The 71,459-nt window shown below is 47.7% G+C and overlaps 1 protein-coding gene and 2 long non-coding RNA genes across 3 annotated transcripts; all 3 read left to right on the plus strand.

Moving 5' to 3' along the window:
- Window positions 1-1,708: 1,708 nt before the first annotated feature.
- Window positions 1,709-4,169, plus strand: LOC109280984 (uncharacterized). Its single transcript, XR_002087486.2, has 3 exons — window positions 1,709-1,903; window positions 2,212-2,269; window positions 4,140-4,169. It is a non-coding gene; the product is annotated as an uncharacterized LOC109280984 (long non-coding RNA).
- Window positions 4,170-10,762: 6,593 nt separating this feature from the next.
- LOC132248491 (uncharacterized) lies at window positions 10,763-22,319 on the plus strand. Its single transcript, XR_009459685.1, has 2 exons — window positions 10,763-11,025; window positions 19,801-22,319. It is a non-coding gene; the product is annotated as an uncharacterized LOC132248491 (long non-coding RNA).
- A 9,926-nt stretch (window positions 22,320-32,245) lies between these two features.
- Window positions 32,246-48,155, plus strand: NICOL1 (NELL2 interacting cell ontogeny regulator 1). Its single transcript, XM_006270130.4, has 4 exons — window positions 32,246-32,349; window positions 32,497-32,654; window positions 37,954-38,042; window positions 45,246-48,155. The coding sequence occupies exons 2-4, from the start codon at window positions 32,522-32,524 to the stop codon at window positions 45,309-45,311; spliced, it is 288 nt and encodes a 95-aa protein (XP_006270192.2). The 5' UTR covers window positions 32,246-32,349; window positions 32,497-32,521; the 3' UTR covers window positions 45,312-48,155.
- Window positions 48,156-71,459: the final 23,304 nt, after the last annotated feature.

A 71,459-nucleotide genomic window follows, 5' to 3' on the forward strand; every position in this document is an offset into this window, starting at 1 on the left:
CCCAGCTAAACTAATCCAGCTCTGGGATTAGCAGAAGGCTTCATATTTTAGTCTGATCAACCTGATGCTTCCCAAGAGCATTTAATTGGAGGGAAAAGAACAGCTTCATGAACAGTCCAGATACTAGCCTGTGGGACAATGTAATAAACATGAGGTAGTTTGATAGTATCATCCATTATTTGTGTCTCAAGAGAGATCCCAGTCAGTGCTCTGGGGCTTGTGCTTTACAGACAAGTGAAAATACAATCTGGGATTATAGCAAGAACACAGAAGTTAGAATACAGTGAGGGGCATGGGAGGGAGAGGCATCAATTTAGCAAGCAGGTTTGCACATATATATAATTAATTCTAGATAGCACTGCTTGTAGGCATCACAGCAAGGGGAAATCTTAAAAAAAGGATTTGATGAAGGACAAGAGAGCAGCTTTAAGGGAACACGATTCTCCTGGTTAAAAGCACTGTATGATGAAGGCCTGAGGGACAAGATGAAGGTTGGCTCCTTGGTGAAGCAAGGGTAAAGGTCTCCACTGTGACAACGCAGTAGATATAAGTAGGAAAGAACCAAATGATGAAGGGTCTTACTGGAGAGGATTAGAGCTGAGATTCAAATGGGTTTTCCATCCCACAAAATTATTTGAAGTATCAAAAAATTTTGTGTCCCAAATAATCATGAAATGAAGTCTCAATACTATTTCATGCACCTAGAACCTGGGCAAACACTCTATAACACCTGAGCTAAGTACAGACAGTCAAAAAGCCCAAGGCTGAATCAATTCAATCTTTGCTGGTTAGTCTAAGCTGCATAGGTTGAACTGATAAGCAAGTGAACAGACATTCACTTTTGATTCTGGAAATGTAGCCACATGTCTGCAGTGGCCCAGGCCAGAATCTGGGGAGCTCAAGAGCATGCCTCCCTGCTTAGCTGAATCAGACAGCTTGGGCCAAGGCTAGCCTACCCAACCTGCAAGAGGGAATTTGCAGGGGAGGTGCAAAGCATCCTGGGATGTTGGGGGACTGTGAGTTAACTTGAATTTGGAGAGGATCTGGGGCTGCAGTTCAATAAAGCAACTTAACCTAAATCAGTTAATCATCCAGGTTTCTCTTAAACCAGTTTTGGCCATTTTGAAGGTGGTTTATGTGCATTGGACTTCTGTTGTGTTACAGATTTGAAACAGTTTCCAATCACTTATACGAGTTCATGTGCAATTTCTGGCTCTAGCCCTGGCTATTAGGCAGGATGACCGCCTTCCTTTAGCAAGTGCATATGTATCTGGATGATCCTCTTCTACCACAGGTGGAAATGGAATCCAATCTACGCATAAGCACCAAAAATTGCAGTGTTTTTACGATGTTCCGTCCATGCAGCACATCTGGCAAGGAAATGCAATGCAATGCATTGTCACGTAGCATAGCTCTAGGGATAAAAGAGGAACATCGCTGCGGGCTAAGGGTTCTGTGTGGTGTTTCATTGACTCGGTAGATAAAGTTCTACCTCTGGCAGGTTAATTGACCCGGTCTTGCTTCTTTGTAGGCAGTAGTTGGGATTGCTCTTCAGGAATAACATCCTGAGGATCAGGCTTGGGTGATTACAGCCCCTTGAACTGGCCCTGCAAGTCAAACTTGCCTCAGCAGGCAGGAGAAACCACCACAGAAGCAAACGTTCAAACTTTCAGCAGAACCATCCTTCACGATGTGCTGAGACAGAGCCCGTTCCTCTTTAAATCCTGCTCAGTACTGCAGTGCTCCAGCACTGTTGCCATGGCAGAGCCTTCACCATAGTAATAACCTCTTTCAAGGAAGGTTAAAGAGAGACAATGCACATGCTCAGAAATGCCGTATTTGTTCGGTTGGCAGTTCACAGCAGCCATTCCAAAGAGACCATCACAAAGACGAGAGAGAGCAGGTACTGGTATCTTTTCATTTGTTGGAGGGGGGACTTTTCTCTTTTGGGGAACCCCAGGCAGGCTATGCTCAGCTTCTGATCCAAAGTCAGCTGCAATGCCGACGGAGACCACTCTTGAAAGCATGATGATATTTTTCTCCAGACAGTGATTTTTTTTTCCACTTGAAAAATTAACACAGTGAAATGGAGGCAACTGATGTTCTGCGGGAATGTTTCTTAACACGGGGCTTATGTATGGAGTGGAACTGGGACTGTATCGGGTATCTTGCAAAAGTTTAACTTAGCATCTGCTTCATTTGTTTCACTAGGGCTGAAACTCAGCTGACTACGGGAACAGCCTGTTTGTATTGAAGCACAGAGCCACAGGTATTTTAGATGAAAATTGGCACTATTCTAATTTTCTGTTGCAGGAAACACTCAGATTTTGCCATATCACATTGCAAGGCTTGGGGGTTAACTAGATTACAACTGATTTTAAACATTTAGCTTATTAGGCTTTTAATCCTCCGATTCAATTTTACTTTTAAATAAAGATTATAGAAGTGGTAGAGGATTTAATCAGATCATTATTTGTTGTCAGGAGGGGTTGGGTTTTAAACTCATGCAGGGTCTCAGTCATATGCATGAAAGGAATTGCACTAAGGACCAGTGCTGGCCCCGGAGACTGCATGTGTAATCAGTGTGATGCTCCTTTCTGCTGCAAAGCCTGTACTTGCAACTGGGTTTTGGGCTTAGAGGAAGAGGGGGGGGCACACTGAAGTATTCATTTGCTGCACCAGTTGGTGGTTTGCCCCAGCTGCAGGTGTTCATGAAAAGCTTGTAGCTTAGTTCAGGTGTCAGGGTCTAGAAACATGGCCTTGCAGTTGTCTAACAGCAGATTTATTCCCTTATGTTTCTGTTTCAGCACTGGGGGAAAAAACCTCTTCTGAATTGAAAATGTTGACTGTAGCATGTAATGCTGTGTTCCAGCATTGCATGCTGTGCACACTGAATTCACATTCTTATGCAATATCTTTTGTTCAACGTGCCTGGACTTAAAAATCAGGGAAAGAAGAGACAGTTTGTCCTCTTATCTTCCTTAGGTTTGCTAAAGAGAATCTGTGCTCTGGTTATGTGGATTTTATTTGTAATCCTTTTACAGCTTCACTTTATTTACCTTCTTGCTGCCTGTGTTGGGACATACAGCATGGGCAGCGAAAGCTGGGTGAACCAAGGCCATACTGGCATCTTGTCAGGATCCTGAGGGTAGTGGGAATTAAACAGATTGCAGTTGTAATCTCTAGTAAAGCTTTGCAGCTTCAGGGGCTACAGTGCTCCATTTTGACTGAACAGCCTACCTGGTTAGGTAAGATGAAGTGCTGTACACTGAAGCTGGTGGTCTCCAAGGCTACGTACATAAAATCAAAAAGCCGAAGGCTGGATTGATTCAGTCATCTCAGGTTAGTTTAAGCTGTGTAGATTGAACCGATAAGCAAGTGAACAGACATTCATTTTTGATTCTGGAAATGCAGCCACATGCCTGCACTGGCCCAGAGGGTGCTAGAGCATGGCTCCCTGCTCACCTGGAGCAGACAGCTTGGGTAAAAGCTAGCCCTCCCTGCAAGGGGGAGGGGCTTGTAGGGGAGGTGCAAAGCATGCTAGGGTGCTGAGGGACAGTCAGTTAACTTGAATTTGTAGGGGATCTGAGACAGAAGTGCAATAAGCTGATTTAACCTAAATCAGTTAAGTCTGATACTGCATCCATCCAGGTTTATCTTAAACTGGTTTTGGCCATTTTGAAAGCCATTAATGTGCACTGAACTTCTGTTGTGTTACAGATTTCAACCGGTATCAAGTCACTTATACCAGTTTATGTGTAACCTCTGTCCCTAGCAGTGAAGCCATGCCTGCAGGTTCCCATGTTAATTTTAGTTTGTATAGAAAAGGTCAAGAATCAGCATTGCAAAGCTGTCAAGGTAGTGGGTGCCCTAGCTGGCAATCTCTGCAGAGAGGCCAAAAATGGAGAAGCCATGGTAGCTGAACTTCCATTGCCTTCCTAATGACCCGCCTCCAAGTTAGGGACCAGGCAGACTAGGGGAGTCATGACAGAATCTCTGCTGTCCACCCTCTAGTTGTTCCACAAATCAAGGCAGGCAGTTACTCTCCAAGGCTGCCAGTCTGAGACAGTAAGTTCATTAAAACAAAATGTTTTGTCTGTAATATTTGTCATTAACTTATTTATTACTCCTTTACAAAGCAGGAAGTGCCAGCTAACAGGATGCTGTTTCCCTCTCTCCTAAGAAGAATGGTCTTCATGATTCCAATACTTTCTGTAATTGGCCTGCTCTCCATGGATCCCATTAGAGCAGACCAAGAATCAGGAACAGCAATCCCAGCTGAAAGTATGTACCGCTTGTCCACTGGTTTTCTCAGACCCTGACCTGTGCTGTGATACATGTGTAATACTGAGGCTTTACAAATTTGTAGAGAGCATTCAAACCAGGAGACTTCATGTTTTCATTGCACCATGCCAGAAACTTCAGACTATACCGTATACCCCTCCTTACGGCCTACCTTAGCTTCTGAAACACATGCATACTCCCCATGTATTCATCTGAGGCCCCTTACCACACTGCCTCTTTGTGCATCCTGTGTTCTGCCACTACCGTGATCACATCTACAGTATGCCAGTGTTATACGCTATCACCTAGGGGTGGATCCAGGGGGTGGGGGGGTGCAGTGGTGCACCTGCACCGTCCTTTCATTCCTGGTCTCTTCAAGGTTTAAAACCACCTGCATGGCAGTGGCAGCAGCATTTCTAGTCAGGTAGTGCTGAGGGAGTCTATTGACTTCATGGCTTATTATAATATAGCTGACCCCTTCTAAACTCTTCATTCCACACGTGTTAATGACCCTCTCTTCTTTTTAATGGCCTTGTTGTTCCACCAGTCAAGCTATCTTGTTCTGCAGTTAACTGTTCCTGGTAATGAAGCTCCTTTTTCACAGCCTTGCAGATTGGAATAAATTAAAAACAATGAATTTATATTTGTTTTTGTTTCAATCTTAAATTGAAACACAGTCCTAGGCCCCTAGCTTGTTAGTAAAGCTTCTAGTTTATTTTCAACTGGAGAAAAATATGTGCTTGTTTTGTATGTGATGATGATGCACCTCACCATCTGCACCTGCTTTTCAAAATTCCCACCTGTGCCTGCCATCGCTCCTGCTGCTCCCTCCCTTTGGCTTTTCCTCTCCGCTGTCATGTGCCAGGCAATAATACTGTCCTTTATAAGCATTTTAAGACTCACTCCTGTCAGCAAATACTGGCCTCTCATTGCAGCTTTTTCTCTACCTTCAAATATATTAAAATGTTTCTTTGGAATTAAAAAAGTGAAAGTCCAAGATACCAAGCAAGCATTTCTCATAATCTTTTGCTCTTCATTTGCAGTAGCTTACCCCTCAATGAAAGAGTGCTAAGCTACTGCAGGTTAGCTTTTATTTACCATGGAGAAGGAGCATACAAATGAATAGTTACCATGGAAGATATCATATGCTATAAATCTATTTTACCTTGTGGTGACTTGTTCATTTGCTTATGCCTTGAGAGCTTCTAATGAACAGTACTCTATCATTGGTCATCATTATTAAGATAGACATCTTCATCTTTCCATTCGCCTCCTTTTGTTTGCAGTCATCCATTCACATGTACTAAATCTAGTTTATATGACAAGCTAGCTGGAGCAAGGCCTGTCATTTTAATTGCCTAGGAAATACCAACCTCACCACTGCCACAACCTATATGATTAGAACAGATGGACTAGTAACAACACTAGAACATTCAGAAACACAGTTTTTTTACCACCTGTATTTTTAGCCCTTTCTCCGTCTATTTGGCTGAATATTTGGCATACTTCTGTCCTCAGGCAGGCCGAATTCATCATTCCTTGTTAGCTGGCAGATCTTGTGCCGGAGGGTCCTGCTCCAGCTTGTCAAGAGAGTGTAGAAATCAGGTGAATGCCAAACATTTGCAAAATGGGCTGAAGGCTGCTGCAGGATTTTCTTGCCTCACTCTGATTCTTTTCTTGTTCTCCTGAGGCTTTGCAGTGCAGGCTGGCCTCAGGTCTGGGCATTTTGCTGAAGCCAGCATTCCAATAATGTAATCGAAAATGCATAAGAGGCAAGTGAGAGCCTATGGAGAGTGAATGGTGGTTGATTTTAAAAGACATATTTTAACTGCTTTAACTAGCCTCTCTCCATGATAATGCTTATAGCATATTTTCTAGTTGGATGAATAATCAGACCACAGCTACACACATCAGTTTAGGTCACCTGGATGTGAGAATACAAACTTTATAAACATTGCAGTCGACCAGAATACAGAAGCCCTGCTGCTCTGTAATATCAGCCAAAGAGAGCACATTGCTCCAGTGCAGTGGTTGCTACACTGGCACAGATTCCTGGGGCACATTGAACAGTTCAGACCAAAGTCTGAGCCAAATTCAAAGTCTCAGTCCATTGTATTGGCCTAAGCAACCACTCCTGCGTGATCATGATCTTTCTTGTATTCTGTTAAACCATCCACCTCAACTCTCAAGCTTGAGACCTGGTGATGAGGTCTTTCTTGGAAACGGGTCCAAAGCTTTGGGGCTCGCTACTGCAGGAGATTAAATTGAGCACCACTGTAATTGCCTGTGAGATAAGTGGAAGCAGACAACTCATTTCTTCTGGTATTCTCCCAGCAACTACAACATTGACAGAGAAGGAAAAGAAGTGGAAGATGACAAGGAAGAGAAGGCAGGAAAGAGACAAACAGAAATAGCAGTAAGAGAACGGAAGGAAGAAAAAAAGGAAAGAAGCAAATTTAAAAAAATGGAAATTTCTTACCATGTGTAGTCCCAACTGCTTCAAGTGGAGATGAGAGGAAAAGAAAACACACTGGCTTTATTAAGCCTTCATTAGTCTTGTTTCAGTGAGTTCTTTTTGAGGCATTTGATGATACTGAGGGCCCTAGGATAAAAATGTAGGTGAATACTTACATAGATGAAGAGATCCTTTTATCTAGACCTTCACCTATATGTTTTCATTAGACTTCAGTCTGAACACTTTTCTCTCTTTTTTTGGCCCAGGCACTTGGAGTGCCTGTAGACATGCAGACTTAATTAATCTAGTCTGCTGGACCATGCTAATTACCATGCTCCAGCAGCCTCCATGTCTCATGTATCATCATCCCCACACTTCAAAATGGTGGCTGGGGTGCTTTAAATAAAGCTTGTTGAATGAACTTTAGTTAAAGCACTCCCACTGCCATATGAAGGGTGGGGATGCTGATACACAAGATGGTGTGGATGCTTTAATTAAAGCGGCCCTTGGAGCTGCTCAATTAAAGTGCCCACTCCATCCCTGGAGCACGTGTAAAAACACCCTTGGTGCTGATAGTGGATAGCTTATTTCCACCTTACTTATTGTTCTCTCTAAAGGGATTAGTTCAGCCCAAACCCAGAGTCATTCCTATTGATTAACATTTCATGCACTTTAATATTGTCTCTCTGCTAAAACCCTTCTCCAGGTCGCCCCTGTGTTGACTGCCATGCTTTTGAATTCATGCAGAGGGCTTTGCAGGACTTAAAGAAGACTGCGTATAATCTAGACATGCGGGTAAGGAGACACTGGGCTTTTATTTGTAATATGAAAAGGTTGTTTGGATAAGGTGGATGGATTTGATTTGGGCCTGGACAATCTTCTCTGCAAATCTGTTCTCAGAAGCCAGTGTCCAGCAACTTGTGCTCACTGGTCAGGTCAAGAATTTATGAGGAACCGCTGGGAGAATTTGTAAGGAATCAGGGCCAGGAGTGTTTTGACTAAGCCTGTGGCTCCTAACTCCCTCTCTAATTCAGATCAGTCAGTGCTGGCTAAGAATCATCACAAGGCTTTCTACTCTGAGTGTATTTCTTGGACCATTGCCTTCTCTAAAATAAATTCAGAGGAACACTAATATTTATTTCTTCTAACCCCACCCCCTCAATCTCTGAAACCCTAAACACAAACAAAACCTCAAAAACCCAAAGAAAAACCCTACTTGGATAAATTAGTCCACTGCATACACTTCTCCCTCTAGGAAGAGGATTAGAGAGCAAACAACCTGTGATAGCTATTGCTTAATTCTCAGCTGGTTGTTGCTCTGATGCTGTAGTGATGATAAGCATGGAATAAGGACCCATATCAAATGGATTATATGTAGAATGGGAACTAGCTGGCTCAAGACCAGTCTGGAGAAAATATGCCAAGGATTTCTCCTCACTGATAGTCTGTGTCTGCCTTTTGTTACTAGAGCTTGCAATCTGTGGATATTGTGTCTCCAAATGCTGCTAATCAAATAGCAGCTTGTCCAGGATATTTCTGATTTTTTTTTCCATCATTATCTATCAAGGACTTTACTAGATGCAGATCTGACTCTTGTGATTCCTGCCTTTGCTACCTCAGTATTACATAAAGCAGTTCACTCTACTTAGGGCAATGTCTTAATCAATTTGGGAACCTCCTCAAGTTCTATCTTAAATAGTAGTATTGCTTTGTGCTCTTAAACAGCTGGCATGTTCCCATCATAAGTAAGTGCTGACCTTGCTGTTCATTGGGACTAAGGACAGAAATTACACATAAACCAGTTTAAGTGATCAGAAACTGGTTTAAACCTGTAACAGAACATAAGTTCAGTGCACATAAACCAGTTCAAAAAAAGATGAAACTGGTTTAAGATAAACCTTGTTGAATGTAGTATCAGACTTAACTGATTTGGGCCAAACTAGTTTATGCAATGTCTGTCCCAGACCCCTTCCTGGTTTAAATTAAACCAGAGTCCCCCAGTATCCGAAATGCTTTGCAGCCCTGGGCTGGGCTGGGCTCTCTGCTCCAGAGAACAGGGCTGGCCCTGCCCCACTGTTCCCTCGCCAGAGCTCCAGCAGGGACAGCAGGGTCTGCCTGGCTTCCCTCTATCCCCTCCTCTTCCCCCCCCTCCCCTTGCTGCTCAAGTAGGGATCCTCCCTTCCCATCTCCCACAGCACAGGCCCCAGCCCCACAGACCCTAGGCTTGTGGTATGCTAGTTAATGCTGAGAGGTGTGTGTGTGTGTGTGTGTGTGTCTCCAATTTCATTGGGACAAGCAGACAGAACAGTGCTCACTTAGAGCTTTCTGGAGCTAATCAACAGGTCAGCTGGTAATGTTCTTCCATTCCTTCCTTGGAAAAAGCTGTTTAAGAAGAACCTGAACTAATGAGAGAGGCTTTTGTTTTGTCGATGGACTGATAAGCGCTGTGTTATCAGCTCCCTGCTGGCTCCCTCGCCTGTCAGGTTTGCAGACAGTATGAAGAAGCAGGGAGAGGGAGGTTGAAGAGCTCAGTATCATCAACAGATGCATGCATTGCACACCTCCACTTTGTCTCAGAGTGCTAGCCAGGAGCTGGGGTCTATCAACACCCCCACCCCTTGAGCAGCAAGTGAGAAAAAGCCTGGGATGGTGCAGGCCGGGTGGGGTTTAAACCCCTCCCTAATCAGAGTGTCCTGCCGGGGCCTGGCCACACCTCCCCCTCAGCCCAGCACTGTAGGATGGAAGGGAGGGCTGCTTTAGTGCACCCCAGCTTCTAGCCTGAGCCAATGCAGGCATGTGTCTGCATTGCATAGTTTATGTCTGCATTTCCTCAGTCCAGAGGGAATGTCTGTACAGTTGCAAACTGATTCAATCTAGGTAGGTTAGATGAACCTGCAAAGATTGAATCAATTCAGGCTTTTTGAATGTCTGTCTTCTAGCCCTGTATCTCTGCACACATGCAAAATGGAGAGCAGGACAGTTCATCTAGAAAGCAATAGCAACATCCAGGAATAGCACGTGGCAGAGTAAAAGAACAGCCACAGTGGCTGACTGCTCCAAGACTAAACTGTATCTCCTCTGAGGGCTGGGTCTCTGTATCTGTACCACTTTGGATACAGTCTACAGATTTTGGTTTCACCAGCAACTGAAGCCAGTCGTCTATTAATCCAAGAGCTGGAGTGCTGCTAGCAGGGGATGTCCCTCACTGCTGACTGTGTCCTGAAGGGTTTGAGATGTTGCAATTCTGTTCAAGTTCTGAAGCATCATGGGGATATGCAGTAGATGGACAATCAGCCAAGTCCTAGAAAGGCAGAACTCTAGTGTACAGCATTTTTTCAAAAGAAGTATCTATTACTTTGGGTACTCTGCTGCATGTCCTATGATTCATATAAGCCAATGCAGGTCCTAGGCTTGGAAGTGCAAAAGCATGCTGGCATTTTTAGCTATTGGATTGAAGCCTCTTTGAAAAGAGAGTCCCTAAAATGTAAATGAAAATGCAGCTGCTGGGAGGAATGGATGACTTACCCTGAAAAGATATATTCCAGCAGGGCCAAACTGGATGTATTTATCAAACAGATTTGTTTATAAGTATAAAAGTCAAATGTATACAGACGGCTTCTGAAAAAAATCTGCTTAATGAATACATTTGCTGAGTATCACTTACAGTCAGAATGATACATCAAGGCTGTGTTGAGTTGTGCCAGTAAATCCTTCCCCTCTGTTACAAAGATAGTTGAATCCCTTCAGCAAGCAGCACTCAGCACCACCTGATTGCTCCCTGATAAGGAAAGATAAATACAAAGGAGATGTGACCTTTCTAAACCCATGTGCTTGGCTTGAAACTCAGCTTTTTTTTTCTGCAGCAATTTCTCAGGGCTTCAAAAATTTCTCTGTGACAATAAGGTGACTTACTGAGGATATGTGTTACTGATGTCATGGCCACAGGCACCAGAGCAAGGAAAAACAAAGGTTAAACTGTGTAACATAGAATCATAGAAAATTAGGGTTGGGAGGGACCTCAGGAGGTCATCTAGTGCAACTCCCAGAGATAAGAGTGGTAGTTAGATGGGCTCTAATCAGGAAGGTGGCAAAGAAGGCTGAGTTCCTGAGCCCTGCGGTTGTCTACATTCACTTGAAGAAGTGGATACTTTTCTTCCCTTATTTGTTTCTTTTTTAAACTTAAGGTGGTATGATAAAATTTTTTTCCCAACTGGCAAAGAGAAAATGAAGAGGGAATGGAAAGATTTTCAGCTAAGTTCAGAGCCATAACTACGAATTTCTCAGATGTAGGTAGGAATAGTGTTATCATACGTCCGGGTTTTCCTGGACATGTCCTCTTTTTGGGTCATCCCATCTCTGTCTGGGCAATTTTTTTAAATATCAGCAAATGTCCAGGATTTTGCTCTGCTTTTGCTTTCCCAGCACTTCCCAGCTTGCCCCAGCAAGGAGCTGCTTGGGGCTGGGGGTGGAGAGGGAGGGCAGTTGGAGGCAGAGGGCATCAAGGGCTCTGCATGCAGCCCTGGCAGCTGCAGGCAGGTAAGTCTGTGGGGGGCAGGAGTTGGAGGGCCAGGGCTGTGTTTGTGTGTGCATGTGTATATACATGTGTGCATGCCTGCCTGCACTGGGGCTGCAGCAGGGCAGTGGGGGAGGTACCTGCCCCTCCAGCGAGGGAAGGGAGTGGGAGGTTCTTTGGGACAGTAGGGAGCTGCATGGACAGTAGGGCTGGGGGGGTAGGGGGCTATGGGTTGGGAATGGGGAGCACTGGCAGAGCTGGGGGGCAGGGGGCTGTGGGTTGGGAATGAGGGGTACTGGCAGGGCTGGGGGGGCAGGGGCTGCAGGTTGGGAGTGAGGGGCAATGGCAGGGCTGGGGGTGTGTGGCTTGGGAGTGAGGGACATCAGGGGGTGGGGGACTGCAGGTTGGGAATGGGGGGTATCAGAAGGGCTGGGGGGGCTGCAGGTTGGGAGCGAGTGGCAGGGGCAGGGCATAGACATATTACTGCCCCTCCCCCCCCATCATAACTTCCCCCTACAGGTGTCCTGTTTTTTGAAACTGGAAATATGGTAGCCCTATGACAGCAGACCATGGATACCTTGCCCTGTAATATATTTGTATGGTGCTAAACCCTGTAATTTTCTCTTCATCAACTTACAGCTCTTTTTACCTTTAAGTAATTCCATATCTAAATTCTTGAATGGGTCTGGACTAGGAATTGTCTAGTCACACAGCTGAGCTAGGAATTGTCTATATATATTTTCAAAACATGATAAAGCACGGGGTCTGGATGAGTGCAGCTTTTCAGTTCTTCACTCATTAGTTCAGTACTTGCCTGAACTGACCAAATGTTTCTGTGTGGTAGTTGTTTGGCACTTTACCAATAGGATGAGCTTGGTTGTTCTAGTATATTATGCATATTTGAAAGATATTGTACAATTTGTTTGACTGCCTTAATTTAGTACCTTAATTTAGTACCTATTATGCCTATGAGAGAGATTCCATCCAGAATATCATTGATCCCCTTGCTGGTCTTCTTATGAGTGGAGACTACCCAGACTCAACAATTTATGTGATGTGTTCTTATCTCTACAATGGGCCTAACCAAAATACAGTGTTTGAACAGCTGTGAATTCTGTTGGACTTAAAGTAGAAATTAACTTAGAAGCATGGAACCCTCTCTAATTCTTAGGTATAATTTTAGAAATGTTTTAATCCTGTGTGCATATAGCTTTGTGATAATGCTTAAGTATTAGCTACCAGCCCTGTATCTCATATCATTCATTCTGGGGGGGTTTCTGTCCATAGTTACTTAGCATGTTGAAAGCTCATGACAGTAGGGAAAAAAAAAGGCCTGAGCCATGTCTGAGTTTTTAAACATTACTAAAATATATATAAAGATTGTGAGCAACCTTGAGACTTAGCTCAGAAAATGTTGGTGAGCTCTCAGGTTCCTTATTCATAATAGTTTGAGTAGTGTCAAGGTGAAATTTAAAGTTTGGTGACCACATGCTTTTAGGAGATTAGCAAAAGTGTGATCAGATCTTCCCAGACAGCAGCAACTGAAGTGAACAAAATTGATATATCCTGTATCAGTGAGATATCATATAACTATGCTTTATGGATCAATTAGAAAAAGCTTAGTATAGGAAGGAGTTGTTGAGAGAAAATGGTTGGTGAGCAGTGCAGCAAGTGCCAGCCCTCTGGGCTAAGGATAGACATTACACATAAACCGGTTTAAATGATCAGAAACTGGTTTAACAGATGTTCAGTGCACATAAACCAATCTGAAAATGACTGAAACTGGTTTGAGATAAACCTGGTTCAATGTACTTAACTGATTTGGGTCAAATCTGTTTATGCAAAGTCTGTCCCAGACCCCTTGCTGATTTAAGTTAAATTAGACACCCCCAGCATCCTGGCATGCTTTCTGGGCTGGGTGGGGCTCTTTACTCCACAGCAGAGATAGCCCCTTCCCTCTGCTCCCTGGCTGCAGCTCAGCACAGACTGCAGGTATCCTGCTTCCCCCCTCCCCTCCCTGTCCCCTCTGCCTTACAGACACCTCTCAGCATTAGCTAGCAGACAACATGCCAGCTATGGTCGGCGCTGTGGCAAACAGGACAAAGGGAGAATCAACAGGTAGCTAGTAATGTTCTTCTGTTATTTTCTTAATGAGGTGATAAACACTGAATTAGGGCTGATAAACAATATTATCAATTCCCTGCTGGGCTGGTCAGAAGTGGGGGTACCCCTCCCTAATCAAAGTGTCCTGCTGGGGGCTGGCTACCCCCCCCACCCTCAGCTCAGCACTATGGAAGGGAATGGAGGGCTGCCCTAGCACCCCTTGGCTTCTAGCCTGAGCCACTGCAGACTTGTGCCTGCATGTCTGGGATGTCTGTACAGTTACAAAGTGATTTAGCCTAGCCAGATAAGACTAATCTGCAAAGATTTCACAAATTAAGCCTTAGGTTTTTTGAATGTCTGTCCCTAGCCCTGGTGACTGTGCAGCTCTTGCTCCACCCTGGCTCCCTGGGAACCCTCCGCTTTTTCCTGCCTGCCATGCCTGGATGTAATTTTTTAATTTAGAAAAGGGAGGCTGCCCAGGGGTCTCAAAGTGAGCCCCTCAGCCACTAGCCAGCTGCACTCTAGCATATTATGTGCCTTAAGGGCAAATTTCATGGCCTCCAACCTCCCCTGTAGCCACACCCATGTCTCCCAGATGTTGCTGTCCAATCAGTCTTCCTTGTTGAGGCCTTGACCTTCCTGGTCTCCATCCCTTTTTTCTTGCTGGACTACGTAGCCCAGGGCCACTGTGCTGGACCTGGCTTCTGGGCTTCAGCTGTGGTCTTACCAATTCTGGCATTGGGCTCTTTGGCCCTGTCTCTGCCCTGCTCTGGCTACTGGGCTCCCTGGCTCTGTCTCCGCCCTTCACAGGCACTTCTGGGACCTCCTCCAAACCTGATAGACCCAACCCAAACCACTGGTTAAAGCTCATACTGGATGGCTTTAGTCCTTCTGCTTTAGGTAGAGCATTTTATTAATAATTGATTTTGATGAATTAGGTTCCAATCTTGCAAACACAGCTGAGTAGAATGCTTCCTACTTGGAGTTAATGCCAGTTAAGGCCACAAAACCACTCATGACAGTAAGTGTTTTGCTTGGGAGCAAGTGCTGAAGGGTGAGGACCTTCAAGTAGGAATGTACATTTTCATAGATTCATAGATGTTAGGGTCGGAAGGGACCTCAATAGATCATAGAGTCCGACACCCTGCATAGGCAGGAAAGAGTGCTGGGTTCAGATGACCCCAGCTAGATGCTTATCTAACCTCCTCTTGAAGACTCCCAGGGTAGGGGAGAGCACCACCTCCCTTGGGAGCCCGTTCCAGACCTTGGCCACTCGAACTGTGAAGAAGTTCTTCCTAATGTCCAATCTAAATCTGCTCTCTGCTAGCTTGTGGCCATTATTTCTTGTAACCCCTGGGGGCGCCTTGGTGAATAAAACCTCACCAATTCCCTTCTGTGCCCCCGTGATGAACATATAGGCAGCCACAAGGTCGCCTCTCAACCTTCTCTTGCGGAGGCTGAAAAGGTCCAGTTTCTCTAGTCTCTCCTCGTAGGGCTTGGTCTGCAAGCTCTTAACCATACAAGTGGCCCTTCTCTGGACCCTCTCCAGGTTATCCGCATCCCTCTTGAAGTGCGGTGCCCAGAATTGCACGCAGTACTCCAACTGCAGTCTGACCAGAGCCCGATAGAGGGGAAGTATCACCTCCTTGGACCTATTCGTCATGCATCTGCTGATGCACGATAAAGTGCCATTGACTTTTCTGATGGCTTGTCACACTGCCAGCTCATGTTCATCTTGGAGTCCACTAGGACTCCAAGATCCCTCTCCACTTCCGTGCCACCAAGCAGGTCATTCCCTAGGCTGTAGGTGTGCTGGACATTTTTCCTCCCTAGGTGTAGCACTTTGCATTTCTCCTTGTTGAACTGCATCCTGTTGTTTTCTGCCCACTTGTCCAACCTGTCCAGGTCTGCTTGCAGCTGTTCCCTGCCCTCCGGCGTGTCCACTTCTCCCCATAGCTTTGTGTCATCTGCAAATTTGGACAGAGTACACTTCATTCCCTCATCCATGTCGCTGATGAAGACATTAAAGAGTATTGGTCCAAAGACCGAGCCCTGCAGGACTCCACTGCCCACACTCTTCCAGGTCGAAACCGACCCATCTACCACAACTCTCTGGGTACGACCCTCTAGCCAATTCGCCACCCACTGGACTGTGTAGTCATCCAAGTCACAGCCTCTTAATTTGTTCACCAGAATGGGGTGGGATACCGTATCGAAGGCCTTCCTGAAGTCTAAGTATACGACATCCACCCCTCCTCCTGTGTCCAGGCGTTTCGTAACCTGGTCATAAAAAGAGACCAGATTGGTCAGGCACGATCTGCCTGCTACGAACCTGTGCTGGTTTCCCCTCAGCATAATTTGTCCTGCCAGGCTCTCACAAATGTGAGCCTTGATAATTTTTTCAAAGATTTTGCCTAGGATGGAGGTGAGACTGACTGGCCTATAGTTGCCCGGGTCCTCCTTCCTCCCCTTCTTGAAAATGGGAACCACACTGGCCCTTTTCCAGTCCTCCGGGACCTGGCCCGTGCGCCACGAGCGTTCAAATATTCCCACCAGTGGCTCTGCAATGATGTCGGCCAGTGCCTTCAGCACCCTCGGATGGAGCTCATTCGGGCCTGCTGATTTAAAGGCATCCAGTTCTTCCAAGTGACTCTGCACCATCTCAGGGTCTACGCATGGAAGTCTGGCACCTTGCTGCTGCCTCTCTACAACCCCAGTGAGAGACTTGTCCTGCCCCTCGCTTAGGAACACTGAGGCGAAGAACTCGTTGTGTTCAGCCTTGTCCTTGTTTATCTAAAAAACAATTTCCTGTTGTCTTTTACTTGGGTTGCCATCCTCAGCTCAATGGTAGCTTTGGCCCATCTAACTGCCTCCCTACAAGTGCGAGCAGAGGAGGTATATTCATCTTTGGTGATTTCTCCCTGTTTCCACTTTTTATGTGCTCCCCTTTTGGCCTTTAGGCTACCCTGGATTTCTCTGGTCAGCCAAGGAAGCCTCCTGGCCCCTTTCCCTCTTTTTCCTCGCATCGGGATTGTCTTGCTTTGTGCCTGAAGGATCATTTCCTTAAGGCACAGCCACCCTTCTTGGGCTCCCATCACTTCAAAACTCCTACTCTGCAGTGCGTCCTTGACTAATCGCCTGAGTTCATTGAAATCAGCTTTCCTAAAGTCTAGCACTTTCACCCTACTAGTTACCTTACCTACTCGACGTTTTATAAAGAATACTATTATTAGGTGATCACTGTCCCCCAGATGGCTACCGATCTGTAGGTCCCCTACCATGTCATCCCCCGTTGCCAATACCAGATCCAGTATGGCATTCCCCCTAGTGGGACCATGTACCTCCTGTCTCAGGTTGAGGTCCTGTATACAGGTTAGAAACCTGCGTGAGCGGTGGGACTTTGCTGTCTGCGTCTCCCAGCAGATGTCCAGGTAGTTTAGGTCCCCCATGACTACCGCCTCTTTAGCTTTTATGGTCTCCAAGAGCTGCCTCAGGAGCCCCGCATCTATTTCTTCCCCTTGATGTGGGGTTCTGTAGCAGACCCCTACCACCAAATCCCTTTCTCCTTGCCCCACATGTAGCCTAACCCACAATCCTTCTACTTCCTCATCCTTGGATTCCGTCTTGATGAGGGTTGATGTATATTGCTCATTGACATAGAGCGCAATCCCTCCCCCTTTTTTCCCTACCCTGTCCTTTCTGTACAATCTCTAACCCTCTATATGTACCGCCCAGTCATGGGACGAATCTCACCAGGTTTCCGTTAGCCCTACTAAATCATAGGTGTTTTGTGCAAGCAGGAGCGCTAGTTCATCCTGCTTGTTCCCCATGCTCCTAGCATTCGTATATAGGCACTTGAGCCCTGCGACTGGTGCCTTTGCTGCCCCCCCGCTCCGAGTCCCAAGGGGCCCCTTATTTCTTACCTTCTCATTGCTTACCTGTGCTGTAGTGCTGGCCGCCCCATGGCTTGTTGGTTCCCAATGTTCTCCTTCTTCAGGCTGGGCTGTCCTTGTGGGTGCCACATGGTTTGGTGGTCCACAGCTTCCCCCGCCCTCATCTTCCCCTCCCCCTGACGAGCCTAGTTTAAAGCCCGCCGGAGGAGATCCGCCAACCTAGAAGAAAACACACGCTTACCTTTGGGGGACAGGTGAAGCCCATCCCAACTGAGCACGTCCCTCGTCGTGATGTGTGGGTCGTTGTCCAGGAAGCCGAAGCCTGCCTCGAGACACCACTGCTGAAGCCGCCAGTTGGTCTCTCTGATGCAGTTCTCATGCCATCTTCCGCATCCGTTCACTGGTAGGATGGAAGAGAATACCACCTGTGCACCGATCTCCTTCAGCACCCTGTGCTGCAGGGTGACCAGTCACCTTTAAAGAAGTTGTGATGGCTCCCCACCGGCACACCTCTTGCTGCCAGGTAGTAAATGGCCAACATTAGAATAACCCTTACCTACCTGGGGTAGTTTCTTATTTTTCAAAGAATGCTAAAGAGCCATTATAGTTGCAACATCAAGTCAATTTGTCCTACCATGCACAGAGACCAAGACATAATCTCAGTCATCATTTTGAAGTTCTGAAATTCCTTATCAGTCTCCTTTTGGAAATCAGTGCCATCTAGTCCCTTCCAAGTGGAACTTTTCCAGATCTCTGGCTGAAGTTGTCTCTTCTCTGCTGTACGCTATTCAACAGAAAAGGGCCTCAGTACCTCTCCCTAAACTCCTTTTGGATCCAGCTGTCCAGTTTAGGAAAGTCCCTGATTCTCCGGTGTCTCCAAGAGGGCTAAACTAGCAAGCAAACCCTTCTAGTACCCTTCCTGGCATCTTACCCCTCTTCCTACTCAGGTAGTCTATCAGATCCAGCCACTCCCTGCTCCCCTACTAAATCCAGGCTAGCTACCCCCGCTCCTGCAGATACCTAATTGCTTCTTTCTCTTTTGTACTTTTTAGCCCCAGGTGCCACCTACTCTCAGAGCACCAGCTGAGGTACACCTGCTCTGCTACTTTATTTAAGGAGGCTGGCAACTCTGAGCCAGGGTTCAGCACTGATTGTTACATGTCTATACAGCATCTAGCATTTTTGTCCCCGAATGAAGGCTTGATAGTAATTATAGTAAATAGGTAGAAGAAGGAGTTGAAGTCAGGAATAGAAATAAAGATATATACTTTTTTAGGTCCTTGAGAGATTGAATGTTAATCCAGGCTGTAGAACTCGTGCTTCTTTTCACAGCTTGTGTCTCTTCTTAAATAAAGCCCAAATTTGGATTTTAAACCTCCCATTCCTGTGTTGTGACTACATAAAGTATTTCACCCTTCACAGAAGCACCATTTATGGCAAATACTATGGAGAAGGCAGGGTAGATATACAGCTATATAGATGTACTATATATCTAACTAAATAAGATATATGTATATGTGTGTGTGTATGTGTGTGTATAGATAGATAGATAGGTAGAGCTTTTATATATAGATATAAAAGCTTTTGTGAACCAAAGTTCACTTCATCAGATGCTATGAAAGTGCATGCAGAAAGCGGAGTGTAAGATAAAGAAATTAGAATACAAAAGACAAGGGAGGGGAGAGAGAGAAAAAGAGAGAGATGGGGATGTGCAGTGCTAGGAGAGAAAAGCAAAGGAGCAGTAGACCCATAGTGCATTTATATACATACATTTATTTGCTCCGACATACCGAAGATCCTACAATGTCTTTTAGTTCAGAAGTGCACCGCCTCCATTTTCTCAGCACTGACACGCATTTCACCGTTTCTACAAATGGATGCATCAGAGCACCAGGCACTTTTAAAAGTGCCCAGTGCTGTGACTCAAGTCACGTGTACACATGCCCATAGAAACAAAGGGGGTCCAAAAGCTAATTCACATAATGAGATAATAATCCATAGTCCCAGTTAAAACCACACACAGTCCCCCATTAAAACCAAAACTTGGCACAGTCTAGTTTCTTGATGATTTCTTGTTCCACAGTTTCTTGTGCAAGCTAGGTTTTATTTTTTATTTTTTTGCCTGAGAATCCAGATACTCCACAGTTTCCCTCAAGCTGCTGTGACACTCAGGCCAGTAAACAATTAAAACAAGACAAGAAATACAAATTGCTTTTAAAAAAATGTACAATAATAATGAAAAAAACCCCTCACAATAAAGTGCAAGTACTCTATAAAAAGGACATAAATAAAAAATCACTGTGTACCATGCTCCTGTATCTCTGAGCATCACAGGAAGTGATGCCATCTTGTTATACTAATTTAATCGGCAAAGGCTTAATTACCCTTTATAACAGTAAACAATATCCCTGGTTATTTTTCTCAGACTGTTATATAGAAGAAAACTGGTAACTTTTGTGACAAAAATAACATTGAATTCTTTTCAGCAGCTAATTAGCTTAACTGGGTTGATGCTCTTTTTTAATGTTACTTTCCCCCCCCTTTCCTTGCAGACAGAAACGCTGCTTCTTCAAGTAGAAAAAAGAAATCTGTGTGACTGTATAACTGCAAACATGCTGAACTGAGTGTTGGATTACAGCCAGAGGAGTGTCACCTGTTCAATTGTTTATAAAATGCTGCTGTATATAATACAGGCAGTTTTATGGAGTTCATATTGCAAGCATGTAAGCCCCAGTGTACTGAGAAAAGTGGGGGGTTGTGTCTTATGCTTGTTTTCTATAGTTCTCTCTGTTTTCACATCTTCTGACCTGCTGTTAAGGGCTCAATTCACTAAACCAGTTGCTTGTTAGTGGAGTGGGGAGAACCTGTTTCCTTTGATTAAACCAAGCATAACCCACAGAACAAGTGTGATGTGGAGAGTTTTGCAGTGTAGCCTGCAGCAGACTTCATCTCTACTATGGAAGTGCCACCACTGTGGCTAGGCTAGTCATGATGAGCTAAAGCACTGAGTGTTTTTAAGAGGTTTTTAAGACCTGGCTAGACAAAGCCTTGGCTGGCATGATCTAGTTGGGGATGGTCCTACTTTGAGCAGGGGTTGGACTAGATGACCTCCTGAGGTCTCTTCCAACCCTCATTTTCTGTGACTCCATGGCTATGCTCGGATCTGTGGCCATTGAAGGCTCCACCTCCATTTCAGAGGTGATAGAAGCTGTTGTCCACTTTCTTTGCAATGCAAATTAGGGTGAAACTCAGCCATGTTATAACTCCGCAGACTTCAGTGGCATTATACCTACTTACACTGGGATTGAGTTTAGCCCTTAACAAGCTTTGGTTTTCCTGGGAAGCTGTTACCTGGTCTGGTAAAGTAATAGCTGCCTTGATTGTAATTATGTACCGTCACTACCTACTTATCACCCCTATTCAGTCCCCATCACTTGTATAAATACCTATTTTAACAACCTACATAACTGGTACATATAAGAGGGCAAGGAAAAAATAACTTGATGGAGCAGGGAACTCCACACCAAATTCCCACTGGTAGGAATGGGAGAAAGGAGTCATATTGTCTGTCATTACCACTAACTCTGTGCAGTGTTTCTTCTCACTGGGACACGGCATTTCCCACTTGTATGCTCCCATGGAGATAAGTAACAAGATATTGAAGTGGCAACTCCTGAATAGCAAGCTTTAGTAGATATATAAAGCATCAGATGAGGAAAGGGGCTGTTTCAGTTTATGAGGGGTTTATCTGACATAGCTGCCTCAGGTAGCAGGGAACTGGATTCAGTGACCTAGGAGGTCCCTTCAAGTCCTGTGTTCTTATATCGCCTGTGCTGCAGGTACAGTTTTTCCCCATGATCATTGCTCAGTATTTTCTTTGCACTCTGCAAATCTTGCATATTTTTAAAAATATGAAAAAGGAAGTGGAAAGGATAGAAATAATTCATTTATGCAGGCTTATTTATTTAGCTGCTTCTCCTTCAGTCCATCCTATAACACCCCACTGCTAGGTCTCCTTCTAGAAGTAGAATAATTTACACCCAACCCCCCCACTAACCACTGCCCAACATTGCTGTATGTTTAACAAAGCATCTGTTTTTTCCCCCCCTTTTTCATCCCTCCCCAGGTTTTTGTGTTAACATCTCAGCTTGACACTATGCAACTGAGTTGGAATAGCTCTGTTAATTGAACTGGAAAGTGCCAAACACACTTTGGGGTTTTATAAGCCTGGTAAATAATAATCACCATTGAAACCATACTTGCCCAGTGCTGTAGGTTCATTACAAAAATGATTTGATAATACACAAGCACAAAAATGGACCCTTGTCTGCAATTTAATCTCCCCTGAGCCAGGCAAATGCATGTTTCTTTCCTTTCAGGCATGAAGAGGTTCTGCATCCATATTCTACCAGCTTGTCTTTCTCATGGTTACTTGATGGGAGTGGGAATGTAGATGTGCATAGACCTGGAGAAATAACTGAGCTTTAAGCCTTGATTTGGAAGAGGAAAGGCGTGTAGGACAAGATCCACAAAGGAATTCCAAGGTGTGGGTGTCATGAAGCAGAAGATGCAAAGCTCTACGGTTGTTAAAGATAATGCCCCACAATAAAAATGTTATTTTATAAAATGATCTTTTACACTGTGGAGCAGGTGCTGTGGTGAACATGGTTTAGAGGACCAGTTTAGAAACCTCTGAGGCCCCAGTATAGCACTGTTTTCTGAAGTCTGCTCTGAGCAATGCACTTGCTAGAAACCTACCAACACATCAGTATGTCTACATAAGTCTTGAGCTCTTTCTTTTCTTTGATCGAGTTACATGATACGGCACTTGGACTCTCACTTAAGTAGCCATTCAGTAGCAAACCCATGTTACATTATTTTTTTCTTTGCCAATAAAGTCTGAAAATGGAACGGTGCTGAAAACTCACTCTGTATGCAAGTCTCACTTTTTTGAGTTACCATATCAACTGGAAAGAATGCTGACTTGTTTGTTATACAACTCTTGCTGCACCATAAGGTTAGTAGGATGCATATTTCGAGAGAGACTCGCATTAAAATTCTTTTCTTTGAAGGACCTGTGTATGTTGTGTTCTTCCCTGCACCTTACATTCATTGTCTTTGCATTGGCAAAGAACATTACAGTTAGGGTAATTCTCTATGACAGGGGTTGTCAACCAGGACTATGCATACCCCGGGGGTACCTGGAAAGGGGCTGGGGGTACGTGCGGGCAGGCAGGGATGGAGCGCCGCCACCCACCACCCCACGCTGCTGCCTCCCAGGAGCAGGGCTAGGGGGGCGAGGGCAGCGGCTCCCCTCTGCAGGCCACACAGGCACAGGCCGGCTGGCTGGAGGTGGGAGGGAGCTTGCACGTGGTGGCCGCCGCTGCAATCCACCACCCTGCACCATCACATGCAAGTCTCACCCCCACAATTTCACCTCTGGCTGCCACTACCCCCTCCTCCCCCCCCTGCTCCACATCTGGCTGCCACCATCCCCCCTCCCAGTTCTACCAGAAGACTACCCCTTCTGGGTACACTCCTTAAACAAGGTTGAAAACCCCTGCTCTATGACATCTAAACAGCAACATTATCATTAATGTTAATGATTTTGACCTGTAAATTTGACCTGGTTTTAAGATCAGGACATTATTTATACATCCTAGAGTATATTTTTAAATGCCATAAATTATTGGGACATGCCATATACATGCCACTGATAATGGGATGAAGAAATTATACTATAATGACCAAAAATGCAATATGTTTATATTCCATATGCATAAAGTGCCAGTTGTTATGACACAGGAATCAGACTCGCATGTTGATTATTAGCTAGAAGTAACAGAGAAAATGTAGCTCCTGTTTTTGCTTTAAGTATGAAGCCCTGCTAGTGTTTGATATACTGAAAGGTATTCATGTAAGGTGCGAGCTGGACGGTTAGGTTTGCCTTTATATAAGAGAACTGTATCTAGCTCAGATTTATTGAAAAATTTGCCAAAGTTCATGACATTTTTAAAATGAGTTCTGGGCCTGGTTTTGAGTAAACCAGCACTGATTTATGGCCTTCCAACAAAATTAGATGAAATGTGTAATCTCATATGGCTTCTACACTGAAGCCAGGTGAAACTTGGCATTTTGCTTTGACTAAAACCTTTGCTGAATTTCAGGATACTAATTAAACCAGGTTAGTTTAATGAGAACACATCCATTCATTAATCAACCACAGAAGTAAGATGCTGGCAGACTGATGAAGACCTACACTCCCAAGTCCAGCTTATTTAATGCTGAGAGAGTGCAGTCTTTTATAGGCATCCCCAAACTCTAGAATTAACTTAAAAGTTTCCCAACATTTCTGATTATTTAGAACCAAGACTTTGAGAAGGGCCTATTCCCACCTGTATAAATTGGTTTTCAAACCTCTGGATTTTGAGATTTGCTATTTTTCTTCCTCGGTTAAATAAGCCTTCAAATTCTATATGCAGTAATTCTTATATGCATGATTTCTTGCCCAGCCAATAAAAAAGGCACATGTGGTGCAGTCTTCCTTGGCTATAAGGTCCTGTTTATTCTGTGGAAAGCTGCTATGCTGTAGTAATTCAATACTGAAGTAATAATGCAATACAGCCTGCTAGACAAGTAACACACATTTCAGTCTTGCATGGTAGGGGGAACTGAACAGTGTTTTTACAGCATTCTCAATGGCTGCAGATGAAACAGTTAAAACATGGTTAGGTCTTGTCAGCAATGTATGTCAAATTATATTTTAACCATGGTGAACTGTAAACATATCCCGCATCGTGCTCACTTTTTTCCAAGTTAAGCTCATGGAGTTTTGAATTCATATGAAGCAAAGCAGGAAATATGTTGGGATGGGTCCCATGGAAAAAAACCCTTCTGTCTTCCACAGCTGCAGCTAGCAACAGTTTGTTAATCTGGTAAAGCTGTCAGTCCTTAAATCTACAACAACAACAACAACAACAACAACATCCCTCGAAAAAGTCATGTTCTCTACGAACAAGAATTTCTCATGTCTCGAGCCAAAGAATTGAGCCAGCAACGATTTTTACGTATGAAATGAGTAAGCAACTATAATTTACTTGAGTCTTCCTGGACAAAAGTCCTCCTACTACTAGTGACTAAAAACTCCCCTTGAATAGTTGTTGGCAGTGAATGCAATGTAAGCTGGGCAGGCAAGCCAGCAGCTCAGTTCAGATATCATCTTCACCTGGCTTTTTAAAGAATCAGCAAATACACAAATGACACAAAGGACTTATTTACACTGGGAGTTCATCCCTTTTCCCGCTCAGTGGCCTGTCCCTGCCTGAGTCCAGTGCAAGCCTCAAGTGTAGGCTGGCAAAGTCCCAGTTTTGCTATGCGAGCTCTTGCTTGGCACCAAGAGCATCTGGTTTCATTTCACAGTAACCTGATAATGGCCATTGTTGTGCACCAGCAGAGAGAGCACTCTGGACTAGGCTAGTTCATAGATTTCATAGATTTCATAGACATTAGGGCTGGAAGGGACCTCGGAAGATCATCGAGTCCAACCCCCTGCTCAAAGGGCAGGACGTCAGCTGGGGTCATAGGATCCCAGCAAGATAAGCATCCAGTTTCATCTTGAAGGTGTTCAATGAAGGCGCTTGAACAACCTCCAGCGGCAGGCTGTTCCAGACCTTGGGGGCTCGGACAGTAAAGAAATTCTTCCTTATGTCCAGCCTGAAACGATCTTGTAGTAGTTTGTGACCATTCGTCCTCGTCATCCCTTGGGGCGCTCTGGTGAACAAACGTTCCCCTAGATACTGGTGATCACCCCTGATAAACTTGTAGGTGGCCATCAGATCACCCCTGAGCCTGCGCTTTTCCAGGCTAAAGAGCCCCAGGGCTCTCAGCCTGTCATCGTAGGGTCTGCTTCCCTGACCCCTGATCATGCACGTGGCTCTTCTCTGGACTCTCTCAAGCTTCTCCACATCCTTTTTGAATTGTGGAGCCCAAAACTGGACGCAGTACTCCAGCTGCGGCCTCACTAAGGCCGAGTACAGGGGGAGAATGACGTTCCGGGATTTGCTTGAGAAGCATCTATGGATGCAAGCCAGCGTTTTGGTCGCTTTACTAGCCGCAGCATCGCATTGCAGGCTCATGTTCATCTTGTGGTCAATGATGACCCCCAAGTCTCTTTCTTCCATAGTGCTAACCAACATAGCACTGCCGAGCCTATAAGGATGCTGCGGGTTTTTTTTCCCAAGGTGGAGAACCTTGCATTTATCGGCGTTGAACACCATCAGATTCTCATCCGCCCACTTGCTGAGCCTGTCCAGGTCAGCCTGGATCATCCGCCTGTCTTCTGGCGTGGATGCTTTGCCCCAAAGTTTGGTGTCATCGGCGAACTTGGCCAGTCCGCTTCTGACTCCAGTGTCCACATCGTTAATGAAGATGTTGAACAGTATGGGTCCAAGGACAGAGCCCTGGGGGACCCCACTGGTCACAGGACACCACGATGAGTGACTTCCATCAATTACTACCCTCTGGGTCCGACCCCGGAGCCAATTTTCCAGCCAGTGGATCGTGGAGGACCCAAGGTGACAATTGGCCAGTTTCTCCAAGAGACGATCATGGGACACCAGATCGAAGGCTTTTTTGAAGTCAAGATATATGACATCAATCTCATCTCCCTTGTCCAGGTGATAGGTCACCTGGTCGTAGAAGGAAATGAGATTGGTCAAGCAAGACCTACCCGCAACAAACCCGTGCTGGCTATCCCTTAAGATGTTGGCGTCGGCCAGTCCATTAAGGATGGCCTCCTTAATAAACTTTTCTAAGATCTTCCCCGGGATAGAAGTCAGGCTGATGGGCCTATAGTTAGCCGGATCCACTTTCCTCCCTTTCTTGAAGATAGGCACCACATTGGCCTTCTTCCAGTCTTCGGGCACTACACCAGAGCGCCAAGAGTTTTCAAAGATCCGCGCTAGAGGCTGGGCTATGATGCTCGCCAGCTCCTTGAGTACCCTGGAGTGAAGATTGTCAGGGCCGGCTGACTTGAAGGTATCCAGCTTCTCAAGATGTTCCTTCACAAAGTCAGCATTAATGGAGGGCAGGGGATCACCCTCACCCGGACTTCCCGGCCCTGTAGCGGGCACAGGCGTCCCATGGGGCTGATGAAAGACCGACGCAAAGTACCTATTTAATAGGTTGGCTTTTTCCTGGGCGTCAGTTGTCAGTTGCCCCATCTGGTTCAGCAGGGGTCCAACGTTGCCCCTGCTTTTCCTCCGGCTCCCCACATATCTGAAAAAGGACTTTTTATTGTCCTTGATGCTCAAAGCTAGCTGGAGTTCAGTTGCAGCCTTGGCTTTCCTGGTCTGCTCCCTACAGGACCGGACCAGTGCAGAATAATCCTCCTTGGAGGTGACTCCCATCCTCCATCCTTTGTAGGCCTTTCTTTTTAGCCTCAGGAGGTCTGCTAGGTCCCTGGAGAGCCAGGGGGGCTGCTGTGCCCTCTTGCTGCCTTTCCTCCGAGACGGAATAGACTTAGTCTGTCTACACAGTCAGCATTTCTAATGTGCCTGTCACCACTGCATCAAAATACTCATGTGTTGGATGAAGTGCAAAAGGGTTTTCAAACTCGGTCCCTTCCCACGTCTTACACAGTGACTGATAGAAGATATCATCATGTGTCACTAGAGGAATCCTTTGCAGCTTTCTGTTTCTAGCGTTCCTAGCTCATGTTGCTACACTTCCCTTTTCCGGTGCTTTGTGGAGTTAGTCATGATAGCTTTAACCTCCCCAAACCCCTGAGGCTTGGGAATGTTTAATAGTGTCCCCGTGGCTGGATTCTTGCGGTGCCGGGCATGACGGCTATACAGTGGAAAGTTTCTGAGCGTAATGCTGCCTATGTGGAGTTTTTCCTTCCAAGTACAGACATGGTGGGGATTATTTTCCCCAACCAAGACTGTGATTTCATGCTTTAAAAAGGCACCGATAGAAACCCTGACCCCTTCCCCTCTGCCCCCCACCCCCCAACGTTGGGCAGCCATCCCAGCCAGCCCATGGGGGCTGCAGGGGAAGGGGTCTGGGCTCTGTGTCCCTGTAGCAGCCCCCCCCTTCCCCTGCAGTTCCCCCTCCATTTCCCCCCCATCCCCAGCCAGGCAGCAGCATGTTGTGGGTTCAGGTCTGCTGTGGGGAGAGAGACCCCACTCTTTGCCCTGAGGCCCCTGCACCCCTGCTATTGCTCACAGCTGGCTGGAGGGAAGAGGCATGGCTGGGATCACGCTCCAGAGTGCTGCCTGGGATGGTGGTGATCATGCTCCAAGATAGTCCTTGATGGGATCTGGCACAGACGTTTGATAAAGTGCTCTAACAGAAAGCGCTTTAGTCTAATACCGCTTCCATCAAGGGCTAATGTAGAGCGCGATCCACCATTTTTAAAGTGCTGTAAGAGCCATGAACGTCTGTTCAGTTATGGCTTTAGAGCACCTTCTGTGTGCTTAAAGCGTGAAAAGTGTAACGTCTGAACTTAGCCTAGGGCATTTATACACGTACATTTGTCTGCTCTGAGATCCGACGCGTTGGAGCAGCCTCAGTTAATCAGGTCTGCTCCACACGCAAGCGGACGCACCAGGTGCTGTGTCACATGTATTTGTATAAATGGTGAAATGAAATGCGTGTCAGCGCTGAGACAATGGTGGTGGTGCGCTTTTGAACCAAAACACCTTTGATATGTTTTAGTTCAAAAGCACGTGCCGCCATTTTCTCAGCGCTGACGTGCATTTCACCGTTTACACAAATGCACGTGACGCAGCGCCGGGTGCTTTTAAGAGTGCCCAGTGCTGCGGTGCAAGCATGTGTACAAACGCCCCTCCATGCCAGGCAGGGGGCAGCACATTTCTTCCAGTGATATCTGTGTTTAACCCCTACAGCTGCAGCTGACAGAGTCTAAAACAACGGGGGGAGGCAGAACGTATCATGTTCAGAAGCCTATGAATTATCTGAGTTTAGTGGGCTCAAACAGATTGACTAGCACCCCTATTAACCACTTCCACGGTTCTCTCTTTAATCAGGTGTATTCATGACCCTAGTATAGTGCTTATAGTTAGGACCACCCAGTATGACTGGAGAACCCAGCCTTTCTCTGAACATTTCTCTGGTGCATTTCCCTCATAATATGTTTGTGCTTTTTAAGTAGGATTATAATATTTTTTTCCATTTACTACACAGTCATTTATGACCTAAATCCCATGCTGCTTTCAGCTCCTGTAACATGAAGGGTGCTATTAAATTAATGAAATATGTTTTAGAGTGTTCCTGGAGATTTTTCACTAGCCAACTTTCCAGAGAGTATTTAGGCAATTTTAATTTTTTTGGATGACTCAGTGCTCTCAGTTCTTTAGTTTACTAAGTTTGGTAAATACAGCCAGTTGAAGTTGGGTGCGTACAATAGTTAAATGTCACGGCCTGAATTCTAGCGTGACATAAGCAAGCACTGCCACAGCGTTTCGTTGGAGTAACTCCTGCTCTCAAATTTGCCCTGATATTCAGATTTCTTGGACATGAGCCGGCATGATTAGCACCTCCTACAATGTAATTACAGAAGTTCAGGGAGAGTGCTTGAACACCCTCCCTGAATACAGGACAAGACCTCTCCTTGTCAATACATGTTTAAAACTGGAGAGAAACTACTTCGCAATTCTTTCAGATGAGCCAGGGGCAGGTCTCTCTGCCTGGGCTATGCATACTGCACATACTGATTTTTCCATAGTAGCTGCAAAATACTGAGTTCTAAAAGTAAAACTGTCATTCCTCTGTAAAAGTCAGTATTTTTTGTGTTGCAAAACAGGGCTTCTGGCTATGTGGATTCTCAGGAGGCCCAGATGAGCTTGGCTTTGTTGTACGATGCTTTAGATTTTCCAGGAGCAAGTCCTGGCCTGACCTTGCTAGATGTAGAGTTCAGGGAACTGGCATATTTCTACTACTCAGTTTGGGGGCTGACTTTGGGGGAACTGGACAGCAGATCTGCATGCCCAGCTCAGCAGGGTCCCTCCTGCAGCACTGCACACAGGGTCCCTGAGAATGGATCCAAAGAATCATCCTCTTCCCAGCCCTGGAAATGGATGGCATTAGGGCTGTGGGTTCTGTTCTAGCCATCAGACTGAGCAGCCTCTGCAACTCTGTCTTTGGGGGAAGGTTATTCTATTTCTTTCCTCCAGGAAATGACTTTGCCCCTAAGTACTTTGCTTGCATAGCTTTCTTACTAGGCTGTCTGCAAGGCTACTGCCAGCCAAAAACAAATAGTTTTATCTTCCGTTTCCTTTTTGGTTTGTCCAGCTATCCACTTTGTTCTTCATCCTTGACAACTGTGAAGTCACTTGCCACTGCACTGCAGACATTTCTGAGATCATCCTAGGATACAGAGATGAGGCATTAGGCAAGCATATTCTTGTTTCTTTTCCTTTAAGAGAACTAGAACCCAGGGCAACCCTGGAAGTCAGTGGGAGTTAGGAACCTAAACACCGTTGAAGATCTGGGCTCCAGGGACCTAGAAATTATTACTCCTATCTCCACTGCAGAGTGGTAAGATGAAGCCATTATAAAAGAGAAACCTATTTAACTGACTCAGAACAGTTTGCATGGATCCCTGGACAAACAGTATTAAAATAGACATCACCCTCTACCTTTCCAAAGGCTATTAGGTTGTAGCAGTAGGTAGTTCTCTTGTGGTCTCTGCTATAATGTAGTAAGGAAATAATCATACACGATCCAAGTGGGTGGGGGGGAGGTATTAGAGGACCACTGTTACACATGTGAAGAATGCAGCCTACCAGGGGTGACTGGTGCCTTATGAGTTGGGGAGGGGGGCACATTTGTAGGCGGGCCAAAAGCCCCATATCCACTCCTATACCTCTGTGCCATGGCTTGGTGCCCCCCTCCCCCCGCTCTTGCTGCTGGCCCACACGGCAAAAAAACTGCCCCATCCTGAGCGGTGCCAAGTCAGGGCCCAATCTCAGGGTGGGGGGGCCACATGCCCCCTGTGCCTCCCCTACCAGTTGCCTGTGCAGCCAACTGCAAGGTTCTGATCTGATGCCAAAATTTCCACGTGGAGTTACTTAGAAATAGCCTGGAGAAAGCACTCGCGCTCACTGCAGCACAGCGGGGAAAGGATTCAGCAATTGTAGAATGAAAATTGGCTCAAGCTACATGATATTCTGTTCTAGCTTTTACACCACAGCCATCCCTGCATCAGGGAGTTGAGTACCTTTCAGAAGAGAAAGGACATCAAGGGTAGGTCTACACTGTCATTTAGGACTGTCCCCAAGCCCATACCTGCCCACCATCTACACTGAAAATGCCTAGGCTCATCCCTGGTGACAGTCCGGCCCTCCCTGATGAGCATCATCCAAGTCACCCCCTAATCCTGCCCTCCCTACTGTATTTGGAATTCACCCAGGTGCTACAGGTCACAAGCACAGAAAGTCCACCTGTTCCTAACTATGGGACTTTCTGCATCCCGCTTCCTGTCTTTGCTGCCCATCATTAGAGTAAGGCATTGTAGGAGAGACAAGTAGTAGACAGACTGATTCCTAGTAGGGCTCCCCTTGAGAAACAGGAAAGAAGAGGTGCAAGGCCCACAAGGTACCATGTAGACAGGGAGGAGCAGCTCAGGTAGCTTGGGCTAATTGACAGTAATCTTAAGTGACAGCAGACAGCCAAAATGACTAACATCTATCAATTGAGGTCCCTTCCTGAACCTTTCCATGGAGGGGAAGTTGGATATTGATTGTTTTATGGGGTATTTAGGCTGATAAATGACCGGCCACTAGTTTTTGAAGACAAGGGCTATGGAGCAAGCTTTGCTATTAGGCCAAGGAGTGGTGTGGCTGGTGGCTCATGTAGAAATTAGCTTCACAGCCATGGATGAGCATTTGATAAGGTCCTGTCTATCTCCCAGGCGAGCTTTGTCCTTCCAGTAAGCTTTCCCATGTTGGTAGGGGTTAAGAGCAATTACTACCAGTCAAGGTTGTGGAGTGTGAGGTGGTCATCAAGGTATTCTGCCCAAGCTACTGATGCTTTCCAACCTGAGTAGATGATCTTGCTGTAGTCCAGGGGGGATGAGATGGTTGAATGCTTCCTTTACAGCCATTCTAGGCATCAGTCTAGCTGGACCCTGAAACACTGGATTCAATTGATGAATGTTAGTTTATGTTTTTAACCAGTGGCAACCACCCCCCCCAACAGCCTGCCAAAGCACTTCTTTCTCCAACCAGCATAACTTCAAACAGGGTTTATCCAGGTTTAGCTTCCAACAGGGATCAGCATTTCAGTTGCTTTTAGTTCAGGGAGTTTGGCCTTGGGGGTTTGTTTCGGGTTTTTATAAAGGTACGGTTCATAACAGAAATTCAAACGCAGAGCTGGGTTTGAGCTATGAGTTTAGCATGTTTAATCTCTGGGTCTTTGGCTTAGGACTGTCTGTGCTTAGCAGGCGTTTTGGTGATGCTGTGTCTCCAGGGAGCCCAGTTCACCTGCATGACTTACACTCATTGCTCCTGCCGCCAGGGTTTGTTTATGACCAGCGTTTGTTCTTAGACACCGATGATGTGCTCTGCCCTTTTCTAGACACCCAACAAAGCCTTTGCCCCAAAAAGCAAGAGGCTGACAACAGGTGCTTGATCCTCTTCCCATGAAAGTGGTGCTTTTCACTTTTCACCTCTCACTCAGGTTGCAAGCGGAGGGAGCAGAATCTCGCCGGGCAGCTGAACAAGGGATGGGGGTTGCACATTTTCAGCCTAGCCATGATTTGGAATAAAAGCAGTCGCTGAAGCCTGCCACCGTATATCAAGGAGCCCAAGTGACCATCCCAGAGCAGTTCATGAACAAAGCGGTGACCATATGTCACGTTGCTGCCCCTTTAAATCTTTTCCTCTCCTTGGCAGCTCAAGGCTCATGTGTTGCCATGGTGATTCTCCATGGCAATGACCCTAATCAGTGAAGGGGGAAATGTAAAGGGGGGTGGGGGGAGCACGCATGCTCAATGTGGCTCCTTGCTACTGCCATTTCCCAGGGTCTGTCACAAAAGGTGCAGGGAGGAGGATCAGGTGCTTGGCACAGTAGGAGTGTGGGTGAGTTACATTTCCATGTGCACGGCATGTGGCTGCTCTGGTCTCCGTGTGCGTGCGGGTGTCTGCGGGCATCCTGTCCTCTCGGCTTCCCTGGAGCGAACGTCCTGGGAGCAAACAACTGATCTTCACTCTTTCCTTTTATTTCAGGCTGGGAAGGAAGCTTTAATTATTGATGCTAATCATGGCGTCTCTTTCTGTCTGGAGAGCGATGAGGGTGGTGATCCCGCTCATTTCGGTGCTTGGCCTGCTGAGTGTGAAGCTCGCCGGGGCCAGTCAAGAATCTGGGAGTGTCATTCCAGCGGAAAGTAGGTACCCACCGTGCTACACCCGCTCCCTTCCCCGGGCTTCCCGGCAGCATCTACACACAAGTCTCTTGAACTGCACGGGCTAGCTGCACTTCTGAAATTTCCCAGCAAAGGCTGGTTTGTAAAACACCCAATGACTTTGGGGCTTTAAAAAGTTACTCCTAACAGTATTTTGGGAGAAAAAAAAAAAAGCACGAATCTTAAAATCAAATTCTCTTAAAGTTACAGAGTCTCAAGTCATTTTTGCTTTGAGCCAAAAGTCTGCATGCAAATGCTCTAGGTTTGGAACGACATCTAAAATCCTTGTTGTTGTTACAGGCAAACTATTGCTTGGTACTGCTGGCGCATTGCAAATATGTCTCTTATTTCCCCCCTTGTTGGCTGGAACAAGGGATATTGCAACAGTTTGAACTCTGGTAAAATTTTGAAATGGTTTATTCCTGCACTGGGCAGTCCAGACTCGTGCTGCTGTATGTCCAAGTGAAATTATGAAACGTGTTGGGGGGCTCTGAGCACAGGACTGGGAGAAGACAGGGGAGATTTGCTCTTTATCAACTAACCGAAGTAGATTATGTATATTTAGTATGAGCTTTTTGTGAGCCGTAGCTCACTTCATCAGATGCTGCAGGGGACTGAGAACCAGATACTCCCTGGTTCTCATCCCAGCCCTCTGATTGACTTCCCATGTGACCTAGAGCAAGTGTCTTGTTAAGTGCCTCCAGCCCTAAGGAGGGAACAATATTACAGGGATGCTGTGAGGCTTGACTGGTTAGTGTGGTGAAGTGTTTTGGTGATTGGGATCTAGTGCCATAGAAATATAAGCTCATTGTCACTCAGTAAAGGATAGATGACTTAAGTATAAGACAGCTTTTAGGTTTTGTTTTCTTCTGTTCCCACCTGCAAGTTTAATTCATGATTTGACCTGACCCCTGCATTTTATTCTGCTGGAAGATCATGGCTAGTTTTCACATGAGCCCTTCTTACCTAAACAGGACTAAAAAGTGACTGAGTTTCCTCTCTCTTGTTCTACTCTCACTTTTTTCTTAGAGGTGCAGTGATAAATGCTGTTTTGGCTTGTGGGGAAAGCAGGTGTATTGAACGAGGGCAGTCTTTAAAACAAATTATATGCTCGTGGTGCTGTGTGCTCAGAGGTAGGTGAAGGAGCGCACTTTGGGCTCGGTGTGAAAGGTGATGAAGTTTATAGGCTAAGTACAGACTTTCAAAAAGCCTGACCCTGAATTGGTTCAGTCTTTGCAGGTTAGTGTAAACTGTGTAGACTGAATGGAGAAGCAAGTGAATGAACGTTCACTTTTGGAGGGAGGATTAATCCTTCCTCTCTCCCCCACCACTTTGCCTCAGGGGGCTGGCCTGGGGTCTGGCCATGCCCCCCACGCCCAAGTGGGAAAAAACCTGGCAGGGGCTGCAGTCCTGAGCAGGGTTTCCCACCCCCACCCATTCTCAGCCAGTCGTAGCACTGATGGGACGCTGGCTGGGGAGCCGAGGGGTGCGACCAGCCCTGCTGGCTGGAGCAGACGGCACAGCTCAGCCCAGGGCTGCAAATCATTCTGGGGTGCTGGGGGACTGTGAGTTACCTTAAACCAGGAAGAGGTCTAGGACAGAAGTTCCTTAAACCGGTTTGACCTAAATCAGTTAAGTCTAATACAACATTCAGCCAGGCTTATCTTAAACCCATTTTGGCCATTTTGAAAATGGTTTATGTGCACTGAACTTCTGTTCTGTTACAGGTTGAAACTGGTTTCTGATCACTTGAACCAGATTATGTGTAACTTCTGTCCCTAGCCATAGTGGTTCTTTGCTCCTGTGAAAATTTGTTCCACAGCTTTGCCCTAATGCTGGAGAAAGCTTTGTATCCTGTACTGAAAAGAGCTACCTTTTTGTGGTAGAAAATGAGATTTCTGAGAAGATGCCCTGCCGTTCTAGTTGCTGTTTCTTTAGGGTGAGTGGGTTTATGCCTAGGTAGATAGTATCACTGCAGTCTAGATGCAGGTGACATGAAAAAGGCACATGGAGCCAAGCCCAAGATGGAACTGAGTATTTTAGCTAGCTGTAAATGGCAGAGTGTTTGCTAGTGATACGTCAGTGAGACCTGAACCCCGGCAGTGAATCTAGGCACATGGTGACCTGAACTGATGGCAAAATACATAAAGCCCTTTCCATTTCTTTGTCCCCCAGCATTACCAGCATCTTGCTTGGGTTGAGCTTCAACCATCAATTCCTTCTGCACCAGCTGATCTCTCCTACAAGTACTGCACCATCTTGGTAGATGTGGTATAGTTACACCTGGTGAAAGATACTGATGGCACTTCACTTCATGCTGTTGCATCTTTTCACCTAGTGACTATACCCAGATGCTGAGTAGGGCCAGAGAGAGAAATGAGCCCCTCCACTGAGGGGGTCTGATGGTGGGGAGCAAAGAATGTGACCTGTCAGATTTGGGGGTTCCTTGAGTGAATGATAGCTGATACGGAGGAGACTAGGCTCAGTGGCCCAGGAGGCCCCTTTTCATCCTGTGTTCCTACCCATAGGACCCAGGCTAGTTTAAGTTCTGTTAAAAGGGAAGTGGAAGGCAGCCTAACTCAGTCTAACAAGGGTAGTGCAGAAATGCATCTGCATCCCTTCCTGCAGTTGGTGGAACCAAGGTCAAGGGCTGATCCTGCCAGTGAAGAAGGCCTGGGCAGTACACGGTAGAGAGTACAGGACCACCAGCTAGCATGTATTGCAGTATTCAAAAAAGGCAGCCCTTAGCTGACAGACTGTACTTTCTTGGACTAGTAAACTCACTGGCCACCCTTCCTTGAGTGCTAGAGAATGGCTCTGCCCTATAGCTTTGTGTGGAAAGAGGATCAGGATGCCCAAGATGCTGCCCATTTGGCTGACCTATGAAGTAGACTGCAGCACTAATTAGTAATGACTAGTCAGTGCCTAGCCCTTGCAGGACATACATAGTGCTGCACATTTGCAGAGGACTATGTGCACATTAAATGATGTTATCAAGGGTTGTAGCACATTATTTATGGGTCGGCGGGTACCATTCTTGGTGTGTCTGGGATGTGCATCTCTGACTTCCATTTTTTTCTCCACCAAGTTCTGAGTTTTGTGAATGTTTCAGGGGCAGTAACTTCAGCTGCTGCAGCTCCTTATCAGTCTGAGCCATCACAAGGCACTTAACAGGAGCTGTGCGGTAATTGAATAAGGCAAGCTGCCATGCCAGGCTAATGAGATGTTTAGCTGATGGAAGGTGGAGACAGCCAGGCTCTGCTCTGATGTTTTGTGCTTAGGGGTTAAAGTGATTAGACCAGACCTTCATAAAAAAAATCCATATAAACCATTCCAAATCTGAGTTCTTTTAAAGGCTGGCTCAGAGCCAGCCCCTCCTCCACTCCCCTCTGCCCTGGGAAGAGGTCCTGTGCTGGTGAAACCTCATTTATCATCCATAGAGGTATATCCCTTGTTGCTCCCCACAGGCCCAGCAGGAAACTTCTGGCCCTGATCCTCAGGTCTGGTTGCAGTTTGAATAAGGATTGTCCACATGTAGCTCTTAGCTACCTTTTCCCTGCCCAATCCTAGGTTCTGTGAGATGCCCATTCAGCCTCTAGGGAAGGTTAGAGTAGTGGTTGGACTGATCACGGCTCCTCCTGGGGGGATGTTTGGTAACTGCTGGAGCACAAATGCTCTGCTTGCTCTCCTTTAATACACACTAGTAAACCAGAAGACCAGGCCACAGTAACACTCGCTCTTTGTCACTCAGGGTCTCCTTGTCTGTATGGGCACAGCAGCTTTATGGCCTCTCTGCATTGTCCTAGGATCTAGACTGCTTCCACTGTGAGTGGATGGCCTCTTTGATCTCCTCACTCTTTCTTGCTGCCTACTCCTATATATGTTTTATGTGATATGCAGTAATGCCAACTGTTGCAAAACCATCACAAGACTTGGGATTTCAAAGTCAAAATAACTCTGACTCACAATCTCCTGATCCAGCCCTCAGATCTCCGGCTTTTCCAAGCTGGTAAGTGGAGGGAAAGGGGTGGGGGGATCAAGGCCTCTGCGGTGAGGGAGGGAGTGGGGCAGGAGCAGGGGCTGGGGTGAATGGGGCCCTGGGGCTGGTGCGGGTCATCTAGAGGTGCAAGGGGAGGAGTACAGCTCCCTGCAGCAGCACACACCCCTGGGGAGCCATGGGGGCATGTGTCCTCCACGGGGCAGAGGCGGGCTGGGGCTCTGCATCCTGCTGCCTTGCCCCAGGACCTCAGCCATGTGATGCCATTGCCACCCACCGGGCAGGCAGGGGACATGGGGTGCACTGGCCGCGTGGTGCACCCCTGCCTGCCCAGCTGCAGGAAGCACACTGGGGTCAAGCAGCTGAGCTCCCAGGGCAAAGGCAGCAGGGCACAGAGCCCCAGCCAGCAGTGGGCAACCTGTCTCTGCCCCATGGGGGACGCATGCCCCCATGCCTCGCCCGGGGATGCATGCAGCTGCGGCAAGCCATGCCCCTCCCCCTGTGCCTCTGGATGACCTGCCCGGGCCCCAGGGCCCCATTCATCCTTGTCCCTGCTCCTGCCCCACTCTGTCCCTCACCATGGGGGCCTTGATCTCCCCCCGCCCCTTTCCCTCCATTTACCAGCTGAGTGCTGTCTGTGTGTCTCTCAGTGTCTGTGTGTGTGTCTCTGTCTGTCTGCTCCTCACTCCCAAGCCACAGCCCCACCCCAGTCCTGCTGCTGCCCCTCACTCCTGACCCACAGTACCCCGCATCCTGCCAGGGCATTTGGGGACCCTCCCTCCCGTGGCTTCAAACCCCACACACTCACCCGCAGCCCTCAACATCTTCACAAATAATGCCCCCCCGCCCCACACACCTCAAAAATAGCATGTCATGATTTATGTGCCAATATCTTGATTTTTTTCAAGAGTTTGTCTCATGATTTTCGGCATGGTAGGGTTGGCAATAATGGATATGGTGTATATCTCTTCAGAGATATTAATACAGCGGATTGAACTGAAGCGACTATGCCTTAGGTAAGTGTTGGGTGGGCACTCTGTAGAGCAGCGTGGTTCATTCTCTGGGACAGAGAATGCATCCTCTGCGCATTAAATGGTTGCATTAGCCTTTGTGTCAGTAGCCTATGATTGGGGTACAACTTGGACACACTCACAGGTCCCAGCACACTTTGTAAAACAGGGCTTTTCTTTGGAAGCAATGGATTAATGAATATTTCCGCTTGGTGGAGCTATGGTGTAAATTCCCTGCTGTTCAATGGTGTCTTTCAACCTTGCCTTTCTCCAGGTCGCCCCTGTGTTGACTGCCATGCATTCGAATTCATGCAGAGAGCTCTTCAGGACTTAAAGAAGACTGCATATAATCTCGACAGCCGGGTAGGTGTTATCTTAGAAGCTATTCCCAGCCTTAATTGCCAAATAACCTTGTCTGCCTGTTTGTCTGTGTAAAGCTGCATCTTTTGCTGATTCACGGTCAGATCAACAAATGGGATTTCACCATGCAAATGTATTGGGTGCAAGATGAGATTCATAGATGTTCTGAGGGGGGAGGACCAGAAAGGAGCATTCTGATCACCGAGTCTGATCTCCTGAGTAACTCAGGCCATAGCATTTCCCTTGCTGGCCCCTGTATCAAGGCTCAGTGGGGAGAAAAAGGAGAAGTGTAGCTCTCATATGACAATGCTGCTACTCAGCACCCATGCTAATTAGCCTACCTGTAGTGCCATACAGATGCAGCTACACTGCTTCTGTCTTAGGAGGTATCCTGCATGGAGCAGTACAGTGAACTTGATGACGTTGCTGTTGGGGAGAGTGAGTTTCAAATACACATGCTTAGGCCATGCTTACATGGTAGAACAGGGATGGACAAAATACGGCCTGTAGGCCAGATCTGGCCCACAGAGGGGTTTTGTCTGGCCCACAGTGGGTCCATTGGTCCCACCTGTTTCAGGTACTGTCCAGCCATGACGCATCCTGCTGCCCTGGGAATGCAGCGGGGCTGGGGCGGTTCCACAATGGGACTGCCTTTGTAGGCAGCCCAGGCAGTGGCAGCTCCTTCCAGCTGCTGCCGCCACTGGCCCCAGCCCTGTGGTACCGGTAGAGACCCATGCCACAGCCCTGACCTGGCACACCCTGCACCTGTTCCAGACCTGCCCACCCAGGTGGAGCGGCGGTGGCTGGGCAAAAACTGTTACTTGGTGCAGGGGAAAAGTGGCTTTACCCCCTCATTGCTGTCAGCGCTTCTTGATGCAGCTGGTGGAGCCCAGGCCCTGCTGGGCTGCCCTGCATCTTTGGTGCCATCCAGGCTGCCCAGCAAGGCAACAATGACTGTACAGAGCAGCTGCTGGGCAGCCTAGAGGCAGCAGGGTGATGGTGCTGGAGACGCAGGGCAGCCCAGCAGGGCTTGGGCTCTTCTGGCTGCACCAGGAAGCACCAGCAACAGCGAGGGGGAGAGGTAGCTTTTCCTCTGTGCTGAGCAGCAGTTTCTGCCTGGCTGCCACCTCTGCTGCTCAGCCTGGGTGGGTGAGTCCAAAGCAGGCATGGGGCACGCTGGATTAGGGCTGTGGTGTGGGTACCTATCAGTACCACAGGGCTGGGGCTAGTGGTGGCGGGAGCTGGATGGAGCTGCTGCCACCTGGGTTGGCTGGAAAGGCAGTCCCACCTCAGAGCCACCCCACCCCTACTGCATGCCCAGGGTGGCAGGATACGCCACGGCCAGATGGTGCGGAACAGGTGTGGGGCACGCTGGGGCTGTGTGCTGTTGGCAGTAGTGGGGAGGTGCTGCAGGGCGTGTGGGCTCTGGGCTGTTGTGGGGTGAAAGAGGGTGCTGACTGGCTCAGGGGGTCACACGCGGGGGCTTCCCATGCATACCCCACCATACCCTCAAACCCTCCCCACAAACCCCACAAGCACACCCTCCCCTACACACAATCATACACCCCACAAACACTGCACCCACCTATGTGCCTCTGGGGGGAGCTCCACTCACTGCTACGCGCACATACACACCACGCACATGCACGCACACAAACACTCCCAGCCACCCTCTCCCTTCACACACCCCACATCCCCCCACAAACCCCCTACCCACCTGCCCACCCACGTCTTCCCCCCAATATACAAGAGTAAGACTTCATTTTGAGCTATTATGCAATCAGATCTATATACACAATGCAAACACACACAAATCAGGACAATTTAAAAAAAATAAAATTAAAATATGTTCTTGGGAATGTTTGATTTTTTTGTGTATAATTTGTTTTGGTTTTTTTTGGTTCTAAGGGGGCAAGCCCTCTTCCCAAAAGGAGTACTTCTGGGGGAAAGGGAAGTGACTTCGGGTGGCAAAGGTCAGGGTTTAGGGGACTGGACTTCTGGTCCCAAGATAGTGACCAGGGGGCGGGGCACCTGTCAAGGGGTGGGGCTACCCTTGTGGCCCTTGACAGCTCACCAGAACTCTCTAAGTGGCCCTCCACCCAAAATAATTGCTCACCCCTGTGGTAGAAGTTTGTACCAGTTTGACTAAATCTCTTTAAACTGATCTATCTGAGCTGGTGTAGACTTTCTAATGTGGACCAGAATTGGTGCTTGCTTAGTTCACAGGCTTTTTAAAGCACTAGAAAGGCAATTTTGAGGTAGAAAATAACGAGAGAAATGCCCCTCATGAAGGATTTCATGTCTTGGATGGCATGAGGTCCACACATACAGTATTTTGATTCTATTTTTAAGAGATGCAAATAGAAAGCCTATTAAAATAATAATAAAAACACAAAACCTGAAATCAAGGGGTTGGTTTAATTTGGGTATGTAAAATTAGTGCATGATCAAAATCCCATTGGTAACAGCAGATATGGCAGTGAATAGACAAGCTGACCTGGATGGAATTCATAAATTTAAAATGACCAACACTTGGTACATGGTGCCTGAAGGGGAGACTATCCTCCATTTATAATGCAGCACCCTCTTCTTTGCAGACCCTCACATTTTTGTCTCCTTCTCCCTGAGCTCAGTAATCACCAGCAAGTGCTCTGAACAGGTGAAACCACCTATTTGTGTCACTCTGCATTCAGATAGCTGCGCAGTGCCTTGCTATTGATGACATTCCTGCTGCCAAAAGAGAGGTTATAACCACTTGCCTCTGTAGAGTCATGTTCTGCCTATAAATTGTCATTCACGGCTGATTAATCTGGAAAGGTATAAATCATTTGGGTGTATCAAACCACAGCAGGTTTGCTGCTTTTCTCGGACACTTGTTCTCCATGAACTTGGATGCTTACAGAGGGTCCAGTACTGTGAGGTGCTGAGGGCTTCCCAGGAGGTCCAGATCACCTTCAGGTCATGATGGCTTTCAGGAGGAAAGTGATCCTGCCTGGCTTCTCCGTGCACCAAGGGTGAGATTTGCTCCCAGGTGGGCACTAACATAATAAGAGGCAAGCCCCTTACTTGCTGCCAGCCTTGCACCTCCCATCCTTTGACAAGTGCCTATGTGGTGTTGCAAGCCTGAGCAGTGGTGCTGTGATACTGGAGGTGACTTAGATCTCTCTGTCTGTGGCATCAAATGGGCACTTTTGCAGATGAACCAAAACAATATGGACTGGTAACGGTTAATGCTGTGACCTGTGCCAGGCTCAGTGAGCTACAGTGTAAATGTCCTCATGCACCCACTGGTAGACATGGGTGCCTCAGTGCAGGTGTGTCATGCAGATGTGGGGTTTATTTTGGAGTAAGTTACTTTAGTATGACTCACAAGAACCAGGTGTTTTATTTTGACTTAAGCTCAAGAACTGTGCACTAATGCTTCTGCCCTGAGTCAGCATTAGGGGTTTCTGCTTAGCGTCTGTCTAAATAACAACCACAAACTCTCTAAGAGTGTGAAGAATAAAAAAAATCTCAGCAGGATGTCGATAGAGGCCTTGCTTATCAGGCATGAAGAAACTTTCAGCATTGGAGGGCTACTACTACTGTGCAACTGGAAGTGCAGATAACGGTATTACTAGGAAGGAGAAAAAGGCTGCCAAAAATGAGATGTTTCCTGACTGCATTCCTGGGAGCCTTTCATCAGAGCCTTTATCAATAACTCAGGCTGGATCTAGAGCAGCCACTCTGAGGAAAGCAAATAAAAAACCCACTAGTAGAAATCCTCATCAGTAGGATGCCTCTACTAGTAGATCTGAATTGGGCTAGATGCGTTCGAGAGAAACTGACAGATTTACATTTAGAGGGTTTTACATATATATAAATTTATACATTTTCAGTGCCTAATTATATATATAATATAGATTAGTCATTGGAACAAATTGGTTAGAGAAGTACTGGACAATTCTCCTTCTCAGGTCTTCAAATCAAGATGTGCATGGCTAATGCATGTCTTCTAAAAATGGCATCTCAAGTTAGTGAGCACAGGGCAGGGCTAGTAGAGGGGCATTCTCAGGCCTGTTACACAAGGGGTCAGACTAGATGGTCTTTGCTGTATGTCAGTAATCGAGTACAGCCTGCTGAAGAATGCTCTTTCAGGGGAATTTCCTGAAATAGAAGCAGCAAAACAGCCTTGTACTTCTGTGTGCATTTGGGTAGCCTTTGACATTGAAACTGGACCCTCCTGGATCTACCTTACCCATCCAGTCAAAATGTGGGAGAATCCCATTGTTGGGAGTGGGATCGCTGTTGGGAGAGATGAAAATTCAAATGCAAACTGCAGGAGGGTGATGCTAAGGTTTTATGTCTTTTGCTAGACTTGCAAGAGCATTTTCTTGCCCAGACTGTATTCTACAGGGAGACAGTGTTGCAGAGTACCATGAGAGAAACCGGGAAGGATGAACAAGCCCTTTTTTGATGGAAAGATGAAAGGAAGAATTGGGGAGCGGGGAACACATCCTAGTCCTGCCCAGGAAGGGCAGTGTTCGCCCTGTGCAGGGAGCTAGCACAAAGCTTGTGTGCCACTTACCTGCCAAAACAGGGCTTATGTTAGAATGACGCATAGGACAGGAAGGGGCCACCTGCATATCTGCCTCCAAAACATGTGAGTTAGTGTCTGTTGTTCATGTGTATAGCATCTGTACATACAAGCCCTCCTTATGGGCCAGGAGCACTAAGGGCTCAGTGGGGTACAAATACCTCACAAAAGAGATGCTCCCAGCTGCAAGGAGCTGCTGATATAAGCATAAGACAAAAGATAGCAGGTGGTGACAGACAGAGAAGGGGAGTGAAGGGGCATGGAGACCAGTCTAGTAAGCAGAGACTGCGCTAATATTACTACCCAGCTATCTCCAGGTTGTCTGAAGGCATCCAACAAAGGAGAGTTAATGAGTGCACCCTGTTAGCTCATGGGGTTATTTGATTGCCAGTTAAACTATCAAGCACCTCTTTAAATGCAAATCTTCTGGAGCAGTACTACTGTTCTAAAGCAGGGGTGTCCAACTCATTTGGCCCCCATGGGCCAGATCCAGACCCACCTCCAGCAGTGGGGCTAGCAGATGTAGCATCAACCTGTGCTGCTGCCACGGCTGCTCTTTTGGCTCAGGGAGCCACAATACTGCCATTGCTCACCCCGCCACTGCTGAAACGAGTCTCCAGCAGAATCCATACTCAGGATTTCAGTGGCTGGGCAACTGATTGAGTCAACCCCTGCAGCTCTCCGAGCTGCTACATTGCCTCGGAGAGCCATAGGGACTGCTGCTGCTGCCCCAAATTTCTGTCCTCTCCAGGAGTCTCATGTGTGTTCCTTGGGCCCGTGGTGGGTCCCTCGGCCTTGCCTGGCTCAGGCATAGAGGGCAGCCCAGGCTGTGGTGCATGAAGCCAGTCCCACCACTCCCAGGCACGCAGCGGGGCTGGGGTGGCATGGCAGCTGGACTCCACTTCCTAGCACCTTCGTGGTGGCAGCTCCTTCCAGCTACCGCTGCCAGTGTTGCTGCCACCACCAGACCCAGCCCTGCTGCCTGGGTACCCTGGCCCATCCACCCCACATCCACTGCTGGAGGCACTGGGCAGAGTGGGTGGGTGGGCAGAGTCTCTATGGAGACTGGGCCAGGACCCCCATGCACAGGGTGTGCTTGGCTGGTTATATGGGATGGGGCTGCAGGCAGGTGGAAAGCAACAGCCGGGAGCTAAGCAGGTGGCTGGGGCTGGGACCGGGATCATGGGGTGGTAACAGCATGGGCCACGTAAGGTTGGAGTGGACCGTGGCTGTGCCCCAGGTCCTGGCCCTGCACTTTCAAGGCCCCCTGATCCTGGTCATGGACCCACTTGCCTGTCCTGCTCCTGGACACTTCTTCCTGCCCGTCTGTGGCCCCATCCCATCCGCCTGGCTAAGTGCACCTTGCCATGGAGACTTTTCCTGCCTGCTCCATCCAGACCACTTAGGGAGTTTGGGTAAGCTGGCGGTGGGGGGTGCTGATGTGGCCTGCAACAACTCACTAAACCTCCCTAAGTGGCCTTCTAGCCCAATAGTTGCCCACCCCTGGTCTGAAAGCTTATATCTGGGAGCAAATGTTAGCAGAGTGTCTATACTCAGTTGTCTTCCCTGTGGTAAATGTAGTGCTGCCGACACTAACAATTTTGTCATGAGTCTTCCTCTGTTGGTCTCAGATCCTGAAATTCCTGCAATTATGGGATTATGGGCATGTCCACAGAGTACAGTGCAGTGCAGAGATACCGGAAACAGTATTGCTGCATAGCCCTGGCAGACCACTATACTGATAGACAGTCCTGAGAAGCGGGGCTAATTAGCCTGGGCAGAGTGCCAGGCCAATGCAGCTCTACTGCTTCCCGGACCTGAGCAAGCTCACTCAGAGCTGGATTGGGTGTCCCTGCATTATGCCATGCAGACATGCCCTCTGCCAACATTTCAGCTTCAATTAATTTTAAAAAAGCAATGTGTTTTTAATCCCACCAGTGTCTAATCTCATCTCTTTAACTGACTGTGAAAGCTCAAAAGGCAGAAGGCAAATAATGTTATATATTTTAAAGATCTCTGATTCTTAAGCCAGCTTCACAATTTTGGAATGCTTGGGGCTGGCAGTATTGGTATTGGCAGTACATGACTCCAAACTAAAGTTGGCCTACAGACCATCTCTGTGATCTAGATATGCCTGAAATGAGCCAGATTCAGAAGAGCTGGTTATACGGAGAAGCTGATTGACTTCCGTGGACTTATTCTGAATTAGCACAAGTGTAAGCAAGAGCAGAATGGGCTGTTGCACATACCAGTTGGCACAAGCCCATGCTACTGCTCTGGGCACATCAATAACAGGAAGGCATCAACTGACTAGGAGGAATGAACCAAGTGGACCTTTGCCTAGAATTTATAAAAAGACATTTCAGTAAATTCTCACAAGTCCTTCAAGGTAATAGCAAGTTGAAAACACTGAATGTTTTCTGTGCAGTGTTTTCTATCTCTCTCTGTTTTGAACATGCTTATTTTGTAGCATTTTTCCTGGTAAGTAACCACAGAAACCAGCTATAATAAACATGATTTCTCATTTTGCAGAGTGCCAAGTTACAGCAGAGCAGTGGGATTAGAGCTAATCAATTATATATTCCTTTACAAGGATATATTAAATTCCACAATTTACTGTTCTTTTGCAGACAGAAACCCTCCTCCTGAGAGCAGAGAAGAGAGGCCTTTGTGATTGCTTTCCTGCAATGCACTGAAACAAGCCCTGGGAAGTAGCCAATGGACATTATTCATTTTTAAAATGCTATTCGGTAAACTACGGACAGATTTATTGAGTACAGGTTGCGTTACACTGTAAGGAAAACAATACTTTATCTCAACAGATACTGCTGAATTAGAGCTTTTTTGCTTTGACACATTTGATCATAATTGCGTCTGTTGTCACACATGCTGAAATGTCAAAGAAGAAACAGTGCCAAAGTCTTTACTTACATAAAGCCTGTAACTTAGATTTGCATTAAAAAAAAAAAATCTCAAGCCAAACTTTACCTTTGGATGCTCAGGCAAGGTCCTCGGTAGATATCAATTGGCATCAATCCATTAAAATCAATAGAATGACATCATTTCTCTCCAACCAGGGATCAGGTCATAGGCTTTTATTGGACCTCCCTGATGATTCAGTGGTATGATTAGTGACAACATGGCCCTAAGTATCCCAATGGAGGTTACTTTGCAATAAAGTTCAAGTTAACAGTCATTCACAAGAGGTCTTGATTTTAAGAGGTGAAACCGTGTCTACCACTTGCTGCTTTGCAGTGTAGATAAAGCAGTGACCTGTAACGATATAGAAGTTGTAACAACAGGCCAGCATTTTGTGTGCACAGCTATTGTATCTCGCACCACTAGCTTCTGTGGAGCCGTACAGTAGATGTGACCTTACACGGGGGATTTATTTAGTATCTTACACAATCAGCAACATTTGTAGTGGAATGACAACTGCCTCGTGGCTTTGCAGGAGGTTTATGCCAACACTTTCTGAAGACGCATCCTCCATTAAACAGATCATGAATTGGCTGGAACCATTCTCAATAGTTTCCTTCAGTGAGTTTCAGAAGAGGGTCCACATAATATATATTAATTACTTGCATCCCTTGCCAGCCTTATTGTGAGGAATAAGGCAAGCGGCACTAAAATGCTGCTTTGTACATGTGTGGGCCTTCTGCCTAGGCCTGGCTTCACACTAGGATCCTAGTGTGGGAAGGTGCCAATTGTTTGTGTGCTGCCAAGTGATGCAGCTGAGTGCCATCAATTCCCCGTAAGAGAAACAGGAGCTTAGCAGGAGGTAGGCAGATGCTTGCAGCACTGGGATCTAGTACTCACTGAAAATAGGAAGTGACTTCTTCCTAGTTTGTTCCCCTCTTTTTTTTTTTTGTTAGGCAGATCCCTCACGGAAGCATCTTAGAATTTAATACACTTTCTACAGGGGTTTTTTTTTCTTTAAACTATCCTGTAGGAAGTAATCAAGAGAGGACCTTGTCTCTTCTGAAGAATGCCATAGGTTGGTTTAAGACCTCTAGAGAAAGGGCAGCACTGCACAAGAAATATAGCTTTCAGAGTAACATTGTTTAATGTTGTTATTGTTTAATTCCTAATTAACAGTTCTTATTGTTTAATTCCTAATTAATCCAATAGCATCTTCCTAGCAGGGACTGATGCATTACTCTGTGGCAGCTCAGGAACACTGGGCTTCTATTCATTTTTTTTTTTTACAAGTGAAACCAATTAGCTTTTAAACATTAATTGTATTAATGTCTTTATTACTTACCTCCGTATCACATGGGTATAGCAAACGGAAAAATGCTAATGTTGGACTTGCCTTTTGTGACCTAGTGTCACTGGGGTGGCAGGCAGTGACTGGACTGTTAAATGTGTTTTGGAGAGAATGGAAGATGAGGGATCACAGCCAGGCTGTAATTAGAAAACTGCTTTGGATCTCAAGTCTTGACAGCTTGCAGGGGGCTTCTTGTCAACAATTCCCAGCGGGTGCAACCGACTCACTTGAGACCCTGCCACAAACACAAACATCCTGTTACACATCTCCAGCATCTAGTATTTAAAACAACATGAGCATGTGTAAATGATGCATTGGTTTTGAGTGTCCTCTCAATGCTGGAGGATGCTAAAGGGCTCAATCCCGTAGTTCTTATTAAGCATGAGGTAGAATACAGCCTTTCAGAGAAGACTGCCGTTAGGTCTGTGCATCATTGAAATCCTACTCAGGCACCGGGGAGAAAGCAGGATTTAAGTGATGTAGGAGTTGCACAGAGCTCCGTGTCACCCTATGAATTCAGTCAGGGCCAGGCCTGATTAAAAGCTTTGGGATTGGACCCAGTTCCTCGAGGAATGGAAAGCTTACACCTTCCCTCAGCCTTTATATTTCAATGCCAGTGTGCAACATGCCTGGCACCTTTTCATCCTCTGCAGGGCATCGGGAAGTTTTGTGTGTAGGATTATAAAACAGCAAACATATTCCTAGTCCTATTCCACCTATGACTGAAAGTCATTAAAAACTGTGAGAGGATAGTGAGAGATATCTGCATCATAGATTAGCTATTGTTTTACAGGTTAAATATTCAGGGTGCAATTTTCCCCTGTGCAGAAATATTATAAGACAAATGCACCACTTAAATCTCTCTTAAACTTGGACTGATGTGTAGGCCACGTGCTGCCTTATGCGCAGGGTTTAGTTTCACCATATACACAGCATTACATCTAGATTTTTCTAGCATACCTCCACCTTTTGGGGGGTGATACCCTATCTGTGGTTTTCTATAGATATTTTGCATGCTTATTACTGCGGCCGCAGAACTCACTTGGAAAGCCCTCTAACAAATGTTATTTTTTGATATGTTATGGGTTTTATTTAGAAAGCAGTCGGGGATCATTTGAGTTTGACATGTTCAGTAACATAAATGGAGTGAATGATGAGCGGATGTTTCCTATACGAGGATAATGTTGCTAGTGTACAGCCGTGATGGCAGCCATCCTGTCCGATATGCTTCTCTTTAATCTATATCAATAAAAGCTGAGGTGCATTACAATTTTTACATGCCTCGTTATTGATCCGAAAAATCGCAGTGCACATATGGAGAAACACATGGCTGCCTGTTAATTATGAAAAATCTTGAGGGGGGAAAAGTATTGTTTTGAACTGGAAAAGAGAGGGTTTGTATTTTGGACTGCATTGAAGTACATGGTGCGGTTGCTTTAAGCATACAAGTTAATTCTGCCACTAGCTTGAAATTTAGATTAGCATGAATCATCACTGGGGGTTTAGCCCCTTCTCCGCTGTATTTAACGGATAAGATGCTCATTTTGTATGATTAGTAAGGACATTTGATCTAGTGATCAGTGAATTACATTATAAAGGGCAATGAATTAGGTACTTCTGAATTTGAATCCCACTCTGAGTTCCATGTAACTCAGACACTTCTTCACCCTCTAATTCTGAGAGAGAACCAGGGTATGTCAGCTGGGTTGGGAATGACTACTGAGACACCCCGTGTCAGGGACTCCGATCAAGCAAGCCTGGTTGGGCCACGCGTGTGAGTTACCACACCTGCTCCTGACCCCTGGCTAATGTGGCTGACCCAGTTCTCCGCAACCAGATTGGCTGCTGAAGGTGCCACTTACACATTTTAAACACACCTGCAGCCTACGGGTACAGGCAAACCTTCACACAGCTTCGGTATGTTCTGGCAAGATTTGTGTTCACAGCTCTCCCTGGTTCTCCTGACTTCTGACCCAGCTGTGGCTTTTTCTGACCCTGATCTTGGATATCCTCTGAAACTCAGTGCTGGTTCTGCTTTCTCTCGTTTTCCTGGCATTCAGACTCGGCTTGGCTTCCTTGACCTGATCTCAGATTTTCCCTGGAACTCAGCACCTGTTCTCTGACCCCTGGCTTCTGGCCTTGGCTTACGTCTTGAACTACATCTCTTGGATCTTCCCTCTTGACTCTGCTAACTGTGCCCCTGCCCTGCTAACCTCCTAGTTCAGGGCTTTCCAACCCCTGGGTCATCGCCCGGTACTGGGCCGTGAAGGGTTGGCAGCCCATCCACCGGTGGGTTGGCTGCCGGACCAGAAGTGACTGTGGACCAGCAAACTCCGGACTGGCAAACTGCAGACTGGAAGTGACTGGCATACTGCAGACCAGCAGCCAATTCTTTCTTTTTATACTGAGTATAAAAAAGGGTTGGCTGCCTGCCTGCAGTATGCCGGTCATGTCTGGTCTGCAGTTTGCCGGTCCGTGGTCACTTCTAGTCTGCGGTTTGCCTTTCCTCAGCATAAAAAGGTTGGGAACCCCTGTCCTAGTTGACCCCAGGGCTTATCCACAGGCCAAACACTTTTGTTCTATATCTTCATTGATGACCTAGAAGATGGCATAGAGTGCACCCTCAGCAAGTTTGCAGAGGACACCAAGCTGGGGAGAGTAGTAGATATGCTGGGGGGTAGGGCTAGGATTCAGAGACACCTAGAGGAATTGGAGGATTGGACCAAAAGAAATCTCATGAGGTTCAATAAGAGCAAGTGCAAAGTCCTGCACTTAGGTTGGAACAATCCTGTGCACCGGTACAGGCTGAGGACTGACTGGCTGGGCAGCAGCTCTGCAGAATAGGATATGGGGGTTATAGTGGGCAATAAGCTGAATGAGCCAACTGTGTGCCCTTGTTGTCAAGAAGGCTAATGACATATTGGGCTGCATTGGTAGGAGCGTTGCCAGCAGATCAAGGGAAGTGATTATTCCTCTCTATTTAGCACTGGTGAGGCTACGTCTGGAGAATTGTGTCCAGTTTTGGGCCCCCCACTACAGAAAGGATGTGACAAGTTGGAGAGTCCAGTGGAGGGCAACAAAAATAGTTTGGGGTCTGGGGCACATGCTTTATGAAGAGAGGCTGTGGGAGAACCGGGCTTATTTAGTCTGCAGAAGAGAAGATGGAGTGGGGATTAAGCCTTCACCTCCCTGCAGGGTGGATCCAAAGTGGATGGAGCTGGACTGTTCTCAGTGGTGACAGATGACAGAACAAGGAGCAATGGTCTCCAGTTGCAGCAAGGGAAGTTGAGGGAAAGCTTCCTCGCAAGGCGGGTGGTGAAGCACTGTAACAGGCTACCCAGAGAGGTTGTGGGTCCTGTCCTTGTAGGTTAAGGCCCAGCTAGACAAAGCCTTGGCTGGGATGATCTAGTTGGGGATGGTCCTGCTTTGAGCAGGGGGTTGAACTAGATGACCTCCTGAGGTCCCTTCCAAACCTACATTTTTTTCAGGGTGCACCACTAATGATTTTTTTGGGCTGATACTGATGGCCAATTATTAATGGGTCATATTGGCTGATATACAACCTGGCAGCTTTGAGAGCAGTGTCCGACTGGGAGGCATGGGGGGCATGTGCTCCCTGGATCTGTATGTGGGGTGAGGGCAGGCTGCTGCTGTGGGCTGGGGCCAGGGGTGGTGCTGGGCTTTTCCTGGTGCGGGGGGCTAGGCTAGGGCTGCACTTACAGTGGGCACAGCCCATAGCCCCCCCACCCAGCACTGCCATCACCTGGCCCGAGTGCAGCCTGGGCTCAGCTCCACTGCGCCAGGAAAAGCCCGATGCTGCCCTGGGCTTACCCTCGCCCTGTGCACAGATCTGGGGGGCACCCCCCCCCCCATGCCTCCAGTGTCAATTTTGCTTTTATTGGTGCTGATACAATATGGATCGGTGTATTGGTACACTTGTATTTTCTATGATTCTGTAAAGCCTCACAGTCCAGAGTAGGCTGCCATTCTTCAGTTCTCAGCTAAAGGATGTGGTTTGTGTTGTCTCCATTTTCCCACTACATCAGCTCTAACAGAGATTTTCTATTTGGTACTAGGCTGTAATGAGCTCAGATCCAGGCCAAGGGCCCAACCAGTCAATGGAATAATCAGGGCAATCCATCCCCTGAGGTTGCAGGGAAATAGGACTTCCCTGCAGCAAGCTTAGATCAGTGCCCTGGGCCTGCATGGGCAACCAGGGTCACCAATCACCTGAGGCTGCAGGAAACAGGTCTCACCTACTTTGGCCTTAAAAAGATGGCCCTACCCAGCATGATTGAAAAATGGGCATGATACCTTATCTTGATAACAGCAAGGTGTCTCTGATGCCTAGGCTGCAGAAGTGTCAATGTTGTTGTTATTACTATTAACAGGAACTGGCTAGTTTATGCTATGGTGTTCTTGGCCATGGTTATATTTTGGATGGGAAGTGCTTACTGTAGAGGGACCTAGGTCCCTGTAGTTGGAGTTCAAATTCTTTCTTAAGAAACAAAGAAGGGCATGAAGATACCTGACAGTTGATCTGGGTACCCAGATGTGAGATGTAGGTTCCAGTTTGGGCACTAACAGGGGCTGCCCCTAGCCTGCAACTGTCTAAAGGCTTTTCAGGTACTGCTGACTATGGAGGAACTCTGTGGTGGGTGTCAGCAGAGCCTAATTCTGGACCAGGAGATGGAAATATCCCTTGCACCTGTCACTAGCTTGGTAGGACTACTAGGTCCCATCCCCACCCCCTGCCCCATGGTCAAGTAGGATAGCCATTTGTATTTGATGGTAGAAGAGATATCCTAGCCCGACTAACAAACTGATGTGTATTCTAGAGGGCTGTGCAGAGGGAGGACAGTTGACAGCAGCGCCATTGCCATCAGTTTTGACTTTGAAGCTTTCTAACACCAATTTATAGCAAAGAATCATAGAGGGTATTCAAAGATAAAGATTCATAGACGTTAGGGTCAGAAGGGACCTCAGTAGATCATCGAGTCTGACCCCCTGCCCTGGGCAGGAAAGAGTGCTGGGGTCAGATGACCCCATACACTTCGCATCCTATTCTCATAGGGAAGCTAGCAGGCTGTGGAGTGGATGCCTACACAGTCAGGTAGGTGGCCAACTGGCTTAGGGACTGCACCCAGAGAGTGGTGGTGGACAGGTCGTTCTCGGCCTGGAAGGAGGTGGGCAGTGGGGTCCCGCAGGGTATGGTCCTTGGACCAGTGTTATTTAATACCTTCATCAGCGATTTGGAGAGCACAAATTATGGTGCAAAGTTAATACACCGGAAGGCAGGGAACAGATACAGGCCAACCTGGACAGGTTGGATCAATGGGCGGAAGGAAATAGGATGCAATTCAACAAAGATAAATGCAAGGTACTCCACCTAGGAAGGAGGAATCCCCAGCACACCTATAGGTTGGGGAATGACCTCCTCAGCAGCTCAGAGGCTGAGAGAGATCTTGGAGTCATAGTTGATCCCAAGATGAACATGAGTTGGCAGTGTAACGAAGCCATCAACAAGGCCAATCGCACCTTGTCATGCATTAGCAGATGCATGACCAACAGAACAAGGGAGGGGATGCTCCCCCTCTGTGGCATTGGTCAGGCCACAGTTGGAGTACTGTGTCCAGTTTTGGGCCCTGCACTTCAAGAGGGACACGGAGAATCTGGAGAGGGTCCAGAGGAGGGCCACTCGCATCATTAGTGGCCTCCATGAAAGACCCTACAAGGGGAGGTAGAGAGATCTGGATCTCTTCAGCCTTCACAAGAGACATCTGAGGGGAGACCTTGTAGGTGCCTACAAGTTTATCAAGGGAGGACAACAGGGAATCAGTGATGCACTATTTACCAGAGCACCCCAGGGAGTAACTAGGAATAATGGGTGCAAACTATTGGAGAGTAGATTTAGGTTAGACATTAGGAAGAATTTTTTTCCAGTAAAGGTGGCCAGAATCTGGAATGGGCTTCCAAGGGGGGTGGTGCTATCACCTAACTAGGAGGTCTTCAAGTGGAGGCGTGATAGTCACCTGGCTGGGGTCATCTGACCTTGGTCCTCTTTCCTGCCGGGGCGGGGGCTCGGACACAATGATCCATTGTGGTCCCTTCCGACTCTACAATCTATGAATCTATGACCCCAGCCAGGTGCATGTCTAGCCTCCTTTTAAGGACCCCCAAGGAAAGGGAGAGCACCATCTCCCTTGGAAGCCCATTCCAGATTTTGGCAACCCTTACCGTAAAAAAATTATTTCTGATGTCTAACCTAAATCTGCTCTCCATCAGTTTGCGGCTGTTGTTCCTAGCGACTCCAAGGGGTGCCCTGGTAAACACAGCATCCCCTACTCATTGCTTGATGAATTTGTAGGCAGTCACAAGATGCCCTCTCAACCTTCTTGTGTGGAGGCTGAAGAGATCCAGGGTCCTCAATCTCTCCTTGTAGGGCTTTGCCCGCAGGCCCCTAACCATACGAGTGGCCCTCCTCTGAACCCCCTCGAGGTTGTCCACATCCCTCTTGAAGTGTGGCACCCAAAACTGGATGCAGTACTCCAACTGCAGCCTGACCAGTGCTGCATAAAGGGGGCACCTTTATGCACCTATCACCTCCCTAGACCTGTTTGTCATGCACCTGCTAATGCATGATGAAGTGTGGGGGGCTTCAGTGATCACTTCGTCACATTGATGACTCAAGTTCATCTTGGAGTCAACAGTGACTCCAAGATCCCTTTCCGCTGCTGTACTGCTGAGAAGGCCATCCCCCAGCCTGTAAACGTACTGGTGATTCCTTCTCCCTAGGTGCAACACGTAGGGGCAGAGCACAGAGTGAGGAAAGAGGGTAGCTTTTGTTACTGGTGAGTAAGAGGTGACAACCAGCTAAGGGTTAGATCTTAACCGTCTTCACTCGGGTAGAGGGTGGCACAGGGAGGAGAGATTCAGTACTATGGCCACATGCAGAGCTTTGCTGGGGGAAGGGGAATGGGAGTGTGAGAACAGCCGCCTGCTGCCTGGCTGAGTTCTGGGCCATCAGTGGGCCTGGCATACGCAAGGTAGATCTACAGCTTCACAAAGACTGACATGCTATGCCTCATAAACAGAGCCTGTTATCATTTTGCATCTGGCTTATGCTACAAATTATTGGGGCAAAGGACTGTCACGTGCCCACGCACTAGAGACTCTGTTTTTCCCTTATTCTGAACTGGTATATGTTCTTTCTGAACTCCCCCATATTCCTTTTTGGAAACGCATTTTGCAATGCAGCATGTTTCCCCTCTGGTGTAGGTGGCCACAATGTCTGGTGACATGTATGAGTGGTTGTAGGCTGTGGCTGCTCTTGAAAGAAATGCTGGCAGTCAGGAAATATTACTTAAGGTTGCCATATTTTCAGGTTCAAAAGAGAGGACACGTGGGGGGGGGGAGGGGGCATGGGGAATATGTTGGTGGGGGGACAGTGACATGCTGGTGCCCTGCCCGGCCCATTCTGTTGCCCCTCACAGACAATCCACACACCCCTAGCCCTGCTGCTGCCTCTCACTCCGGGCACACTAACTCCAGCCCTGCCAGTGCCCCTCACTCCCAAACAGCAGTACCTTGCCTCCCACTCCTTGCTGGTGCCCCTCACGCCTGACCCACAGCCCCCTGGCACTGTCAGTGCCCTGCACATCCAACTCACAATCACCCGTCTCATCCCCCATGCCCCTCGCTCCTGATCCGCAGCCCCCTGCCCCCTTCCCAGCCCTGCCAGTGCCTCTCACTCCTGACCTGCAGCACCCTGTGCCCCTCCCAGCCTTGCTGGTGGCCCTCACTCCCAACCTGCAGCCCCCTGCCCTGCCCCCCAGCCCTGCCGGTGACCCTCACTCCCAACCTGCAGCCCCCTGCCCCCACTCCCCCAGCCCTGCCAGTGCCCCTCACTCCCAGCCCACAGACCCCTGCCCCTTCCCGCCCTGATACCCAAGCAGGTCCTGCATTGCTTGCTTGCTCGCTCACTCACTCACTCTCTCTCTCGCCAGAGCCCACACAGAGAGCATGTGACCCCCAACAGCCAATCCCCACCTTGCCTGCTGCTCCCAGCCTCAAGCAGTTAACCTGGGAGAGCAGAAAACCTGGACATGTGCTCTTATTTTAACCCCCCCCCCCCCCCCCCCGCATGCAGCACGGGGTCCAGAAAAGAGGACATGTTCAGGAAAAACCAGACCTATGGTAACCCTATATTTGCTGTAAATTCAAGAGTGCTGCATTCACCAATTTGAGAACTTTGGGGAAATAAATTTATAGGGATAATTTCTAGCCAGAAGAGAAGGGCAGCATGCAGCTGCAGAGGCAGCACCCTGTCCTGAAGATTGTGCCTCTGCATGTCGAAAAGAGTCAACTTACTTTTTGCTTCAGCATGCTGCAAACAACTCTTCTACAATGAAATATGATCTTTTCCTGTGGAGCAGGATAATTTAATCTGCTAAACTCCTGACAAAAAACAAGACCTCCCAACACTTAAATACAGCTCTGCCACTAATTGTCTTTGGGACATTGGGCAAGACACTTGACTTCTGTGGCTAGGGACAGAAGTTACACATAAACTGGTTTAAGTGATCAGAAACTGGCTTAAACCTGTAACAGAACAGAAGCTGAGTGCACATAAACCCATTTCAAAATGGGTGAAACTGGTTTAAAATATACCTGGTTGAATGTAGTATCAGACTTAACTGATTTGTGTCAAACCGGTTTATGAAACTTCTGTCCCAGACCCCTCCCTGGTTCAAGTTAAATCACAGTCCCCCAGCATCCCAGCATGCTTTCTAACCCAGGGCTGGGCTGTGCTGTCTGCTCCAGAGAGCAGGGCTGTCCCCCTTTCCCTAGCTGGAGAAGTGAGGGCTGGCTGACAAGGTGGGGGGGGCAAGCCTAGCTGAGGATGCAGCTCAGTCTGCAGGAGGGGGGCTTCCCCCCCCACAAGCAAACCCCGGCTGGGGCTAGGGAGGGGGGCTAAACACCCGTTCCCCTGCTCAAACTTACTGCTGGCTGCGACTGTGGACTACAAATCCCGGAGGCACCTGGAAGCAGGAAGAGAAAGTGGTGAGGAACCCTGCAGAGTCCTGCTGCTGTGATTATGGACCCCAGAGACCTTGGGGGCAGCAGGAAGAGGAAGCAAATACATAGCCCATGCTGGCTATGAGCCAGAGCCATGCTTTAGCACCCCCCAGCTTCTGCCCTGAGCTACTACAGGCATGTGGCTGCATTTCTTGAATCAAAGGTAAATGTTCACTCCTGTTTCAATTTAATCTCTGACTAGCCTGGAAAGAATGAATTGATTCAGCCTTGGGCTTGTTGACTGTCTGTGCTTAGCCTCTGCCTCTGTATGCCCCTGTGTGAAACTGGACACTTGTAACACTCCAAGTGTTACACCTTGATCACAACAGTCAGAAATGGAACACGCACAATTAAATTCATTCCCCTCTATGCTCTGGCAGGGATGAGAGGGTATTGCCAGAAAACTGTTTCCTCATCCTTACAGACTAACCGGGAGATTGGGCCAGACTGTGAAGTGGGGAGTTTGCATAGCGCATGAGCCTTGGGCTGAAATGGGATAAAAAGTGCCCAATTCTCAGTTCCTTATTTTCTGACCAGGAGGCTGTCCTTATTTTCTGACCTCCCTTACCTCGGATTCTTTCAACTTGGCTGCATTTGTGAGCAGAGCAGCAAAGGGAAAACAACCAGGGAGAAATGTAACTAAAGCACAGTGACCAGGGGCACCTGCCTTAGTCCCCGGTTTGGGAGGTGGAGGAAAAAAAGACCAAAACAGCTGCTACCACAGCCACAAAGCACCCTACATCACTGCTACCCTGGGTGCACAGCTACTGTTATACCTCAACCTGTAAAGTATGCAGCTTCAGTGTTACTTGACTGCTTAGCTCAGATGCGATACAGATTAAAGGCTAGTGACAACCTGACCACTCTCTACAGATACCAGACAACTTTAGCCTATGGTGAAGCTCTGGACAATGAGGAATTTTGCAGCATTTCGTGGTGTTTGTGTGTGTGTGTGGACCTCGCCCTACCTAGGACAAATAAAAAAGGTGATGGTGATCGTTAATGGCCATCGTTACCGTTTTGGTTCACTTCATCTATTGTCACATCTTCAGGGTGATCTCTCTTTGCTGAATATGCTGATTTCTTATTCAGCCTGGCTGCTTAGAAGCCCACCAATTCTCTTATACCCAAAATCATTGGCAGAGCTTAGTTTTTTTTCTCCGTGCACACATCTGCAGGTGAATTTGCCCCATTGTCCATATGCAGGGTAATTTGTCTGCTCTGTGCGTGTGTCTATGTAACTATAACCTGAATTCCTTAGAGCTTCCTCACTCTATCATAATAAGCTCAGCAAGGGATACCATTTTGAAAGCAAGGCTGCTCTGCCCCATCCCTAGAGCTGTAAAATATGAAACACAGGGCTGAACTAGTCCGACTCCTGAATCACCACAAGGCATATAATACTTCACTCTGTTTCTCAATATGATCAAGACTCAGCTCCCAGACTTAAATCCAGTCAGTTGTGTTAAGTACTATGTACGTGAAATAATAAATGGAAGTCTCGCCTTTTCTGAGTGCCGTGGAACATATTTAATCATTTTAAAAGCATTTTGGTACCAAAGATAGATACTGCCTCCAGCGTAAGTTACTGAACATGGCCGGTCTACTGACTGCTGATATAGCAACATGCTTTTACTACTTCATACGTTATAGATGGAAACAGGGTGCTAATAATTCTAGTGTTTCTGAAGAGGGGAGCCTCTCCGCAGAGGAATTCACTCTGCGTAGATGAGTACAGATCATCAATTATAAATACAGTACTACATTGTATGCAAAGCCCTGTCTGGGATGTTTTAACTATCCTGTGTCCTGTGAGGTTTCATTTCTTTCCTTTTCAATTTTTGAGGGAAGTGTTCATGTACTTTCTTGGTCAGCTGTCGGAGGGAACAGCAAAAACTAGAGTTTAGGAGGGCACAGTGTAGTGCAGCTGAAAGCTCTCCTGTAGCAGGGCAGTGTGGCTGAATGGACTGATCAAGATCCTGGTGTCGACAGGAGCTCCTGTGTTCTCCTGCCACTCACCCCCCTGAGCACAGTAATGTTTTCCACTTTGGATGTGCAGGGAAGAGGAGTTGCAGATAGCATCACGAATCGGGGAGCTTACAGGGTGGTGGGGCGTGATGCAAAGCTGTTGTAGTCAATGCACTCCCTGTGCTGCATTTTACTACTTAAGTTTAAAAATGTGGCTGTTGACATCTCTGGGCCAAATTCAACCTTGGAGGGGTGTGATTATGGACTTGTGTGCCTTGCTTTCCCAACTGTTAGTGGGAGTGTTACCTTTATGGAAAGTCATGCTACAGGAATCACCCAGAGTACTGAAAGCTCATTATTGTAGGTATATTTGCTTGGCTCTGGTGTAGTATAGTGTTTTATTTATAAGGGGGATAGCTATCTAATAGGAATGTGGTCAGGGCTGCTTAGCTAATATTTTGTAGTGCATTACAGAAGTACAGAGGTAAGTATTAAGCATCCAAGTAGCTTTATTAAATGGCTGACTTTCACCCTGGGCGACTTATGAAAAATCTTTCCCTTAAGCAGTGGTTTGAATACTTAAATGAATTTTCCTGAGCTGCATCCATATACCTTGTCCCTGAGCAACGGTGTGGTTAAATTTCACAACCATGAATTCCATAAATGACGTGTGCCCCTGGTGGTGGGAGGGGCACGGTGGTGGGAGCGTGGCGGCGGGAGTGCTCCCGCAGATGCCGCTGGTGCTGTCAGCAGTGCCTTTTTGCAGGGAGTGCACTGCCAGGCTCAGGGGGTGCACGTGCACCCGCTATGCATTGCCTCTGGTGAATGCTCACAGACCGTGAATGTTAAGAATGATCTTTGTGAACACCAGAAACTTGAAGATAAGGGTTATAATTGTAGGGCATTTGAACACATGTTTCCATCACAGCACCGGGTGTGTTTAAAAGTGCCTGGCGGTGCGGTGCATACAGTTGTATAAGTGGCAAAATGCGTGCCAGCACTGAGAAAATGGTGGCAGCACACTTTTGAACTAAGACATCTTGAGGGTGTTTTAGTTGAAAAGCACACCGCCGCCATTTTCTGTGTGCTGATGTGCATTTCGCCACTTATACAACTTTATGTGCCACAGTGCAGTACGCACCAGCTCACATGTGGAGCAGACTTGATCTCTGGCATTTTGCGGGACAAAAAGGTATGTGTGTAAATACCCACAGTGACAGAAGCTCTAAATTAGAGATGCTCCCTAACAGGAGACTTATGGAGGGGGAATTGGGAGAGGGTCCCTCAAATAGGAAGCAACTAGCCAGTCAGTCCAGGCCAAAGGATCTGCAGAGGTTGGTTACAGCTCCACAAATAAAACTTGTTGTTTTAGTGCTTCTCATTCATGCATGCCTGTGTTTGTTGAACCTGGTAATCACTACAATAATCATTCAGAGACCAGACTTTATGCTATGCAGTTCATATGATCAGTCTCAAGAAAGAACCAGTGCAGAGTAGCATGTCATAGTTATCAGGGCTGTGGAAAATTTTGCTGGCTGTTTCATTTTGACACTGTTTCAACTCATTTGGAGCTCAAAACAGTGAAACTGAAATAAAATGAAGGGCTTTGAAACAACCTCAAACTTAAACAAGGGCAGTCGAAACGTTTCGAAACATTTCCAGTTTCGAAGCTCAAGCTGGCCTTGCCTTCAGGGAAACAGAAAGTAAGGAGAGGAAGGGGGAGAGTGGGGTGAAGGACTGCTCTCATTATTGACTGTGTAGCTGGCCAGTGACTGTGATCCTTTCCTGAGGTCACTTCCAGTCCCAGTGCTCTGGGGGAGGGATGGAAAACACACGTACAATGTCATCCATGTCACGAGTTTTGCTTGTCAGCAGCCTGAGGTGCAGTTTCCCAGAAACCCCTGCACCTATCTCCTTGAAACTGGCAAGCTTCATGGCTTCAGCAGGGGCTACCACCCCTGCCAGTTTCATCCAAATCAGGCAAGAAGTGACAAAGTTATAAGCAGTTTCATGCTTCCCTATTATAGCCTATGGGTGAAATGTCCAAACAGCTAAACTGTTTCATAGATTCATAGACTGTAGAGTCGGAAGGGACCACAATGGATCATCGGGTCTGATCCCCTGCCCCTGGCAGGAAAGAGGACCGAGGTCAGATGACCCCAGCCAGGTGACTATCTAGCCTCCTCTTGAAGGTGAAAGCACCACCTCTCTTGGAAGCCCATCCCAGATCCTGCCCATCCTTACTGTGAAACATTTCTTCCTAATATCTAACCTAAATCCACTCTCAACTAGTTTACACCCGTTATTCCTAGTCACTCCCTGAGGCGCCTTAGTACACAGCGCTTCCCCTATTCCCCGTTGACCTCCTCTAATAAATTTATAGGCGGCCACAAGATCTCCCCTCAGCCGTCTCTTGTGAAGGCTGAAGAGATTCAGCTCTCTCAACCTCCCCCTGTAGGGTCTATCACAAAGGCCACTAATCATGCGAGTGGCCCTCCCCTGGACCCTCTCCAGATTCCCTGCATCCCTCTTGAAGTGTGGTGTTCAAAACTGGACACAGTACTCCAACTGCGGCCTGACCAGTGCCGCATAGAGGGGGAGCATCACCTCCTTTGATCTATTAGTCATGCACCTGCTAATGCAAGACAAGGTGTGATTGGCCTTGTTGATGGCCTCGTTACACTGCCAGCTCATGTTCATCTTGGAGTCAATTACGACTCCTAGATCCCTCTCTGCCTCTGAGCTGCTGAGAAGGACACTCCCTAACCTATAGATGTGCTGGGGGGTTCCTCCTTCCCAGGTGGAGTACCTTACATTTATCTTTATTAAATTGCATCCTATTTCTCTCTGCCCATTGATCCAACCTGTCTAGGTCAGCCTGAATCTGCTCCCTGCCCTCTGGTGTACTAACTTTGCCCCATAACTTGGTATCATCAGCGAACTTGGAGAGGGTGCTCTCCACGCCCCTGTCCAAATTGCTGATGAAGATATTAAATAATATTGGTCTGAGGACTGAACCCTGCGGGACCCCACTGCCCACCTCCCTCCAGGCCGAGAAGGAACCATCCACCACCACTCTCTGGGTGTGGTCCCTAAGCCAGTTGGCCACCCACCTGACCATGTAGGCATCCACTCCGCAGTCTGCTAGCTTCCCAACGAGGATAGGGTGCAAAACTGTGTCGAAGGCCTTCCTAAAGTCCAGGAAGATGACATCAGCCTTGGCTCCCGTGTCCAGGCAGTCTGACCTGGTCATAGAAGGCCACAAAATTTGTCAGGCAGGATCTACCTGTGACAAACCCATGCTGGTTTCCCCTTACCATCATTTCCCTTGCTGGGCCTGCACAAATGTGTTCTTTGATTATTTTCTCTAGCATTTTCCCAGGAATAGAGGTAAGACTGACTGGTCTAAACTTACCCGGCTCATCCCTTCTCCCTTTCTTGAAAATGGGCACCACATTGGCCCTTCTCCAGTCCTCAGGGACCTGGCCGGAGCACTACGAGTGCTCAAACAGCTGTGCCAGTGGCTCAGCTATGACACTGGCCAATTCTTTCAGCAGCCATGGATGGAGGTCATCTGGGCCTGCTGACTTGTACCCATGCAGCTCCTCCAGGAGCTCTTTAACTATTTCAGAACTAACCGTAGGCGGACTGGTGCCATGTGGACATCCGTCAATGATCGAGGTGGGGGAATTGGCTTGGTCGGTACTTAGAAATACTGAAGTGAAGAACTCATTGAAGAACTCTGCTTTTTTCCCTGCGTCAACCACCAACTGTCCTGATTTGTCCTGCAGAGGCACTATGTTGCTCTGAGCTTTCCTTTTGCCTGCTATATACCTGAAGAAGGACTTTTTATTGTCCTTGATTGTTGAAGCCAGCCTGAGCTCAAGCCCTGCCTTGGCCTGTCTAACTGATTCCCTGCAATAGTGCGCCAGGGAGATATATTCCTCCTTGGTGGCTGCTCCCTGCTTCCATTGCCTATACATCTTTCTTTGCCCCCAGACTCTTCTGGAGTTCCTGTTCAGCCAAGGGGGCTTTTTTGCCTCCCTTACCTCTCTTCCTACATAATGGGATAGACTCCTTTTGAGCCCCAAAGATCACTCCCTTGAGATACCTCCAACCCTCCTGGAACATATGCTCTATGTTCTTGAGTTGTATCCCCTCACTAACTAGCCTTCTAAGCTTGCTAAAGTTGGCCCTTCTGAAGTCCAACACCTTAGCCCCACTAGTTACTTTACCCACTCTTCGCTGGATAGTGAACTCGACCAAGTGCTGGTCACTATCTCCCAGGCTACCATGAACTCGCGTGTTCCCCATGAGATCATCCCCTGTTGCTAAGACCAGGTCAAGCAAGGCGCTACCCCTGGTGGGACTAGACACCACCTGGGTTAGGTGGAGGTCCTGCACACAGTGTAAGAACCTCCATGAGGGGCTTGTTTTGGCTGTCTGCTCCTCCCAGCAGATATCTGGGTAGTTTAGATCTCCCATGACCACCTCCTCCCTTGCCTGTGTGGCGTCTGCTAGCTGCCCAGAGAATACATCGTCTAGCTCTTGATCCTGATGAGGAAGCCTGTAGTTGACCCCCACAACCAAGTCCTTTTCCCCTGGCCCCCACTGGATCCTGACCCACAATGCCTTGGTGTTCCCCTCTTCTACCCCCGCCTTAATGGTGGAAAATGTATACTGGTCCTTAACATAGAATGCTACCTCCCACCCCCATCTTTTTCCCCCACTCTGTTTTGACAAAATGAAACAGAACAGCAGTTTCGAAATGAGATGAAACTCGAAATGAAATGTTGTTCCGTTGAAACAAGTCGAAACAAGATGGTGCTGTTTTGCATAGCCCTAGTTCTATAATGGCACCATGCACCATAACTTGTTGAATAACTCTGTATTTGAATTTACTGCATTTGAATTTACTGAATAATTATGAAGAATCCACTGCAAAAAATGCAGCCTATTCAAGGACACAGTGCAAACATAAAAGGGACAGAGTAATCGAATTGATTTATATACGTTTTCCTTGCAAATAATAAGCTCAAATCCAATCATTACCCATATGTAACCTCCATTTGAAAAGTGTTTCATAGTTATGGGACTTGTCTTAATTCATGCTAGAAAAACCTTACAGAGCCTCTAGACTCTAATGGGTTTTGGATCAGGCCAAGCTTTCAGACCTCTTTTAATCAGTGTAAACAGTGAGCCTTCAAGAGAAGAAAAACCCAAATCAGAAAGGTAGCTAGTGGCTGGAACTATATCAGTGACAGAGTTAATAACCTAATATCCCAAGTACAGAGGGGTCTAGTTGTGTACTGAATATAGAACCAAGTGCTGTAAGGTAAAATAGGTATTTCTGGTGTTACATTTCATAAGGGTATGTCAGAATACATTAGGTGGGTAGTTTAGACTTAGGACATTAATTAGACATTAAAATCCCATGCTTGTGTATGTTGAGTTAATTCAGTATGTGGCCCATTAAATTACTAAATTCTGTAGGTCCAGCAAAACTGGATTCTGCATATGGAAGAGATACAAAGGGACACGTGAAGCAGAGCCACCAATCCAGCTCTTTGTCTTTTTGTGCAGCCATAATGCACACGGAGCTGAAATGCAGCAGCCATGCAGTCTCAGGACAAGGTTACATAAGGCAATGAGATGAGGTCTTTTCCTGCATATAAGTTTTTGCTCTTACAAGCGGTGTGGGGAGTTCATTCAGGTCATATTCCAGTCTGTTAAAATGAATTGGATGCTGTTGTTGTCTCCAAGATTTAACTGTTTGTAAGCTGCAGATATGACTTTTCAGCATGCCCTTCAAAGCATTCATTTAGCTGACAGACCAGGAAAAACTTCTCGGTGACTGAGGTTTCAGAGAACATGTGACTCTCACTATTACTGTATTTCATTGAACCTACAGAAGCGGAGGGAACGGGACATCAGAGTCTCCCATCCTATAATCAAGGGATAGTGTATGTACATCCTTCAACACGGGTATAGGGATTTTTTTCTTTTTCTCTAACCTTAATTAATTCTTAAACTTCTTTCTCTCAAACTCAGTATTTCTCCATTTATGTACCGAGACAAAGGAGTATTTCCATGAGGATGCTAGAAAAGGAACTTACTTCCTATCCCCATATAAAGGAGCAAGAGCATGGAACACAGCTGCCAGACAGTGAGTTGTCCCACCCCATTCCGACAAGAGATGGACACGATTGGTTCAAAGTAATGGAGGATCCCACCTTCCTGCATTTGCTACAGACATTGATATAGGTCTGAAAGTGTAAGAAAAACAGAGTTTGGCCGCAGTGACCACTTAACTTGCTATTATCTAATTTGCTATTACTTAACTTGCTATGTAACTTGCTATTATCATCATAAGTAATTACACAATCATGATCAATAAGTATTGTCATAGTCACATCATCATAAATTACAATTAATTATAATAATAATAATAGCAGGTTTACATTTTAAATGTTCCCCATGGCATACAGTGTAAACAGATTCCCCTAAAGGATTAATCTGGCCCTGGGGTCCTAACATAACCCCAAGCCCTGATGCCCTTGCCCACACCCCGCATCATGCTGCCCCTCCAGCCTTGCCTCCTCTATCCTGCCATGGACCTGGCAGTATTACAGGGCTGGACGCAGCAGCAGTAGCAGCAGTAGCACATGTCTAGAAGGGGAGCGGTCTACAAAGCCCTGAGAGAAAGCTCTGCGCAGGGGCTGCTCTCCTGATCGGATACTAGTGCCAGTGCTCTGCTCTGTCTGTGCTTCAGTCAAGCTCCAGCTATCCAGCCTCTTTCCCAGAGGGATCTTCAGTCAAGCAGACTGGCAGCTTTATTTTTTATGAATTACTCAAATTTATTTATGGACAACCATTTTTGGCCTGATTTTTACTGACTCTATAAATTTGTTGACAACTGGCAACCCTGCTCCAGTGTAGTGGTTTGAGCACTCGCATGGGAGAAGTGAGTCCTGGCCCCCAATCCTAACTCCAGTTGTTTGTGGGGGTTTTTATTTTGTTGTTTTTGCAGTAAGAACATAACCAAAATGCTGTCTTGTTCAGTATTGAACTGTAAGAAGTTGTTCCAGTGTTAGTGTTGCCAACTTCAAGCGCTCAAAGCTTTTTGTGTTTCACCCCTCAACATAAAATTGGTTAAAAACCCATTTGCTTTCTGGTTTTGGAGCTTTCAGGGTTAACATTTTCAGGCTTTTCTTTATACCCAGCCCAGCTAGAAACAGATTTTCTTTTTGTACCAAAGCATTGATTCTCTTGTAAGTTCCTGGAATCAGGTGAGCAAAGAAAAAACAAATAAACCAAAGATACCCACCACCCCCAACAAACCACAGCATATTACAAGACTAATGATAAGCTCACTAGAGCTGATAACAGTAAGGAGGGAGATATCAATGCTTTTCATTTTGCATGATAATGTAAGTGATGATCAGGGATCTTGGTTTTCTCTGTTTTAAAAAAATCCCCAAATCTCTGCTTAAAAGCCCCCAAATTTGCATTTTTCCATAATTAAAATGAAATATCAAAATATATATACTAGCAAATGCCCATCAAGAATGATGGGTGGGCGGTGGGGACACCCACCACCCCACGCTGCCGCTGCTCAGTATCCGGCCCTGTGCGCCCCACCACACCTGACACCCACCCACCCACAGACCACACACGTGCCACAAACCTACCCAGCCACACCCACGCACTACACACAGACACAGCCACGTGCCACATGCCACAGACACACACACCCAACCGCACACCACATCCACCCAGCCACACGCCACACATGCACACACCCAGCCACCCACCCAGCCAGATGCCGCACACTGCACCCCCCTAGACACACACACACACACCCCCCCAGCCACACGCCACCCACACACATCCACTCAGCCGCACACCACCCACACCCCCCCACATGCCACACACATGCACACACACACCCAGCCAAATGCCACACACACACCCAGACTTACACCACACACACACCCAGCAGCACTCACACTCACCCACCCATGCAGCCATATGACACACACACACACACACACCCAGTTACATTCCGCCCACCCACCCATATGCCATGCCCACCCAGCCATACACCACATACCCACCCAGCCACATGCTGTGTACTGCACACACACACACAGCTGCAGCCACATGACACCCCCACACCCAGTCCTATGCCATACACATGTGCCTCGCTACCCGGCCTGGTCCGCCTTGCGGTGGGTCTCGCATGGTGCTGCGCCGCTTTCAGAGCAGGGGTAGTGAGGCAGGGAGCAGAGGCAGAGTGGAGGCCGCAGCTGCAGCCGCTCCTGCCCTGTGCACAGACTGGGGCCACGTGTCCCCCTGGCCTCCCCAGCACTGCCTCTGGAGGAGATGCCAGGCTCCGAGTATCCCACGGCCCAGCCTGGCAGGGGCCGCATTCACCATCACTGGGGCCTCAGCTGGGCTGGGTCATGGGGTTAGCAGAGCCTGGCGGCTCTTGCAGGGGTGCAGTGCTGGGGAGCCCAGGGGGAAGCACAGGCCCCCTTCCCCCAGCTCCTCCCCAGTGTGCACAGTGGCGGGAGCTGTCTGCCTCTGGCCCTGGAGGAGCTGCCGGGCTCCCCTGGCCCACGGCCCAGCCCGGCCTGAGAGCAGCCCCACCCTGCCTCACTGGGATTAGCTTGGCACAGTCTCATCCCCAGTCCCCCCCGGCCCTTCCAGCAGTGGCTGGCTGCTGCAATGCCCCCTTCCCGACCCCTGCACCTGCTCCCTGTGCAGCACCCTGCGGCTGCGTGCCGCATCCCCCTGCAGGGCCACAAGCCACGCCCCCCCCGTGCGGCAGAGCGCACCTTGGTCCCTACTGCCTCCACCTCGCCTGTGTGTCTGTCTGTCCCTAGAGCTCTAGGTGGTGCATATGAAGTTGGCCTAGAGCGTTACGGACAGACAGACACACAACTGGAAATGCTACAGCTTTTATTATATTAGAATATAAAGGTATCAGTTGAACAAAATGTTTTATTGATATATTTACAATTGTAAAGCAACTTGGAAGTCTACCAGTGCCTCAATCATTCTAATATTATAAAGCTGTAGTCTGTCTATCTGTCTGTCCTTAATGCTTTATTCCCACTCTGATTGGCTGACGGAAACAACCAATCAGAGTGTGAATGCAGCATTCAGACAAAGTGTGAATACAGCATTCAGAGCATTGCCATGATGGTGGGGACACAGGGGACAGAGCAGGAGGGAGGCGTGAGGCCAGCACAGCTGGCCTGGCCCCCCCTGCCCTGCTCCCTGGAGGTGGCAGCGATGGCACAGGAGGGAGCAGGTTTGGGGCAGCGTGGGGGGGGGGCAATGTCAGCAGTGCTGACATTGCCCCCCCCCCGCCACAGGTGGCGAATATGGAAGTGGGGGCCTCTCTCGTGCACTGTTCCCTCCCAAAGCAGGGCGGGGGGAGCAGTGGGCCTGGGCCAACGTGGCGGTGGCAGGGGGGAGGGGAGCAGGCCCAATGGGGGAGGAACTGGACGCATGTCTTTGTCCCCACCTACACTCCCCACCCATCATTCTTGATGGGCAATTGGCTAGTTATAAAATAAATTCTAAATAACTATATATTTTGGGATTTGATTTTGATTTTTTTAATCATGGAAAATCAGAGCTCCCCTTGCCCCCTTTGCTCACTAGGACACGGGTCCGACTGTAGCTGTCCCCCCTGCTGCTTTGTGATGCTGAGCAGCCCTGATATGTCAGTGACCCTCACTCCCAAGCCACAGCCCCCCTGCCTCAAGCCCATGGCTGGCTCAGGGATTGGGAGCTCACCAAAGTGAGGAAAGGGAGTGCTGCCCTTACCCAGCAGCATAGGCAACTGGTGACTATTGCTATGGGGGGGACAGGGGACACTATTTTAAGACTCTGGTGGTATGCAGTGGGGTTCAGGGCAAGTACTCAATAGACAAAGGAGATTGTTTTTTATTCTACAGGTACTTTTAATTCACGTTTTATTATACTATGTAATAGCAGATGGAGACTATTCTAAAAGAGAGTTACGCATGAAAGAAACTGTGGCATGGGGTGGGTGTGTGGGGCAGGGAGTATGTGGGGCTTTCCAGACCTTGGCCCCTGCCCCAGTGGTGCAGGTTTGGTCCAGACTTGCCAGAGCTTGGCCCCCGATGGCCTGGACCAGTCCCGCACAACTGGGATGGTGAGCCAAGCTCTGGCATGCCTGAGCCACCCCTGTGCTATCAGTCCCATAGACTTACCAGTATCCAGCTGCTGGGGCTGCTCCCACCACCCTGCCTGGCTGTACTGTTGGCTGTGTGTATGAGGACACATAAGTGCATGGCACCCATAGGCAGCGGAAGGGGTGGCTAATGGGGCTTAGCCCCCACAAATGTGGGGCACCAGTAAGGCCACAAGGCAGCCCAGCTGCAGGTTTCTGGCAGCTGCAGCAGGAATGGGGAGGGGCTGGGGTTGGTGCTAGGGCAGAGGCAGGCCCTGCACAGGCAGTGTGGTGCAGAACTTAGCCAGCAGCGGCTCGCCTGGGGGCATGGCTTCTGCTGCTACACACACCCCGGGAGGCATGAAGTGCACGTGCCCCCAGGTCTGTTCAGGGCAGGGCAGGACAGGCTGCCACTGCAGGCTGGGGCTGTGCTGGGCTCTTCCAGGCCAGGGGGGGTGGGGCATGGGCTGTGCTTGGGGCAGGTGGCGACAGCGCTGGGAGTTGGTTGGGGGGAGTGCTGCAGCCACCCCAAGATTCACCGTAGCTCACTTGACCTCCCTCCTAGCACCACCTCTGCCCACCCCCAGAGTAGCATGGCTCCTCCCACCAGGAAGAGCCCAGTGCTACCCTGACTCCAGCCCGCAGTGGCAGCCTGCCCTGCCCCATGCAGATCCGGGGGCATGCGCGCCCCAGGATGAGCAGAGCAGTGGGAGCTGCCACCCCTTCTCTATGCCGTCTGGATAAGTCATAGCTTTGTCTTCCACCCTGCCCTGCCCCAGCAGCTGGAGCCAGCGGGAGGCGGTGGTGCCGGGCAATGACCACAGGTGTGGGGGAAGGGGCAACTGTGTGGGCGCAGTGGGCCCCAGCCTCCATCCCGATCTTGGACCCAGCTCAGCTTTGCTTCCTCCTGATCCCTGCCTGGTCCCAGCCCCACCTATTCCCCACTCCTCATCTCCCCTCCCTCTGGGGGTGTGTGCACACACACGCACGTATGTGTTCAGCCCCCTTCAACTTTTTTTCTCTCTCTACCAGTGGTGGCACCCCCTGCTCCACAGCCCCAGATTTTTTTTCCCTTTAACTCCCTGCTCCCTTCCTCCCTTTTGCCAATGCCCGGCAAGATGCACAGTGCTGGCAACAGCAGCTGCTGCAGGGAGTGCAGCCCACCATGTCCCATGCCCACTAGTCTCCACCTCAGACTCTCTACTCCTGGGCACCTGTGCTGCTGCCATCCCGAGCTCTGAGCCCCACGCCCAAACGTGAAAGGATCTCAGGAGGCGCTGCCCCAATCCCAGCCCCAGCCTGGAACTCTGCCAGCCTACAAGAGGAAACCCATGGTTTCCCACTTCAAAGGGGAAAATTAGCATTTTTTCACAGAAAATGATAGCCACAAGGAATTATGTGAGAGAAGAATTTTTGGGGGGTGCCCTTTTATTGGTCAAACTTTCAGCTATTATGGGACCTAAGGCATGAAAAGTCTCACATTAACCTGATACTTCTGTAGTACCTAGGCACAGATTAACTGTACTGTAGACATTTGTGGGGTTATATCAGGAGTCAATGTAGGCTAATGACTCAAGCAAGAACATTTCCACTTAGTTGAACTTATCACAAGCCTGGAGATACCTGCCATACTGGGTTCTGGACGGCCAGGCCTGGGAGCCACCCAGGATCTGGAGAAGCAACTGAGATCAGAAGGAGCATGCAGTCTGAGTGTAGGGAGCTGGAAGACTTTCCAAGGAGTCAAGTCAGAGATGTGGAGTGTGGGGCAGAACACAGAATCAGAAGGCCAGCCAGGTCAGGTAACCAAGAGATCAAACCAGGAGGCAGGTGAGAAAGGCAAAGGGTCAGGCTGAGCTCAGCGTCCAGGTCAGGTTGAACCAGAGAATCCATAACGGAGCCAGTAGAGGAACAAGCCAAGGACAAAGCAGTTTGAGCACAGGTTGAGCCATTACCCAGATACTTCCTCTTCTGGGTCAGGGCTTTTTGTAGGAAGGGAAGAAGGGTCAACTGACCCAACCAGCCACTTCTGTGGAAGGGAGTACTGGGGGAAGGGTGGCTAGGCCCTTGTGGAAGGCAATGAGCAGCTGTGCCAGGAAAGCCAAGGCCCTGGGTTTGAGGGCGAGACCTGACAATACCTTTGTTGCCGTTTCTATGCTTGAAAAAACAAAATATGGTACTGGACTTAGGGATACTGGCAGCTTGTCAAGGGTTTCCTGATTAGGCTGTTCTGGAGCCTCAGGCGTTCTGCTTGGGATCTTAGAATCAATGTAATTAATGCACTTTAGTGCTGATGCGCCCAACAAGTTTAACTTAATGACAGGCTTGTTTCATTTTGAGACAGGACAGCTGATCAGATAATATACTGATAGACACCTGCATAAGATGATGGCTAGACAAAACACTGAAGCAGGAAAAATAGGACACAGTATTATGTATCTACATATTATCTCCAATCCACCATTTATATTATACACATATTCCAGCAATTGATATAAATAGCAGAAGTATAGACAATAAATCATGCTGAGATAACTCCCATGTTTTAAGATAAACCCATGCCTAAGTGTTTTCTTGCATCAGGTTCAGAGAGCTCAGCACCTGACTATATCCATCCCTAAATGGGTTTTGCTTTTAATTATAGCATTGCTATTATCCAGACTATGCCAGCTGTTTTCATTACATATCCACGCATTTGTAATTGCTAAAAATGACTGTTGCATGTGGACAGAGATGATCCCAGCAGGGTGCGGGGCCTGGGACAAAGCAGCCTGTGTGGAGCTCCTCTCCCCGTCCCGTGGCTCGTTTATGCTGAGGAATGAAAGCCCCGGCACACCGGACACGGTGGGACGGGTGGTGGCTGGAACTTCTGGACGGAACAAGCAAAGAGCCGCGCACCCCGCCAAATGGGCGGGTGGGCTAAACTGTAGCCACAGCCTCTCCGCCCGGCCCCACTTTGCGCCCCACCAGAGAAGGCCCTGCACGTGGAGATGTGCTATGTAGAGTATTCCAGCATGATTTTGGTAAACAACATTTTAGGAACAGTTATTTGGGATGTTTAAATATTAAAAAAAGGCAGGAAAGTGCAGTCTGGAGTTTGGTTTCTGACAACAATTTTCCATTTAAAGACAATTGCACAATTGCATTTCATACTATTACCGTGCCCTGGGGTTCAGCTAGATTCATCTGTAAAACAGCCCCAAATGGACTGGGACCAGTTGTTCCCATTCCTTTTAATGGCTTATAGAACATCCACTAAGGACAATATAGTATTCACTATAGTACACCTCCTATTTGCACATGAATTGATTCAGCCAGACT

This window comes from Alligator mississippiensis, chromosome 2 (genome assembly GCF_030867095.1).
Source record: "Alligator mississippiensis isolate rAllMis1 chromosome 2, rAllMis1, whole genome shotgun sequence".
Lineage (NCBI taxonomy): Eukaryota > Metazoa > Chordata > Crocodylia > Alligatoridae > Alligator > Alligator mississippiensis.

Excerpts from the sequence above, each read along its gene's own strand:
- NICOL1 (XM_006270130.4), top strand. The coding sequence starts at position 32,522 with ATGCTAATCATGGCGTCTCTTTCTGTCTGGAGAGCGATGAGGGTGGTG. Across the intron at positions 32,655-37,953 it reads GAGTGTCATTCCAGCGGAAA|GTCGCCCCTGTGTTGACTGC; the intron begins GTAGGTACCCAC and ends GCCTTTCTCCAG. Across the intron at positions 38,043-45,245 it reads CATATAATCTCGACAGCCGG|ACAGAAACCCTCCTCCTGAG; the intron begins GTAGGTGTTATC and ends GTTCTTTTGCAG.